Source organism: Hylobates moloch, unplaced genomic scaffold, assembly GCF_009828535.3.
Source record: "Hylobates moloch isolate HMO894 unplaced genomic scaffold, HMol_V3 SCAFFOLD_3, whole genome shotgun sequence".
Lineage (NCBI taxonomy): Eukaryota > Metazoa > Chordata > Mammalia > Primates > Hylobatidae > Hylobates > Hylobates moloch.
Window position 1 is genome coordinate 166503718 of NW_026652278.1, and position 72089 is coordinate 166575806.

The following is a 72089-nucleotide window of genomic DNA, read 5'->3' on the forward strand; positions in this document are numbered from 1 at the left end:
ATGCATACTCACACAGGTAGAGACTGCTGGGCCATTTAAGAAGATATTCAAGATATACAACTACATTAAGAACAACGGAGGCTTACTAGCAGGAATATTTTTTCCAAGGAAAAATGTTTTCCAAGGAAAAATAGGGTGTTTTAGAGACGATGGCATGGAGGACGGTAATCTGGGGATAGGTTATTGAAGAGTTTAGGAAGATGATTGTAGGTGGTTTAGTTACGAGACCTAAAGAACACACAAAAGAGTATTTCATCTTACATCAAGCTTATGTTTTACAGAGAAGTATCTACTGTGGCAAGACTAACACTACTCATTTTTGAGTTACCATAAGACAGATTTCTGAATTCCATTTAGGATGAAGTTCAAAAGTTCTAAGATTTAATAGCTGAAATACCATACCGGTTTTTAGAAATATTTGAATTTTATATTGAATGTTTGTTAAAAATGGAAACAATGAAAGAATTTATGAGTTTACATAAAAGCCATTTCCTAAAAATTTTTCTAGATTTCCTTACCTATTGGCAATGGGAATTAGTGATTGTACTTTTGTCATTTCCAAGGCACATGTCTTAGAACCCAAAGCAGCTTATTAAATGGCAGTCTCTGGACTAATATAAACTAGGTGTTAATTTTAAATCCCAAAACTAGGAAGATAAGTATTGTTTAAATGTTTAATGGTTCCGTTACTAGAAGAAGTCCTTCAAGATTTGAAAACTAATTGTAATCTCTATTTCAAGGTTCTAGAAAACTGACTGGGATGGGGACTCATTTAGTTATTCCACGTGCTTTTGGACGTTTTTATTTGGCAAATCTACAGTTAGATATGATTATTTCCCTTTAAAACTCCTTTACCAATTCGGCTGCTTAGATCCACTACTAGAAGAGACAGAAGACAGCCCTTAAGTCTGATAAATATTATTAAAATCTATTTAAAAAGGCAGAGAGAAAATATTTTTACCTGTTTTATACTCTAATTCATTTTAAACTTTTTAGTTGACATTTTCAAACAAAAATGTGGTGAGAATAATATAACAAACCCCTATATATATCACGGAGCTTTAATAATTTTTAATACTTTGCCATATTTCGCATATTTATTATTTGTTGAAACATTTTTAATGTTTTCGAGTGTTACAACCATTCTTAATTGCTTGAACACATACAGATGATTGAATAAAACAAAATATATTGTTCAGTGGGTTAGCGCACGCAAAGACCTGTGTCATGTCTACCGAGGCTGGGATCTAGAACACTGTCAAAACCCAAAGATCTCATGCTGCTTCCTCATCACTACACCCTACCTCCCAAACTTAAACAGTATCCTGAGTTCCGTGGGTTTGGCTTGCAGTTTTACTTAAGAGAACATGCATTTTTAAATACTACAGTTTTATTTCATAAATTTTAGTGGAATCATAGACTAGGTATTCGTTTGTATCTGGCATATTTCGAATTTCGAATGTTCGTTTCAAATATTCATACATGTTATTGGGTGTAACACGTTTTCATTGACTTTCAGGGTTGTATAGTGTGGATGTACCACAATTTGTCTATTTCACTGATGATCAACATTGGGAATGAGTTCTCACTTTGCAATACTATAATGCTGTATAAAATTCTTGGGTATGCCCTGTTACACACATGTGCATCCATTTCTCATGCCTGCAGAGACAAATTATAGCGTCATTAGATATACAGATCCATGTTTAGGAGACAGTGACTATTAGGTCTACTTAAGTCAAATTTTTAAATCATGTTATTTACAGGTCTGTATTCTTACTTTTTCTTTTTGTTACTGAGAGAAATGAGAAAATTCTCCCACCATGACTTCAGACCTATCTATTTCTCATTTAAATTTTCCCAATTTCTGGCTGTTCCGATCTCTTGCCCTGTTCCTAATTTTTCTTATGCGTTCTGATTGAAGATCTCTGAAGAAGAACATGTGTGTGGATGTAAACTTCCCATGGGTTTAGAGTCTCAGGCATTCCTGGCCTTTAACAACATATTCAAAAATTTAACGATGTTTACCTGTTTACCAGGCAGCTCTGCTTTCCTCCCATGCTCTACCACAGTTGGACCAATAATCATCTCCTGTCTTTCTTTGGAGGTACTCTTTCCTAAACTCATGTCTACTTTCTCTTTTCTATTTTTTTCTTTTATTTTTAGAGATGGGATCTCTCTTTGTCACTGAGGCTGGAGCATAGTGGTGTAATCAATGATAGTTCACTGCAGCCTTGAACTCCTGGGCTCAAGGGATCCTCCCACCTCAGCTTCCTGAGTAGTCGGGACTAAAGGTATGCACACCCATGTTCCATGTTCTGCTAATTTTTTTTTTTTTTTTTTTTTTTGAGATCCAGGGTCTCGCTTTATAGCCCTGGCTGGTCTCAAACTCCCGCCTTCAAGAAATTTTCCCACCTCGGCCTCCCAGAGTGTTAGTATTATGGGCGTGAGCCACCTTATTTTTTTATTGAAAAAAATATGATGTACACATGTTTTGATATATGTATACATTGTGGAATGGATAAATCAAGTTAAAGAACATTGCTGGCCCTCATTCTTTTTCTTTAAATTCCCAAAAGTTTCTCTCCCCCATACACATGCATTTGGTGTTTTTGTTTTCAATGTTTTCTGAATTAATTTATCTAATCCTTTTCTGTCTTCTATTTTGTCTATTAAGATTTTTATTAGTATTTATTTACCTCTTTTATTTTAGTATGCATTTTCCAATTCCTAATATAATTCATAAATTCTTCTTTGTAGTTTTTCTTTTTATAATAAAAATATTCAAAAGCAAATGCTTCTTTTAAGGTAAAGATTTCACCGGTGCATTGGTTTTTACCTAACAGCTACTTTAGATGTGAAAATTTAAGTTCCATTTAGATTAAATATGTAGGACATCGTTTATTCATATGTATTTAAATAATATCAGATTGTATACGGATGCATAATTAGCTTTTGTTTTATGGACATGTAAATATATTCTCAATTTGAAGAATTAATCTGTTAAAATAATTCACTGGTTATAGTCCTTAAATCTTCATTATCTTACTTAACTCTTGATCATATAATTTTGAAAAATATCTATTGAGATTTCCCAGTATAATTTTAATTTGTCAATGTATATTTAGACTTTGAATAGTTTTTTTATAGAGTTATTGTTATTTGACACATAAAGAGTTTTGACTCAATCTCTTTCCTAAATTGTGAGTTTTAACACTATATACTACCCTTCTTAGCACTCTAAATAATGAAAACATTTAAGGTTAAAAAATTTCCCTTGGCTATAACTTTCACGGTGACCCATTTGCATTGATCCAGAGGTTAATTTTAGAGTGTTATTTTGTTTAATGGTTTTAATATTAAATCCCACTGTGACTGATAATATTTCCAATCTTGATTTGTTTTCTTCTTGAATTGAACTGAAGAACGTAACTTAGTTTTCATGCTTTATTTTAGTGTTCTTTCTTTCTTGTAATAGGGCTTCTTTCTGGCAATAGAATAACTTTGCATTTAGCATAACAATACTAGACATTTTCATCATATTTTTGTTTACTGGTTATTGTAGTTTTTTTCTTTCAATTTTCCATGACTTCCTTGTTTTTCAGGTATAGAGTTATCCTTTTTTAATTTGAAATTTCCCAAGAATTCTTTCATCATATTAGAGGTAACTTCTTTTTCATAGTACTTACAAATGAACATACATTTCTCTATTATCATATACAATTCTCTAACCCCCACTTCTTCTCTTTCTATCCCTCTTAATAAGATAGGACATGCCAGATGCTTCTATTCCCCTGCTCCCTGTCTCCTCCTCTTAAAAGTGAGACTTTTAAGACACCTTTGCTATTACTTCTATCAATCAATCATCTCAAAGCCACTTAAGCTCCTATGTCTTAGATGGCTTTTACTTTTACTTCTATGCAATTATTATATTTTTAACCTAGAGTATATTTCTTCATAAATCTCTATGTAATATTTAAGCTATACCTGGTCATTTATTCTACATATCCATAAACAACTCAAGGTTTAATAATTTACCACTCTTCACTATCTTCTCATTTTCCCGTATAGGTTGGGATTTACTGGTTTGTTTATAATTATTCCTGGAATATTTTTCTTACATTTGGCATATGAGTGATATATTTCAAATCCTTGTATTTCGAAAAGCATCTTTTTTTCACCCTGATAACAATGATATTTGACTTGAAGCTCTACTTGTAACCTAGAGTCCTGACCTCTTCTTCATCTGTAGACATTATATTGTTCTAACATTTTCTTTTTACTCGGTGTGAATAAGCCATGGTTAGATTGATGTGTAGGCCTTTTTAGTAGCTTAGTCTTTTTTCTTTTTTTTAAATTTTCCAATACTTTGTAAAATTAAGCTCATAAATACTATTAAGAATTAGAAATAAAAGAGGGACAGAGAAAGTGCGTGTGTGTGTATTGAGCTTGAAATTCCTTCTGAGACCTCTTTGTGTTGTTATTGCAGTGGTGTTCTAATAGTGCCTGTCTATTCTAATTATTTTTCATTAGATTCTGTCAGCTCTGTGTGTTTCATTTGCTTTTCCTGTCCAGGTTATGTCCATTTAGGTCTGTCAGTCAGTCTTCTTGAACTCCTCACTTTTCTCTAGTTCTGCTACTAGGATTTATTGAGTGGCTGAAATCCTGTGAGGGGCAGGGGGCACAGTAGTTTCTGTTTTTTTTGATCAGTGATCCTCTAGCTATCAATCAGGTTACCGTTCTCCATTTAGGCACTGGGTTGAAGTTCCTTGCTTTTTATCTGTGTGCTTTGGTGCTTCTCTCACCTAGAGGAACCGGAGAGTCCTCCAGGGAACACCTGCCTGATCAGATGTTGTTTCTCTTCAAGAAAGAAAAAGGGAGGTTAGGGGCACAGCAGAGTTCTCTGCACATTCTTCCATTTTATTTTTATTATGGTTCAATTTGAAAAAGATGTGATTTATACACAACTTTTTAGGCATCTATTGAGTAAAATGAAATATATCTGTAATCTTAGTACATTATATTTATCAATATATCATACTTTTATTACTTGGTGGAAACACTATTAAGTAAGAAGTTCATTCTCATTTCATGTTCTTAAATATTTACAAGATGCACTGCTTCCTATGCCAATCCATGATTAAACGTAAAAGGGAATTCCTAGCACAAGTAATTTAATAAAATTTAGACCTATGGACAAAGGAAATTGAAAAATATCAAATCGGATTACTAAAAGTCTCATTTCTTAGGCTAGAATTGGAGAATTAAAATAAGACCTAAGCTTTAGTCTTTCTATGTTGTAAAGACTTGTATTATGCAAAGTATTCTTGCTTTTTACTATACAGTGAAAAATGTATTTACTACATAATGCCACCAAATACATTGCTGGACAAACACTTGAAAAGATCTCATTTAATGGCAATATTTTTTGTAGATTGCATTTAACAATCTTATTTTATGTCTGTGTTTTGGTTGGAATAATTCTTAGGTTTCCTTTCTCAGTTTTTTTAAGCATAAGGTCCTATTTGCAAATAAAAGACATTATATAAATGTCAGATTAACATTCATTCAAAATATAACATTTTGAAAAACATTGTTAGTGGACCTATGGAAACCACTATTGGTAATCTTTGGTGGAAAATCATATTTTGAATAAGAATTACTTGAACTAATAATCTATTAAATAGAATCATTCCCATGAGGGATTTTACAGGTACTTTTGCAGTTTCTTAAGTAAATTCCAAAGTACTATTTCTTGGTTTAAAAACAACAACAACAAACAGGCTTTCTTTGTTAGGTGTCTTTACAGTTGATGGCCTGTAAGGTTCATGCATTAAAATCATTTTAAAAAAAATCATTTTCATGAGTTGTTATGTTGACTGTTTCTCAGCTGAGCTCCATTTCACCAAAGATTTAACAATTTTGTACGTTGCATAATTTTCCAAATTGCTTCCTGTACATATTTAATGGATGACATATCTAACAGAAACAAACCACTCTAGGAAGCTAGTAATGGGATAGTGTTGTTAGATACAAAGGAAAATCTCGTTTTGAAAAGTTGTTAGACCTTTTATTTACTTACCAAACACTCTGTATTGTAGTGTCTTAGCAATATTAACACATTTAATACCCACAACCGTACTTTGAGGTTATTACCGCAATTTACTGAAGAGGAAATTGAGACACAGCTAGGTTAACACATTTATCAGAAAAGTCATACAGGTGGCTGATGGCACCAAAGATCCCATCCTGAGCTGCTTCTTCTAAGGTCCTATTTTGAGCCTCCAGCAAAGCTGACATCCTTGTGATGGCTGCCCCCAATTTACTGGTTGTGGGAGCTAATGCAAACTGCTTAACCTCTCCATGCTATGGTTACTCTCCCCTAGAAAGTAGAGATGATAATACTTACTCTGTTTTTTTTTTTCCATAAGATGAAAAGAAATGATATATGTAAACCATTTAGCAGGGTACCTGACTTCTATTATTATCTAATAGTTTATTTTGTTAAATTACAAGTTAAAAAGAAGTAAAATCTTTGAAAACGCTGAGTTAGGTGTAATCACAGTAGAAGTTTTACTGATGTGAGCAAGTATTTCGGAAAAATAGACACAGAGTGCATCCGATGGCATTTCATTTTCCACTCCAGCTTTAATATTAGCTTTCCCCCAAAAGGCAAGAATAAGTCCTGGAAATTATACTAGACCCCTGTACATCTTAATGTTCTTCATGAAATCCAGTTAGATTTTTCTTTTTTAGAGAGATTGATATTGATTTCAATATTTGTATGAGAAATACATTTAAAAGCTTTTCGGCTATTTGTAACAAACATGCTCTCCTACTTGTGTCACTGTACAATATTGGATGGGAGGCTATTTAATTGTGTACAATCCATTAGCCCCTTTGATTCTTTTTGTAGTAACTAAAGCTGGTAGTAAAAAAAAATGTAAAATCTGCTTTGATCTGCAGTTAGATTAACTAGAGGATACTCCAAATTTGGATTTAGAGCCATATATTGTATAAAGCTACTACTCAATGAAAAATCCTCAATTATCTTAAGAGCTTGTCTTTACCATGCTTTTACATTTACAGTGCTTTCCCCTTCTCCCTTTACAAAATTTCTGCTTCCATAGTGCCGGGATGATTTAAGCAATTATTTATGATGGCATTACCTCATACTCATTTTCTTCTCAGCAAAGTTGCATCTATGTCAAGACTAAGTAGTGAGAGCCAATTGAACTTACTCCCCTTCTTTGCTATAATCAATAAAGTGCATTCCCTTGAGATCACACATATTTTTCTCCTTGGATTAGCTGCAGTATCCTTTTACCCTGCAAATAGGAAAAAATAAAATCAAAACCCCAAACAACATTCCAGGATTCTGTTCTTGTCTTACTAAATTTCCTATTGTTGGATTATGGTAAGATTATAGACTAAGTGCAATTAAAGACACAAGCATGTTTAGAAAAACGGTTGGTCAGTTGATTTTGACAATGGGATATTCAAAACTCAGTATGAATCCTGCCTGTATGAAAACACAATATGTGAATGATCTGGAAAGCATTTCCGTTTTGACGTTAAGACCTTTATTATTTAGTTTTCAGCTGCTTTTGTGAGAAGTTACCAATCACTTCGTTCTGTGATATATTTAGTCAGAGGCCACCAGATTAATTTTCTTGGTGACATGAGTAGTATGGAAGCAAAAGCTAAAACCAAAATCAATCCTACTATATGTTTTAAAATTCTATGGCTTTTGGATAATAAAAGTCTACTAATATAGGCAAAAGATCTTTTTCCATTGTAAAGTTTGTAGAAATTGAAAATGATGTAAGCAATTTAATAACATACCTTAGAGATGTTTTTTAATACTCCATTTAAAACATTTTAATAGAATCTTGCAGTTGAGAATTAAGATTCAAGTGTAAACATTATAACAGGGAATGATAGACATGTTCATTCTGTCCATTATGGCATTTAGTAAAATTGTTACTACGTGACAAATTCTTATTTTCTGAAAAGAAAGCTAACTTTAAAAAATTTCTGATTCAGGTTGTCTAGCTCTTATTCTTTTTTTCTAATATAAAATTATAGGCTTGGAGGAGGGGTCAGAAAACACTGAAGGATAAATAAAACCAAGAATCTAAAAGTTTTATGGGAGTTATCTGAGTATATAATATTATTAAGGCAAGGGTAACTACCAGTTGACCTGAATACCTCTAATATGTCCATTCCCCCAGACTGCAGAGTCACGTTCTCAAAAGGAAAACTGATTAGATGTCAAAGCTCTCTGAAGCTCCTGAAGAAACCTTGAAAAAGACTATAAATTAAGTTTAGGGAGGCTATAAAGATAGTGGAAATGTATAGCCAAAAGTTGCAGTTGGATTAGAGGCTGTAAAGTTGAATAGCTACCTGATGTGCTCTACTTTATAATATATGATGCTTAGAAACCTTTGATATTAAAATGAACTTGGATCATTATAAAAATTAACTTGGTAACTCAGAAGGGCAAATATTTACTCAAAGCATTTCTATATGGAGGGCAAAGTGAAAATAGTCAGAGTTTGAGATCTGAACACATTCTAAATAGTTACTTTCTCCCGGTCTACAAGGCAGTAATTTCTAAAGACTACCTTAGTATAATCTACAGATATAGATGTAGAGATAGTATTGAGTCTAATAAAGACTGCTGGACATATATGAATAAAATTCATTAAAAAATAAAATGTAGAATTTTGTAGATTGCTCTTTAATCCATCAAATTTACTGAATAACTGTTTAACTCTGCACTTCATTATGCCTGTCTGGGTACAAAGATGTACACCTTTATGGGTACTCCAAAACTAAAAAAAAATGTAGAATTTTTTTAGGTTGCTTTTTTTAGTTCATCAAATTTATTGGATAATGGTTTAACAACTCTGCACTTCATTGTGCCCGTCTGGGTAGAGAAGTACAGCTTTATCGATATTCCAAAACTGAGATTGGGTACTTGTCTACATAGAATATCTGATAGTTGTTATACCTGGGTCAATTTATTTTTCCCTGACACATTAATAAATGTTTGGACGTTGAATGCCCTCACCTTTCCAGATTGTTGACCACGCAGATTAATCATTGCTTGAGTAATTTTTATTAGCAATATAAATGAGTAAATGAATCAAGTAAACAATAATTCTATTTTGCCTTCCACATGATTAATCAATTTATGATTTTTACTTTTGAAAATTTTGTTTTATTTGCTCTCATAATTTCTAGAAGAAAGCAAATTATGAGTGTTTACCTTTTCCAAAAGTCTACCAAAAGGACTTTGTAATAAGATGATATTTATTCCTGGTAGACATCAAGCATGTAATCATTAGTTTAAGAAGAGCATTGAGAATCCTTTGCCTAAAAGACCTGTTGCATCTATATTTATTTCCTTCTTTTCTTTCTCCCTTTCTCTCTTCATCCCTCCTCCTTTCTTTCACTACTGCTTGCCTTTCTTTTCCTTCCCTTCTTTTCCCACATTGCATTCCTTCCCCCGCTTTTCATATGGTTGTACTCATACTCTCCTTACAGTCTGGGCATCACAGGTAGAAAATCAAATGGATTTGAAGAAACAAATAGATCTGAACCCATGTTCCTGAGGTACTACACTCTATCAAGAATAAACAAATAATGGGATCAGGCATTCAAACTGGTGTTCCCATCACACTTTGTATGTTTATATTGCAAGTCTAACCCTTTTCATTCTAATAATATACTATCAATATTTGCCTATCTTTCCTATTAGAAGGTAATATCTGGAGTTTTTTCACTCACATTAGTATTTTTATTACTTAGCATGATACCTACTTGACCAAGCAGATTAATCACTGCTTAATTTTATCAGCAATATGGATGAATAAAAGAATCAATAAATAACCATTTTGCCTTCAGACAGAGAAGGAGTCAATGAGTATATTCAGAGAAGACCAGCCATAGAATTCGTAATTGTTCTTTCTAGGACTCATGGTTAGATAAACATATAGGGCCCTGCAAGCTTGCTGAAATAAAAAAAGCATATTGAGAAGATTTGCTCCAGGAAACCGCTTTGTCTAATTGATACATTGGTTTCCTTAGGGTCAGCATAAAATTAGTCCTTTAATTTGTTATGGACTGTGATGATTAGAAATGTTCACTCTTTGTGGGTCCTTCTTCTGATGTAATTACTAGAGTCTTGAGTTCCTTAAAAAAAAAAAATCAATGATCCTTAAATAAATCTTGAGCAACGTTCAGATGATTATTTTCTGCTTCCATCATCTTTCTTGCCTTTCCTAATACCTTTTCCCTAAATAAAGCCTTTCCCTAACACAACTTTTATCCAACTGGCTTTTAAGCAATTGAATTTTAGCTCTACTGTCAGGGCATATTCAGCTGCAACTTTGATGCAATAGTCTCTTCAGTGACTAGTAATGAAACTGTATAGTAGCATCAATGAATACTGAATAAAAATTTTATCAATTTTCTCCCAGTTTACATTGATGGGGGAACACAGATAAAATGGTGATGAGTCAAAATGTGAGAATTGCTATGTGTTAAAATTAATTCACAAAAATTTATATGTTTGTTGTCAAATGATATAAATATATTCAGTCTCCCTTAGCTATTTCTCTTGATTGTCTTCTTTTCCACCTGATATTTTTCTGGTACATATTTATTACTTTTCAATTAAAAGTGCTGTAAATCTTCAAGATAAAAGTGTAATACGCATCTTCCTTCTGTTCTTATGTGAGAATTTATGGAAAATAATGAGCATGAATTGGTGTGGCTGATTAATCTTTTATATCCCTGCAGTTATGTAATTTCATAATAATAAAAACCTTGAAATATATATATATTTTTTGCTTTCATGAGGCGTTAATCACCAATTGCCCTGGCTTTACGCATGCCCTCCCCTCCACCCCCCAACACCTGCCACTCACACACACGGATTTCCTCTGTAGATCTATCGACTCCATTCTGCTATCCTTGAGTCTTCTAAATCTTTATAAATTCTGGCTAGAGATGGTCTCAACATAGGAGTTCACATGTTTTTTGCTCATATCATTTTTCTTTTCATTTTCGCATAAATTGTTAGAAATGTATTGGTTAAAAATTTTAAGTGCCCTTAATTTCTTTAAAAAAACTAGTATTTTTTTCTGATGAAAAATAAATTTGTACCTTCTTCCTTGAAATATGGCATACAAAATAATTAACATGGGCCTAGCTGAGGACCAAACCATGAAGTAAAAGTGAAAGAATTAGCTCATAGACCTACAAAATTCAGAATTGAATTAGTTGTAATATAAATCTAGTAAATCTAATCTATAGATTTTAATGCATCCTAGATATTTGTATTTAATGTATATATTATTAAGGAAATTGTTTTTACCAGCATTGCACGTGTACCATTTTACATGCTGTGTTTCACAAGAAATATTGCTCAGCCTCCCCACTCACTTTGTGTGTTAATATTCTCTAAAGAGCCCAGTTGCACTATCCAACTGAAAAATCACTTTAATCTGTCTGTCTAGTAGTGAAGACGAGGATAATTTCACTCTAGAGGACTCTTTCCACTTGACTAATAGATGGAGTCTCAGATCTCAACCCGCGCTTTGAAGAAGCATTCTTAGGAACCCATGCCAACTGGACGACTGATGGGGTACTTCACTATTTTGTGGCAGGAAAATAAGAGTATGAACATCCCCCAACCATAATGTGTCTACTGAATGAAAATCCACAGAGCGAGATTATACGAGGGCAGCAGTTTTCCCTTTCTGTTGTGCACAGAAAGTAAACTGGAGCATGCTTAAGTGTGGACTCTAAAACCAGATACTCTAGGCTTGCTTTCTTCAAAGTAAAGTATTTTTCCCTCATCTTTACATTATCATTACATAAAATTAAGGCCAATTACAGAGATTAAAAGAGTGAGAGTGGAGAAAGTATACAAATGCAAACATTTCTACTTTAAGGATTCATGATATAAGTAAAATTATAGCCTACGTTTTCAAATATCAATGCCAGCCCATTCAATACTTCTGAGTTTAATTTTTTGATGTAGCACTTACTGCTGTGCAATTTTAATATATTAACCCATTCTCCAGTTTATTGTCTGCCTTTCCCCACTGGAAATGTTGGCCCACATGGACAGGAAATTGGTCTGTTTTGTTCATTTCTCTATGCACGGTAACTAAAAGAGCACCTGTACTTCATGGGAACTCGATAAACATTTGCTGAATTCAGCCAGGGACTCAGCCTCAGAATGGTCATTGGAACAAGAGGAGTTTGAGTATGGGAGCTCAGGAGGACAGTTTACAAAGATCTCCATTCTCCTCCTCACAGAGCTTCATCATCTGCCATAAATATTCTAAGTGCCCAGATCTTTAGAAGTATTTGTAACGAACGATGTTTACAGTAAGATAGATATTTTTCAAAGAAAGACAAAAAATCCGATATTATTAGAAACGTCATGCCTCGGGCCCTCATGTTGTGTAGTTTGTCATGAACTCTGTAACTGTGTTCATCTTTGCTTCTCATAGTGTACACACGTACATTCATTGTGCATATTGTTTTATGGAGAATTCATGCTTGGAAACATTTCCAGGAATTTTGGAGACATTGTAAGAAATCAAGTTCTTTATGCTGCAGGGTCTCCTTTTACACCAAACAAATTATAAGGTAATGTTAACTTAGTATATTTAGGAAGAAAGAATAATGCTGAAATTTGCTGTTGTACTTCTAAGATGTTCAATTTCAGGATACAGTAGCATGAATTGAGTATCAATTAATGATACAAGGCAATTTAAGAGCATATCTTAATGCTTAATCTTGGAATGTTTGTTTTAATATTATATGCTGAGGAAGCAATACTGAAGTGCTATAAGCTTCATTTGTATTTAGCATAAAAATTTTAAACTAATTAAACTAAAGGTGTCCAATAGGTTTTTTTTCTGTCTTTGTGTAGTTTAATATATATTGATGTTAAAACATAATTATATTCACTTCTGCCTAGTGAAGTAACACCGCTTGTGGAAAATATTTCTGAGAGATAAGAAATACCCTTTTATAACATTTTCATATGCTCACCAAATCATTCTAATAGTTTGGCAAAATCAACAGACATTTATTTCCCACTGGCACTGGCTATACTGAATGTTTACCAAATTCATTTCATTTTTAATGCGTTTATTGTGGCCTTGCTGTTTAAGTGCCAGAAAGTGCCAGAGGGTAAAGCTATGCAGTAGGTTGAATAGTGTCTGACTCTGTCCAAAGACTCAGTTAGGAGAGTTTAGTCAGGGAGAATTTTTGTCCTAGATTAGTTGTTAATGTCCATCTAAAACCATAGAGTAATTGCACATTTTAAAATTTACTTTGCTATAAGGCACTTGGTTTAAATTGGGAGTTCTGCCTTTATATTTCTAACAATGAAGTAACAAAAAAAAAATCCAGATATCACCTGGCTTAAACCTACATTTAGGTTGAATTGAAATAATCTAAGACAGATGGCGATCTGTGTTATTTTGGTAGAGTTACTTCTTTGGCTTTAATTTTCACTGGCAGGTGAATTCAAAATTCAATCACAATAAATTTATTAATTTTAGATGTATTTTAAATAGAATGAATCCCACTATTATCTCCTAGCATTATAATTTATGTTTTATGTTCATTATCATGGTTTATACATTTGGGCAAATCTCAATTTTCTGAATCTTAGTTCCATCTTTTATAAAAAGATGATGGAGGTCTGTTGGGGAAGCTTAAGCATCAAAGTTGTGGATATAATAATAAACCAGACATATGCTTAATTATGCTTATTTTTATTTACAGAAATTGAAAGAATTTTGAACCAACACTCAAAAATCATGAGATTTTAGGTCAAAATATGAATTCCCAGGTTCGTCTGCAAAATTGGAAAAGCTAAGGATTAGAAGGCAACATTCTCACACGGTAATAATCTAGAGCCAATCATTGGCTGCTTGCTAGTTGGTTCTATGACTTACTCTTCCCTCCTCTCTCTGATACTGAAATTAAAGAAAATTTCTAAAAACTACTTTAAAGTTCATATGGAACCAAAAAAGAGCCTGCATTGCCAAGTCAATCCTAAGCCAAAAGAACAAAGCTGGAGGCATCATGCTACCTGACTTCAAACTATACTACAAGGCTACAGTAACCAAAACAGCATGGTACTGGTACCAAAACAGACATATAGACCAATGGAACAGAACAGAACCCTCAGAAATAATGCCGCATATCTACAACTATCTGATCTTTGACAAACCTGACAAAAACAAGAAATGGGGAAAGGATTCCCTATTTAATAAATGGCGCTGGGAAAACTGGCTAGCCATGTGTAGAAAGCTGAAATTGGATCCCTTCCTTACACCTTATACAAAAATTAATTCAAGATGGATTAAAGACTTAAATGTTAGACCTAAAACCATAAAGACCCTAGAAGAGAACCTAGGCAATACCATTCAGGACATAGGCATGGGCAAGGACTTCATGTCTAAAACATCAAAAGCAATGGCTACAAAAGCCAAAATTGACAAATGGGATCTAATTAAACTCAAGAGCTTCTGCACAGAAAAAGAAACTACCATCAGAGTGAACAGGCAATCTACAGAATGGGAGAAAATTTTTGCAATCTACTCATCTGACAAAGGGCTGATATCCAGATTCTACAATGAACTCAAACAAATTTACAAGAAAAAAACAACCCCATCAACAAATGGGCAAAGGATATGAGTGGACACTTCTCAAAAGAAGACATTTATGCAGCCAACAGACACATGAAAAAATGCTCATCATCACTGGCCATCAGAAAAATGCAAATCAAAACCACAATGAGATACCATCTCACACCAGTTAGTTAGAATGGCGATCATTAAAAAGTCAGGAAACAGGTGCTGGAGAGGATGTGCAGAAATAGGAACACCTTTACACTGTTGGTGGGACTGTAAACTAGTTCAATCATTGTGGAAGTCAGTGTGGTGATTCCTCAGGGATCTAGAACTAGAAATACCATTTGACCCAGCCATCCCATTACTGAGTATATACCCAAAGGATTATAAATCATGCTGCTATAAAGACACGTGCACATGTATGTTTATTGTGGCACTATTCACAATAGCAAAGACTTGGAACCAACCCAAACGTCCAACAATGATAGACTGGATTAAGCAAATGTGGCACATATACACCATGGAATACTATGCAGCCATAAACAATGATGAGTTCATGTCCTTTGTAGGGACATGGATGAAGCTGGAAACCATCATTCTCAGCAAACTATCGCAAGGACAAAAAACCAAACACCGCATGTTCTCACTCATAGGTGGCAATTGAACGATGAGAACACATGGACACAGGAAGGGGAACATCACACACCAGGGCCTGTTGTGAGGTTGGGGCAGGGGGGAGGGACAGTATTAGGAGATATACCTAATGTAAATGACGAGTTAATGGGTACAGCACACCAACATGGTACATGTATACATATGTAACAAACCTGCACTTTGTGCACATGTACCCTAAAACTTAAAGTATAATAAAAAAAATCATTTTTTCAACAAATGGTGCTGGAACAACTGAACACCCACAAGCAAAAAATAAAAAGATTCTAAAGACAGACCTTACACTTTCACAAAAATCAACTCAAAATGGATTACAGACATATATGCAAAATGCAAAACTACAAAACTCCTAAAAGACAACATAGGAGAAACTGAAGGTAACTTTGGCAATGACCTTTCTTTAAGTCACATTTTATCACAGTTTATTTGTAGAAGCAATTAGAAATCCAAATACTGAAAAATGCTTTGCTATACATAAAAATTTCTTTTTTAAATTACAAGGTGATGCCTGTGCATGGATAAGGCAATATTTTTCTTACAATTTCTAGATATGAAGATAACTGGATTAAAACTATTAAGAATGGAATATTGGTTTCTTTCAGGCATTATTGGTTAAATTAGTGAAATTCAAAGTGGAAAAATATGCTAGATATCTGTTAAAATGGTCATTTCAGCTATGGTAGCTAATTACTCTTTTAGTAGGCATTTTAAGAGTCTTTCATAATGTATAGAAATTGAATGGCTATTAAATCATTTATTCATTTTTTTTAAAAAAAGAAAATTTCTTTTGTCATTGTGCTTGAAATTTTTTTCAAGTAGATAATATTTTTCTGTGTATCTCTAACAGTAAGCTTATAAAAGTTAAACCAAGAAGGATAAGCGTTCATGGAAAGTTAGAAGACCATATTATTTAGTAGAACTTAATAATATTCTTACCTGTTTAATATGCAAACATAGTGTATCTCTGTAAAAAGACTGCAATTTAAAGCACCAATTCAAAACGAACCACAGTAATGGAGATGAACTACATGAAAAAAGATATATCGTGAAAAACTTAATGAACTCAAAGGAAAAGGCTAACATTTCAGGAGGGTTTATTTTTAAATGCAAATAAGCACAAGCACTGCTGTTCTGAAAAGCAATTATATCACAAATGAATAATGAATTATCATACATCAATACTTTTTTAAATGGTAATTTTTAGAGCTGTTCTTATTAAATGAAGAAAAATTGCACATAGAAAACTAAGACATGGCAAATACAAGGGTAAGTGAAATAACTGTTGCCCAGAAATTTGGAAACATGGATGAATACACCAAGTTCATATTAAATTAAAAAAAAAGAAGTAACTGATTTTTACTCTTTTTATTCTCTGCTGATGTCTTACATATTTATGATACATCATCAATGGAATTATGATGTCTCAAGATACTTGTGAACATGAGGTGTATGACCAAGATAAATTCATAAAGTGATTTTGTGTGTGTGTGCACATGCGTGTGTTGTATAATTGCCGGAATGTTTAACTTAAAATTGACAAGATTAATGACGAAAGACAATGTTTTGAAGAAGTTCGGTTAATTTTGGACTTAATACGATACTTAAATCCTATTTGGAAACGTTTAGCAATGACAGAATAGCTACTCTCATTCAGCTCATCATTCACCATGAATTACTTTACTTAAGAAGTTAAGCTGGAAATCATGCTGGTGTCAATGGTTAAGCCAGCCATTTGTGTACATTCCCATAGCATCAGTGATCATCTTCTGAACTCTCTGGAAGAAGGATGATTTGTCACTTGATATTGAACAGATTCTTTGAAATGTAAAATGCAGTAAGTTTATTTCATCTAAGATAAAAAATTAATCTTAGCTCACAAGTGAAGACGGAATCAATGATAGTCTTTTCATCATCTAAATGCCTTATAGAGTGCCATGTAGAATACAAGTAGTAACTGGAAAGTAGGACTTGCTTACCTGATTTCTAGTGAAATTATGCCTTTGGGAAGCTCCTTTGTCAAGGATTAACCTGGCAAATACTTCTTGGCAGAAATCACCCTGTGGAGCTTAACAGGATTGCATGAATGACATGTCTAATATTGTGGAGTTAAGAAATAAAATGTTAAGAAAAGTCTCAGGATTAAAACTTTCTGACAATGACCTCACACTGTTAAATCACATAATATGACTAGGTAAGTCAAGAGCCAGAATCAGAAGATACTTTACACTGGCACAGTCCAATTCCAAAAATTAAATGTAACTTTTAATTAACTTGAATGTAAATGTAGCTTTGTGACAATTTTTTTTCCAGTTATAAACAATAAAAGTAAGCAATGCTGCTAGTTAAGAGATTGAAAACAGACTTCTGTATACTGTGACAGCACACCATAATGCAATGCATACGACCTGGCATCTTCTTGTAGAACATGTCAGGTTTATTTTTCCAAATCAAAGAAATTAACAATGTTGGAAGATATTTCTATTTTCATTTTTTTGAGTTTTCAATTTCAACTTTTAAATATCACCGCATGTTCTCACTCATAGGTGGGAATTGAACAATGAGAACTCATGGACACAGGAAGGGGAACATCACACTCTGGGGACTGTTGTGGGGTGGGGGGAGGGGGGAGGCACAGCATTAGGAGATATACCTAATGCTAAATGACGAGTTAATGGGTGCAGCACACCAACATGGCACATGGACACATATGTAACAAACCTGCACATTGTGCACATGTGCCCTAAAACCTAAAGTATAATAGTAAAAAAGAAAAGCTGTCAGTGAAAAAAAAAAATATCTCCAATAACATACTTATCCTTGTTGCAATATACTTATATTTCAGGACTAATAGTTCATACATCTTTCTGATAGTGGACAATTTTTACAGCACATCAATTTCATTCATTTATATTACGTGCTTTATCCATTAACCCAATATTTGTCTTTAGCTATAAAGATGTCTGAGTCAATATCTCTTAGGCTAATGACGAGAAAAATTTGGAGAAAATCTAACTCATCCTAAACATAAGATGTCTATCCTGTATTTTAAAGTCATCAGAAATGGGCTTTTATGGTGCTGTCAGAAGCTTATTAATTTTGATGTTCAAATGTGTTTTTATATGTGCATTTTGAATATGTACATATATATGTATATCATATATCTTAGCTCGTTGAACATCTGTATCTTTAATCATTTATGCTCCATTGAAATGATATAGATATGATACTGTTGTACGCTATGCTAAAACCATAGACTAAGAAAAACGTATATAAAAGACAAAGGCCTTTCCAGAAAATATCCTAGTCAAATAAGACATCAACTTTCCACTAAAATTGTCATTTACTAGGTCAGGTTGTGTATATTTATTTGGAAGAAGACACGGCCATGTGGAAAGAAAGGTTATGAAGTTCTATTTCTTATAATTATTTAAAAGAGTCTGAGATTATATTTCTCATATGTAGAAATGATTTAATATTCACTTAGACTTTTCTCAATGTATGGAACACATTTGAATATAACATTCATTTAATTAAACTATTTATTTAGAGTTTCCTTGAATGACTTTCTCTACAACCTGACTTCAACAGATAATTGACAATTCTGCACATCCTTTTATAAAATTGACTCGTAAACACAATTAATTAGTAAGCTTTAAAAAACTCCCACATCTCAAGGATGTTTTATAAAAAGGCAAAGTTAATGATTTCAAATCTTAATTTATATTAAATCAAACTATTCCCACCATGTGCAGAAATAACTATCTTGCTTTAAAAATTGGAGAAACAAAATATAGCCACTCAATAACCACTGCATCACTAACCTTTATGGTATATGACCTATTGTGCCATTTAGAGTCATGATCCCTTCTTTCATTCTTAGATAATATATCCATCGCTCATATATGTAGAAGGAACTATTTAGAGGCAAATGCTATTCAAGTACTGTTCTATAGAAATAGGTACAATGTCAGGGTATTTGGAAGTGAACTGATGATGCATTGCACTAGCATATAGAGACATTCTTCCCATAAAACTTGTAACATTATAGTTCAGGGACTATTTAACCTTAAATACAAATCATTTTTATTGTCCCAATAAAACTCGCGACACTTTATTCTTTACATTTCTCTTCAGCACTGTGTACCAACTACATTATTATTTTGTCAGGGTGGAAAGAAAAGACATGTTAAGTCTAATCCATGTGCAAACACATCTGAAGAACTATTTAGAAATGTACACATCTCCATCAAATATAGAACATGAAGACTCAAAATTTGTCACTGATGACAGAATATTTATGAAATAAAATGATCTTCCAGACTTTCCTTTATTTTCAGAATTACATAGAGTTTTCTGCTTTCTTTTTACATGCTATCAGTGATGTGCTTTCAAATAATTCTAATAAAACAATTCTGCAACATTGAATAGGGAAAATGCCAGAATAAAACTTACCGCTGCCAATGTGTTTATTTTTCATACTGTATATTTGTTATTATTTATTTCTAAGTTTATCTGGCAGAACTCATCAGAAAAAACATAAAGTCAATTTATTTCTAAATTTTAAAAATCTTTTTTGATAGGGATTTAAGTTCATTTACATTAGAGTGTATCTTCTGAGGAAATTGGTTCTTCATCTTTTGCTAGTTTGTTTTGTCTTGCAATCATGTTTCTTATTGTTTTCTTTTTTACAGTTTGCCAAAGACAAAATTTCCAAGGGGCATAGTATAGGGAAAAGGGGAAAGAAAAAGAAATACAATAAAACTAAATTAAGTGCTTTAAATTCCAGTGGGAAAATAAAAATGATTTGTGTTAAAGGTTAAATAGTCCCTAAACCGTAATGCTACAAGTGTTATAGGAATGACGTTTCTATATCCTTGTGCAATGCATCATCAACCTACAGCCAAATACCACTGACACTGTATTTTTTTTTTTTATCTCTACAGAACATTTGGATACCACTTACCTCTGAGACAGTTCTTTTGGAAATTATAAATATATTTCTTTCCAGGGATCAAAAGAGTCCACATCAACATGAAAGATGAAGTGTTGAATCTGAATTCACAGCTGTTTTATGCAATCTGGAAAGAGTACGGGATTTCTCATTTTAGTTCAGTTCTCAAAGCTTTGTAGATAGAGGCCTGAAATGATATATTTGAATTTTTAAAAATATTCTTGTCTGGCTGTGTAAATGATTGCAATCAATCAGATTTTCTTTGTTCAAGAAAAAAACATGAAATTACAATATGAATATTTTGCACATGTAATTTTAGTTATACAGTGGGCAATGACTGACAGCTTAACAATGTCCCACTGTGGCAAGAGTAATGCGTTATTTTGGGAAAAACATTTTTACTTAAGAAAAGTTAACTTTCAATAAGTTGATTTTAAAAGTCTCCTTGGAAATTAATTTTGAAGGTCACAAAAGTATATCTGGAGTCTATTATTTTACAATTTTATAAACTAATTTTAAAAAATGTATTAAGACCTTACCTGTTACAAAAACAGAAATCTGCAGCAAAAATAAAATGATCTATTTCATGGTTGTTTATAATATACAAACATTTCAGAGAAGTATCATTGCCCATTTCAAAAGTGTTACATTAATTACAAAACAAATTTTAAATATTGGAAAAATTACAAAAATAAATTCCAATGGCAGGACAGATTATTATAATCAAATGGATGCATTTTTTGCCATTTTGAAAGAAAAGCTGTGTTCACTGGACGTTTTATAATTACACTGTTTCAACAAATCAAAACTAAATATATTGTGATTTTGCTTGAAGATTCCAAAATGAGTTCAATTTTAAAGTGTAAATATACAATATTTAATATAATTTCCCCCTTTGAGTTGGAGATTTTACTGTAAAATTTGTTTTATCCATAAAACAAATGTAGTATAAATATTATTGTAATCAAATATTATACAGAGTTTGAGAGTGATGGCCACAAAATGGTAAAATAGAAGATCTCCTGCCATCACTCCTTTCAAAAGAGTACAACAGGAAACTATTCAAACCAAAATTCAAAGAAGTAGTGGAGAAATCCCTGGGTCTATGTGATATTTAAACTTTATCTTATACCCAATAGGAAGCTATTTACAGGTTTTAAGCCAATGATTATGTCTGTGTTTTAAAGGTATTATATTCTAGATGCTTCACGGAATTAAATAATTTATACTTTATAAATTTATAGTATATAACTGATTAAAAACAAGCTTGGAAACATAAACTCAAGTTAGAAAATACGGGTTTGACATAAAAGCTTAAATGTGTTTCGTGTGTTTGCTTGTTTGTTTCTAACACAAGTTTAACCTACATGTGAGTCACCTTTGGACTGGTGAGTCTAGAGTTTGAAACACACAATCCGGGTACATACATTTAGAGAAGGTCAGTCCACAAATGATGCTTAATGATCCTTGGGTGATGATCACTTTATCTCTAAAGAGAAAGTGCATGGAAAGAAAGGTCCACACATACTCTGAAAAACTTAAAAATGGTCACATAAAAGGAACAAGACTAAGACTCACATATTCTCTACCTTGAAAGGGACAGAAATAGCCATCTACATAGGAATAAATCATGTTTCTTATAATTATTTAAGGAGTCCAAGGATAGAAATGATTTGCCAGGTAACCATTTAGTGTTTGCTGAATTTATAATGTGTGAAATGGACACAGAAGCCTGAGCTGTAGGGGAAAACCTGGAGAGTGAGAATAAAGGGTCTCAAGAAGCAGTGGTTGACTTGGTCAATGTTGAAAGGTCAGGAAAGTGAGAACTACAATTGGTCATTTGGATTTGGCTACATAGTCACTAGTGACTTCTGTAAAGAGCAGTTTCAGTGGAGTGTGGGGATAGGAGACCTACTGAAAATGCATCAGAGAATGAATAGGAGGTAGGGGAAGGGAAATAGCCTGTGTGGGAACAAACAACACAAACAAAAATGTTTTCAGCAACCGCCCTTGTTTGATCCTTCACCCTTGCGAATTAAAACCCAAAGGAGAAGGTCTTATGTCAATCAAAGGAAATTATGAATGACTCAAAGTCAGGAGTTCTAGCAAACACATTATTTAAGTGGCAGGATCGTGATGTAAAATGGTCCCAACAGGTTGGAAAGATACAAATATAGGTTAGCTTTTTTTCATGTCAGTTTTCCAAATTCACCAATGACGCTCCCTGCTATTATTTTTGGTATATCAAGGATTCTAAATAAAAATATTCAAAAATGTATCTTCACAATTCTTGGTCTTCTGAACTCTGATAATTTATCTTTATTCCACTTAACATACTTTCATAGTGTCAACAATAGTAATAGTGGTTGCCAGTTCTAGATTTCTACTATTTACCAACAATAATCCAATTAGTTTATTAATTTAATCCTCATGGCATAAATTGAGGTTTAGATCATTAGTGCAGATACGAAATGGCTTAAGCAATTTATTTAATTGTTTTTACTTATAATTAAGTTATTTAATTGTTTTTACCTAGAATGTTTCACTTCTAAAACCCACAAATTCTTCAATTTGGATCAATTCTCAATACTGCTTCTTCATATGCCAGGCCGCTGAGTACAACAGAGAAAATCACACAGCTGGCTAGATGAATATCTAATTTATCCTATATATACTACAATGCATTCTCAGAAATTTCATCTGGGTTTCTTTTTCTGGTCACTTTCTCATTTCTGCTCTGCCATGACTCAAAAACTTCTCTGTTCAAACATCTTACCCAATATCCATTATAATCTTCATTGTCAGCAACCTCATATCCTATTTTAAAGAGATATTTGAGGCCAGAAGATTTAAACTTGCTTTAATACCTATCTTTATAAACAAATGTATTTTTTTTCCCACATTCATTTTTCTCTTCTTTGTTCCAGGCTCAAAGAGAAAATGGCCCCATTCAGAGTTGAAGGTTATTCTTTCTGTAATTTCCATCTGAAATATACTTCTTTAGATCCATTCTTCACTGAGAAACAATTTGTGCTTCAAAGCCCTGCTTACATTTTCCTTTTGTGAAATAGTCTCTGACACAGGATTTTCTGCACGCTCCCCAAACACAGTCAGTAATTTTTCTACAATGCTAATGCTGTACCTATACACACATTCATCTTACTTATCATTGCATAGTTTATGAGGTGGGTGGCAAACATGGTTGAATATTAGGAAAAAAAGTTTCCCAACCCCCTTTGCCACATACTGTGATTCTATAGGACTGAGTCAGGACTTAGAAATTGATGACTCATAAATACTGCTATGTGATGATAATGATCATCCTGGGTTGGAAACCACTGAATCATAGGCCTCAGGTCAGGGAAACAGCTTTAATTTCAGCTCCGAAACTTAATAGAAGAATGGTTTTCCACAAACTTCTCAAATATCTGACTCCCAGCAATAAATCTTTTCTCTGTTTTCAAACAATGTTGGGATTTCTACCACGTCTTCCCATTTCTATCAGTAGCCCCAGCCATCATCATCTCTCTCATCTGGCCTAATGCAACCCCCTGACTCATCTCTGACTCACACTTGCTTCCTCTATTATATTTTCTCCATCTAGAACTGAGAGACTCCTTTATGGAAAAGTAATATAATGCCACTTCTCTCCTTAAAAATCTTCCAGGGACTTCCTTTGACATGCAGAATATAATTCAAATTCTTCACAACAGCCTATATGACTGTATAACTTGCTGTTATGAATTTCCCTTTTCCAATTCCTGTTATTCCTTTGATTTCTCCTACTTCCTTCTCACTTGTTTATTTCAACTCAGCCATGTTGGGCTCCTTAATGTTCCTTAGCTACACTAGGCATGCTCAGGCCTCAGAGTCCTTGGATTTCATATTGTTTCTGTGTAGACTGTTTCCCTGCAGATATTCATATGACTCTCTTCTTCCCTTTATTCAGATTTCTTATCAAAATCACCTCCTCTGAGAAGTATTCCTGGCAAAAGAGTATGCACACATTGTATTCACTCTTATCACCACAAATCACTTTTTAATTTTTTTAAAAAATTTGTTTTTGTCAATTTCCCTGACAAGACAAGAAAACACTGTTGAATTGAAGAGGCCAGAGAATTCTGGGCAAGGGATGCATGAATGGTTCTTGTTGGTGGATGAGGAAACATTGGGGAAGAGATAGCAAGTGATTATATTCCATCCTGACCAATAGGGGCACTCGCAGCGGTGCTGAGCCCTTAGCAGCCAAAAGCCCAGAAATAGGATCTGATTTCTTAGTGCCTGTGGAAGGCATCAAACCAGGAAAAGTGATGCAATCTTCTCAGCAAGGAGACTGCAGTATTTGTTCTTCCCTAATTTTATTTGCAAAATGTTCAATCACAGTTTTACTTCTGTGAGAACAACTCTTACTGGGACTAACACAAACAAAACTTTTTTCTTATTTTACTTTTTTTAGATGGAGTCTTGCTCTTTCACCCATGGCACACTCTTAACTCACTGCAACCTCCACCTCCTGGGTTCAAGCAATTCTCATACCTCAGTCTCCAGCGTAGCTGGGATTACAGGTTTCCGCCACCACGCCTTTTTTCTATATTTAAATTTTTTTCTGTATAGTCTGGTTTCTATATTAACAAGCACTGTAATTAGATGGGACAAAATTTGTTTAGTGTGATCTGGCCATAGTTAACTGGTGATATTATGGTGAAAATCTGTATCATATTTTTCCAATTCCATTTCTAGTCTCTAAAACCATTTCTTCCTCACATACTGTGTTTTCAAGACAGAAGTTAAGTGTTTTTGAGTCTGGTTCCGGGAAGCCTAAAATAACATACCAATTATTTTGATTAAAGAAAAAGGCCATGGGTCATTTTCCTCATTAGATTATGTCAGTTATGGTATTGCTTGACGTCTATATTTTCTCCCAAATAAAAATGGGCTCTATATAATTTTATTTTAGTGTTGAATGGAAAAAGTGTGATCTAGTAGCCTTGTTATTAGTTTTCCTTTGTAAAATGTCTCAGTTAATTAGAATTGTATCCATTTATAAATATTTCATTGCAAATTTATTAAATAAGCTTTAAGCCTTGTCACAGAGGTGAATGGTGATTGTCTAATTTAAGCCTGAATTTTGTCTGTAACACTGCCTTTGTCTGGTGACACAATTTTGTATGAGCTTAATGAAAGTGGGTTTAGCTTATTCTATTGTCCTTTTGTTGCATTGCCATGACAATGTTTCATACAGAACTATATTCTCTTTTACTTCACTCTTTACCACTTTATTATCTGTTCTACCTTTAAATGACTTCTGCATTAATTTACACAGTAATCCATTGTGCACTGGTGTATGCCACCAAAAAACTAAAAGCATCTAAAAATATGATTACTGTGTATTCATTAGTCATTCACTCGCTTTCAGTGTAGATGATTTAGGTGAGGTTCATAAGAACTGGAAGACTAACCAGCTGTTTCAAAAAAAGTCTATAATAAGTGTGCCAAGAGACATTACCCTCATAGAAATAAACCCATGAATGTTTGATGTCCCTCCAGTTTGCTCCTGTACTTTAGCACACATCATAATGCACGTTTTTCAAGTTTTATTAAAGTGAGCATTTTTCTATTCATTCAAAATATCATTCAGCATAGTGATTATAGGAAAACCATTTGGAGAAGGCAAATGATTCTGAGATTCTTTCTAGTCCTGGCTACAACTGACTTTAATAGGACCTTATTAAAGTCAGTTTAACTCAAAGGGTCTCAGTTAAGTATTCTTTTTATTTTTTTATTTTTATTTTTTTTTAATATTTTTTTTTAATACAGGGTCAAGCTGGAGTGCAGTGGCACAATCCTGGCTCATTGCAACCTCTGCCTCCTGGGCTCAAGGCATCCTTCCACCTCAGCCTCCCAAGTAGCTGGGGCTACAGGTATAAGCCACCACATCTGGCTAACTTTTGTCTTTTTAGTAGAGAAAGGGTTTTTCCATATTGCCCACGGCATTCTTGAACTCCGGAGCTCAAGCAATCCACCCACCTCGGCTTCCCAAAATGCTAGGATTACAGGTGTGAGCCACCATGCCTGGCCAGTATTCATTTTTTTTTATGGGGTAGTGAGGGGTCAGTTTTCTGACCCATGAAAGCCGATATTGAGAGTTTAAACATTTTTTAATTTAATATAAAGTTTTATATAAGATCGCGTTTTGTTAGTAACTTAATTGCTCCTTGAATGCTGTAGATCAAAATTTTAAAGACCATTAAGATACAACTTTATATACACCATGTGCCTCATTAGATGATTTGGCCAATGACAGCCCACCTATACAACAATGATCCCATAAGATTATAATACTATATGTTTTCTGTACCTTTTCTATGTTTAGATACATAAGTACTTACCACTGTGTTACAGTTGCCTACAGGATTCAGTAGAGTTCATGCTGTATAGGCTTGTAGCCTAGAAGCAATAAGCTATACCATATAGCCTAGTTGTGTAGTAGGCTATACCATCTAGGTTTGTGTAAGTACGTTCTATGATGTTCCCACATTGACAAAATCTCCTAACAAGGCATTTTTCAGAATATATCTCCATAATGAAGAGACATGACTTTTTTTTGTACCACTGTATTCTTATTCAAAGAAAAAATATGCACATTACATACAACTTTAAACTTATTCACACTCACGTTAGCAATCAAGAATGCAGGAATGTACAGTACATGCACTAACTGTGCCTTGACCATTTGCTGACCTGATACATGACTTAATATATTTGATCTCACTTGAGGAAATCGAGTTTGGAAAAGAAAATGTGCATTTAACGTAAGTAAAATTATATTGAATATTTCTTCCTAGTTTAATTTTTCAATAAAACAGGATCTCTTAAAATTATTTGTCATTAAACATTGAGCTATTTTTCTTTTATTAGAAATTACCTATCAAAATAGTGGCTGTCTGTTTTGATTAAAAGTGGATTGGTATAATGATATACTATTGGATCTGTACCCTTTCTATTCTGTTTTTTCTTCTAATTTATAGAGTAATCACGACTATGATATCAGGAATAAAAATGTCCTCAAGAACAGGTGCCTAATTGGGAGAAAACTCGACACTTCCCATTTCCATTTTAGAAGTTAAAAAAATCTACACGTTAAGTTATTTTTATAGTTAAGAAGTTTAAGTTGTTTAAAATACCACAAAGTATAAAACATGATCTGAATATTGTTAAAAGGTCATGCAAATTAGAACCATGCTTATTCAATTTGAATCAAAGTATATTTAAGCCATTTTTCATAAAATTATTGAGATTATTATTTAATAACCTAAATCATTTTTATAAAGTGATAATAAAACAGATTATCCTAAGAGATTGTTTTTGTTATGGCTGATGCATTGTGCCAGGAAGGACTAGTGTCATTTATAGTGACATTCAAGTAATCTGAGGGTGATAGATGCTTGACTCTGCTAAATTTATGCTAGGATTAGCACCATTTACCTGCTTTTAGTGTGTTAAATACTCAATGAAATATGTATGTATGAAAGTAATTCAGTGTTTTTCAAATTTCATGACACTTTTAACAAAGCTGTTAAATTAACAGCTTTATGGGGTTATAATTGATATACAAAGAACTGCACATATTCAATATGTACAATTTGATGAGTCTGAACATACACAAACACCCATCATATCATCACCACAATCAAGGTAATCAACATATCCAGCACATTTTAATAGTACCATAAAGAATTCTCCGCCTTTTAAAAGTCCCGGTAGTCTCAGTGAAACAAAATCTCTTGATTTTCAACATTCCTCTAATTTATCAGTTCTTTCCAACTGGGATTTACCAAGCGATGTCATTTTGTGTTGAATTACCATGAGTTTTTAAAAGATGCTAAATGAAATAAAGTATGTTAGAATTTGATTGCCAATCAAGGTTTTGATATGCGATCTGAATTTTTAGACCAGTGGTTCTAAAGTTGGTGAGGGAGAGGGGCAGTTGTACTGTGTGGGAGACACTTGGCAATGTCTGGCAATAGTTTAGTTGTCACAATTGCAGACTGGTGCCAGAATCTAGTATGTAAAGGCCAGGGATACTGCTACATGCCCTACAAGGCACAGGGCAGTCTTGTAGTATCTGGCTCACAATGTCAACAGTGCTGAGGTACAGAAACACTGATTTAGATTAATCATTGTACACAGAAGTATAGAGTGAGCAAAATGTGTTGTTTGCCTTTTGAAATTTGGAGAAAAAAAACAAAGCTCTATCCAACCATTCTACATTTCTGACATCTGTGTTATATATGATTGGAAATTCTCTTTCTTCTAAATACCCATTGTGTGCTTCAATGACTGCCGGGATACGAGCCACTTGTTCCTACAGTAATTGTCACAGGATAGCTGCCAGATGGTAATACTGAGAAGGACAACATGAAAAAAAATTGTGTTCTTTTTTTCTCATTTCATTCTATCTTCATAGGCTAAATAAGTTGGTCTAATGTTTGTTCTACCCTACTTTAAGCAGAAGACATAATTCCTTCATGCAAATGGCGCCTAAATGGTAAACAGACATGTCATGTGAGATTCTGAGATTCTTTTAATAGGTCTGCTTATTATTTGTCCTTATGGACCATTTGACATTATTCAAAGAGGAAAGTTTTTTTTTTTTGTTTTTGTTTTTGTTTTTTTTTTTTGCCACTAGAAGAGAATCTGGGTAGGCCTATGACTCTTCTGTTCACTCTTGGAGAGTGCTGTGATAACTTTGTCATAAATGCTATTAGAATGCCCTGACTTTATAATATGTATAGCTATATATTTGATTTAAATCTTCACTGTGACATGTAAGACTGGCTTCAGGCAGGCTGTTGCCTGCAAATAGGTGTGACCAGCTTGTTCTCTCTTTTCCATTTGACTTTTTGCAAAGCCTCTCAAATTGAAATACAGAGAGGGGCATGGTCAGGGGATAGACTTTTACATAGAGGTGCTGCTCTAGAATGAGTCTGTGTTCACTATGTCTGGCAGGTTGTTAGCATGGATTTTTCTAGTTACTAGCTTAATTTAAGGTTTCGTGGTATCACTAAGGCGCCTCTGCTTGGACTCCCTGCCATGACGTGGGCTACAGGCACCCTTCCCCTGAGTACTACTCCCTGTATACCCCTGGTTTTTCAGGGGTCCCATTCATGGAAAAACTCTTTGAGTCTCACTGTATACACACATGATACTCTTGAGCAGGAATCACATTGACTCCAGGCTGACACTTCCCTGCATGACAAATTATCTGATCTATAAGAAACATTTACCTATCATTTATCTTGACAGATTCTAGCAGTGAATTTCCTACCAAAGAATTTTGGCAGAATTTCTTTCCTCTTGATGGCTAACCTTCAAACTCCATGAAACACAGATCGAGGTGACCTTTGTGAGTCACCTGTCTCTAGGCTTAAGCAGGTAGCATCTTTCCGGTCATCCACATTTGGAGAGAATATTGGAACTCAGCACAGCAGCAACATTCTCCAAAGCAATCTCTCAATCTCTGTTCTCTCAAACTGATATGCCGAGCTACATTCAAAATCTGCACCTTTGTAGGCTCAGAATTTACTTGGATAACTGACATTTATTGTCAATTGGGGCCTGAGTCTAAATATCTAAGATACCATTTGTGATTACTAGAAGAATCCGCATCATGATTTGCTCATGAATCAAAATTTCATAGTATTTGGAAAGATAGAATGAAATCATATTGATACCATTGTCCTCATGCCTCATTCTAATGATTAAAAACTGTAAGGAATATATGTGCATAAAATACTCATTGGAAATTATAAATGCTCATATATATGTATATGCCTACATATGTATATGTTTATACACAGATTACATGTATATGTATATATGTACACATATGTATATGATATATATGTACACATATACATGCATATATGCATGTGTACATACATATGCATGTGTGCATAAAATTCTCCTATATGTACGTATATGTATATATATGCATATATGTGCATAAAAGATATACATGTATATACACGTATGTGTGTATATATATGTATGTGTGGATATATATAGTGTTTTTCTTTGTTAAATGGTTTATAATAGTGCAATTTTCAATTTTGGTGTGAAGTATTAAGTAACTGATGTTAAGACAGAAATCTAAGAAAGTTATTTTAAACAGTAATATTTTGACAATGCAAAGCTATCTAGTAATATTGCTCAGACAACACAAAGCTAGTTCTATTCATATTTGTCCTGCTGATCTGGAAGATAAAACTGATCCCTCCCTGCAAGGGCTGCACTAGCTGGAATGAGACATTGTGTTTGTAGGACCTATGATCTTCTTTACAGAGAAAAGCAATTCATAAAGTTAGAAAAGGGCACCATGTATAATCCAACTCACATTTTGTAGAAATAGCGTGAGGATTGCTGAGAGTGCTAAGAAAGACTAAATAATCACAACAACCAAACCAAAAACAACAAGAAAAAGACCCCTATTCTCCATAGTTTATTCTTGAGAATATGACATGGAAAAAGTATGCCTAAGAAAATGTATCTTAAGGGAGAATGTTATTTGTGTATTTTTTTTCAAAAGGGCCATGTTCTTAACTGTTTTTGCACTGCATTTATATATTGTTAATATCTTTTTATAACTTGAATATATCTTAATTCTACAGCCTACTTTGCATTAAGTGTTCCGGATCAAGGCATGCCAATATGCTATTTTGATCTTGTATTTTAGTTTTGTCTTTTTCTTAATTCCAGGTAGCACACATGATTATTATGAGAAAATGTTTTAGATTTACCTGTATGTTAAACAATTTTATTTTTGTTGTTAACTCTTCTTCCATCTCAGCTTCTTTATACGATTATTTTCCTTTTTCCTGAAGTATGCCTTTATAGGTTCCTTCAGTGACATTGTATTTGCCATGTTGGTCAATCAGTTTTTATTTTTCTGAAAGTGCATTTATTTCTCCTTTAGTCTTGAATGCTTGCTTTGCTGGATTAAAAAACTACTTGATCCTAATTTGCAGGCATCAGGGCCTTAATTTGGAGAGACTTTCTTGTGGAGAAAATGTGTCTTCTGCTTCACTTGAGGACCATGAATTCCTAACAACGTGGTACCACTTTGTCTTCCTTTGAGAGGCCTGGTTAGTGTGAGAACCTCAGAGTCAGCTCTCCACCGAGGATCTAAACAACGTTATTAGTGGAGTCTTCCATTTAAGGAAGATATTACAATGGTTTTTACAAAGAGTATTTCACAAAGGAGTATATTCAAATTTTATTTGATCTGGGATATGAGGGTATACCTAAAGGTGTTCATGGTATAGTGTGAAAAATTTTCTAAATTGTAAGTAATTTAAAAATAATAATGTTAACATACTAAAAATAAATCTAGTAATGGTAGTAAATTTTTAAACACTGTCAAAACCTTTTTCTCCTGCCTTCTTTGTACAAGGCTTAGGTGGTAGACTTGTTAATTAGTGAAATGAGATATTCAAGTTTAATGCTTAAGGCACAAAGGGTTAATGACTATTATAACAGGTAATACTCTTCAGATTGTTGTTTGATAATACATGGAATGACTCAGTTCATGTTAATAATGCACAATAGTCTTCAGTGGGGGAAGCAAGGGTGAAATTGAGATTTAACACAGAAACTACAGATTTAATATTTAGCATCACTTTACCACTCAAAATTTAATTTTCAGATCACGAATTTTATATCCATTTTGTTCTAATTTTAATTACTGCCTCCAGATTTGTTATGTAAACAAATTCTTACAGATGGTTAGATAATATACCTCATTATTATTGTTTGTCCTAAAATGGAATCAGTTTACAGCTAGAATGACATCATTACCAAACTGGATCTTATAGATGGATCCGCCAGATCTCAGTGGTTGTTCAGAGCTCCAGGGTCTGTCAGTCAGGATGGGGGCCTAGCGAGCACTCTGCCATGAGGACGTAGCACATTCTGTAACCACTCCTTGCTCAGATTACATGATACTTAAGACTCATCAAGCCAAACTTGAGAGGAGGTGGCTCTTCTGGCAATATTTCCAGTGATCCCAGAATCTTTGTGAAGAGAAATTCTTATTTGTTTACAAAGCTATTATAATATGTATAAAACACTAAGATTTAATTTTATATTAATATTTGTAAGTATATTTTTGTTCTGGCATTTGATTAAAAAATATAATTCCAGAAAGTAAATCTTATAAATAATACATACAAATAGTCATATAAACTTTTTTTTTTTTTTGAGACTGAGTCTCACTCTGTCACACAGGCTATAGTGCAGTGGTGCGATCTTGGCTCACTGCAAGTTCTGCCTCCTGGGTTCACGCCATTCTCCTGCCTCAGCCTCCCGAGTAGCTGGGACTACAGGCGCCTGCTACCACGCCCGGTTAATTTGTTTGTATTTTTAGTAGAGATGGGGTTTCACCATGTTAGCCAGGATGGTCTCGATCTCCTGACCTCATGATCCACCCACCTCGGCCTCCCAAAGTGCTGGGATTACAGGCGTGAGCCACCGTGCCCAGCCTAAACATTTTTTTAAAATTTAATTATACTCCTTATATGGCTGTCTTGGTCAGAATTGTTAAAATATAAACGTAATAAAAGCCCTAGCACCATCTTATATCTTATAAAGAATAAAAATTACTTTTAGCTTTTATAGTGAAACCCACCAAAATGATTGAGTTTGACAGTATTTCTCAAAAATGCTATTAACAGTTTGACAGTATTTTTCATAAACAATATGGCCCATAAAAAAGTGAACTAACAAAATTTCTTAAAATGGTAACTTCATTGATACACAGTAAGGTAGGTGGGCATTGAGTCTCCAACTGAAGCATTTATCTGAAGCATTCCAAAATAGTTTCTTGCTTTGCTTCGAGAGATGTGCAAGTTCACCAACATAGAGAAATTCTTCAGTTTTGAATCATTTTAGTGCTTTGTAATAGTAAATGGGCATAAATCAGAGCACTTATATAATAATAGACTACAGTAAAGAATAGATGTTTCAGCTGGGCATGGTGGCTCACACCTGTAATCCCAGCACTTTGGGAGGCTGAGGTGGGTGGATCACCTGAGGTCAGGAGTTCAAGACTGGCCTGGCCAACATGGTGAAACCTCATCTCTACTAAAAATACAAAAATTAGCTGGGCGTGGTGGTGGGCGCCTGTACTCCCAGCTACTGAGGAGGCTGAGGCAGGAGAATTGCTTGAACCCGGGTGGTGGAGGTTGTAGTGAACTGAGATAGCACCATTGTACTCCAGCCTGGGCAACAGAGTGACAGTTTGTCTCAAAAAAGAAAAGAATAGATGTTTCAAAGTGTTTTAAAGAATTATTTACTATCCATAATCTGGCTTTTTACATTCGTTTTCTTATTTTTAAATCTAGCCCTTTGAAATTCATCAACTGTCATGTATTATTTTCAGATGAAAATAATGAGTGATTATTGAAAATGGAATTTAAAGTTCTGTGAATCAGATGGGAAACAAAAACTTGCCTTCAGTTTTTACAGATTCCACCAGACCGTAAAATTTGTGATGTCATAGATTTTCTCTATTTTGTTTGCTGCTGTATCTCTAGTACCTACAAGAGTGACCCACACAGTGAATTCATGCATTACTGCATGCATGAATGAATAAAGAATCTCACATGTGGCCATTGCTCACTTATTCAGCTCAAAACCATGACACTCTATGTCACATTATTTTATCTCCTCTCTCATTCTAACACCTAACTTTTATAATATGCTTTTCCTAGCATTATAGTTACATTTAGACAGGTGATTTTATTTTAAAAATGCAAACCATTCTTTACAAATGACACTCAAAGCCAGTAAAGAATTAATCCCTTTAAGATAGATACTTGCGTATATTGAGACTTTCAAGCCACCAAATGAAAGAGCTCTCATATGTGTCCTATTATCACAGAGGCTGAGTACCAGGATTTTACTTTTAAGATTTTTATATTGTCTCTCTCCCCTGCTCTTCTAAATAGAAGGGAAAAAACCAGTATGTTGGCTATACAGTCTTTACGTTGCATTTTCTCAGAGAAATGTTGAACAGTTATGAATAGAAAGAGTAAGAACCCAAAAGCATGGCCTGAGTCATCCCTTGCTTGTCATTTTGTGGGGAAGTTGAGTCTCATCCTTATCAGTTCTGTTGCTAGCCTGGGAAGCTGAAACCACAGTCCCTTCCAAATGATAACCATAATTTTCTCCCTTCTACTTTATTTTCTCATTTTTCATCTTATAATGAGCAGTTACAAAAACTTTTGGGTCCAAATGTTTTGCCAAGTCAGATAACTTACTTCTTAACCTTTTTGAATAGCCCATTTGAAGCCAGTTAACATTGTGACTCTAAAAAGACTAAATATAAAGTTTTACTAAGATAAGTCATCATGTTGAATAAATACACAAATATGACCTTTGGTATGGATGTGCATATAAGCAGGGGGGTAAATGCATCCTTGTATTTAAAAGTAAAGAATTCTGTACTACAAGTAGAAATCTACATGCAGAAACACACACACAGTCTGGCTGTAGCTACAGGTAGCATGCATGTTCCTTTTACATGTAAGTCAGAAAACCTGATTTTATTATGCTCTGTGTTATTCATCAAAGTAGTGAGGGCAAGCCTATTGGGATAGTGTGCATTCCTTGCAGAGAAAGCAAAACAAGCTGTTGAATTTTCTTTTCTTAGGAGAGAAGACAATGAGGTCAGCTAGAATGATGGATTGTCATCACTGGGGCACGGGAAAGGGGTTGAGCAAGTCAATGTATGTTTTCCAGAGCCTAGAGAATATGTCTGATTCTCTGAAGTATATTTTTTCTAAATGCCAGGTGAGTATGCAATGCTATTGTGAGGTAGAGATTATTATTGTCATAAGCATTATTACTTAACATGTTTTTCCTCTTATATGCTACACATTATGATATACGCTTTAAAATATTATATTGGTTTGATTCTCACAACAAGCCTGTGAGTTTGGTATTGCTAGCAATAGTTAACATATTTGAAAAAGTTGGAAGAGAGAGATATAATAACTCGTCTCCATGGAATTAATCAACCATTGATATATACAAGGAGACTATTTTAAACAAAGGGAAAGTGTGACTAAATAAAACTTTAAATGAAAAGGAGTGCAAAAATGCTATTGGGATTGGAGATACATTTTTAAAAATTTGCTATGTATTACAATTAAAAAATATATTAATGAAGTATTTTGAATAGAGTTTCCTAAGTCTAATAAGTTTTGCCAGGGCATGAGTGACTAAAATACAGACAAACAGGCTTCTCAACATATTCTCCTTCACTGTTTCATCAATGCCACACATACTTATTAATGGTTTAGAAAAATACACCCTGCTATGATTTATTGCCAAATAGCAAAGATGTAAATTACATCTCCAACACTGACATGCCACTACATTACTAACAGGGCCACAGAGGCCATTGAAACTACACTGTATGCACATTTACAGTAGAGGACATATTGAATGGTAAGCTTTAGTATTTTAGTATATTTAATTTGGCACACTTGGTGCTGTTCTTTGTGAATGTTAATCTTTTCAACCAATACAGCAGCATGTCAGTATCTTCATTTGCAGGGTATAATAGGCTTATATCCTGAAACAATAAACTTATAATAGCTTGTCTGTTGCTTGGTGGAGATAATGTGTATTCAGCACAAACAAGGTGTTGCATGCCCTATTTTTGCTCAAGGTTCTTTACACATGCCCTTCCTTTCCTGTCAGGAACACAAGCCACATTTATAAGTTTTTGCTATAATACCAACTACATAGTTTGGAAATTTTCCATGGTAGTACAATTCACTTTCTTTTTCCATTATTGATATAATTATAACTAGGTACATCTATATTTGAAATGTGAAGTGAGCATTAGACTGGTTTTTAATATTACATTGAGACTGATTTCTTTTTTTAGAGACAGAAGTAAGATTTGGAAAAGGTGCATGCTTGTAGTATAAAACAGAAATGTACATAAAAGATCTTAATACAGATTACTTCTTTCTACCAATGGTAATATTCAACTTGGTATTCATCAGTGGGAAGGTTTGAATCCATTCTATTTAACTACTTTCTTTTCTGACTAATTTCATCTCTGCAACACAGTAGATATATTATTAAGAACCAAATTGAAACAAAATATTTATAGGTCACTTAATAAAAGATTTCTCTTCCAAATATTCTAAAATGGTATTAACACATATTCTATTTAGAACTCTTACTTCCTGTTATTATCTGTTATATTAAAACAATTGAGGTATAAATTTCTAGATAAAAGGGCATTACTCTAAAATCCCTTTCAAAAGATTGCAGCCTCAGTTGTACACTCTTATTGAATGACCCCAGTGATTGTGCTGCTTCATTGCATTTTACTTCTAACATTTCTGTCCTATGCACAAGATTGAAAAAGATTAAATTTGATTTGTGGCAGTCACTACTTGTTATCTTCAAATAAGTATTTGCAGATTAAACAAAGCATGATTCTAGAAGTAAGCATTATTGAGCCTATTTTAGAAAGACTTTTGTAAAATTAACCCATTTTTTACCATCAAACCTATGTTGTAGGAAATAGAATGCCTGTCCCATATATTTCCAAATGAAGCGTGACTTTAGAATGTGCTCCTCGTTATGCAGGTCCAATTCATCATTTTAAAGCTTTTCAAATCAAGTGCATTGGCACCATACGCTGAACTGAATTTCTCAAAGATTTTATGGTTATTATTTAAAATACTGAACTAGCCAATCTATTATTTTCTCAGATTGTGTTTCAGTTTTAGTAATTAAGTTTGTTTTGCAAATTGATATAATATTGAGGATTGCATATATTTTAAACACACATACAGATAACACACACACACATTACCCCTATACTATTAAATCTAGAACTTACTGACCAGTATAAGTTTTTCCTCTACCTTTGGGAACCTTGAGCATAATAGCTTTGTTCATTAGATTATAGTATTAACTACAGATAATTAAATGTTACTTTAGAAATTGCTGTAGTAAAGTGATTTAGGCTTACCAATTTAAATCATACAAGCCTTATTAAAATAGTAGTAAAATTCCATTTATCTCTTAAACAACTTTAAGGACTTTTCGGAAAAACAATAATGTGTTGAGTATACTCCCATTTAAAGGAGTTTCTGATATTTTTTTCTCAGCAGTCTAAAAGCAGATTAGAGCATTCTGTATATTAATTTCAAAACAGATTATGTTTCATATTAAATAGAAGATGACATATTTCAACTATTTTGTAGTGGAGAATAAAGCATGGAAATTTATCAGCCTGGCTATTCTATCGTGACCTTTTTTCTAAGTTGAAATGCTTCCAACGACATTCCCAAAAGAACGATTTTTACATGAATGATCCCGTATACACGTATGCATGAATATGTGTGTACATATAGATGTAATTTATTTGGTAAGTTTTTTGGATTTTAAAAAATTTTATTTTTTACTTCTGTAGAAATGAGGTCTTGCTATGTTGTCCAGACTGATCTCAAACTCGTGGTCTCAAGCAATCCTCCCACCTTGGCCTCCTGAAGTGCTAGGATTACAGGTGTGAGCCATTGCACCCAGCCAACTTTTGGTGCTTTTGAACACTCCTCGGCTTTCCAAGAGGGATTCATGATGGGCATGGCACCTCCGAAAAATAGAGTGACTTGGGACAAAGACGGTAGACAATGTTTGCTTGTGTTAAGGAGTTTTTCCTCTAAGAAGTGCAAGGTTTTTTATAAAACATAGGAATAATTATAGTTTATAGGATTGATGCGTTAAATTTAAAATCTATGAAATGCCATTCACTATTCATGTCACATGGTAAATGCTCAAGGAATGGTAGCTTTCATTACTATTACTAATAAGAAAGTAGCTGCTAAATATACAGATTTTATAGCCAAAGTATTTCTCTACTATTTCTTAGCTATTTATCCTTTTCAAGTCAATTAACTTCTCAGAGCTGCAGGTTCCTCTTCTACAAAATAGAGATAAAACTTGCCTCTCAGTAATTAATACGTACAGGTGCACAATAAAACTGTGAAAAGTGTTGCTCCTATTTTCTTGTCTCATAGAGGATGCAGTCTTTAGTTATTGAAGGTTAACCAAATAATTAACAGTGTTTTGTACAGAACCAGGTTGGAGGGGAGTCTGGAAAGACAATTAAGAAGCAGGTAAACATTACAAAAGTTACCAGAAATATTACAAATGTTATTACTTCATGCCACTAATAATGCATTTTAGAACTGAAGGAGCTACACAACTTAGCCAAAATGTAACAAGAGGAGTTGAGGGAACATGGAAAGAACTGGATTCTGAGAGAGCTTGGTCAAGATGGGTGGAGACGATGTCAGAAGCCAAGAGAGTTACTGGTATGGAAGCACCCTCCTGTTACACAGGAGTTCCATCCTACCATGCCTCTGGGATGGCTCTTAAAGCTGAGAGAGAGCCAACTATGAGTGAAGGAGCAATGTTATTTATTGTATGGCAGGGGGTTGAATCAGGGATACAGAGTGTGGGCTGCAATGGATGGTACGGTACGTTGCCCAAACCCCCTTTAAGACCGAAGCACTCATTCCCCAATGGCTGGAGTGTTGCTGGCTGATTACTGTAAGCGAGGTCCACCACCTTGGAATTGAAATCACCCACTGACGAACAGAGTGGCTTCATCAAGGTGTATGGAAAGCAGCCTCCACTCAATGTCTGTTTGATGTGGGTGGTATAAAGTTCTGCTCTTGTGTTCAAGGTGGGTCAGCTCTGAATGGACACTGGGGTCTGGCACTCCCTGTGGAGTCAGCTGAGGTCCTGGTTGTGACCGCATTGCAATTTAACACCTCTTCTGCAAATCCTACTTTATTCTACTCCCTTACTTTTTTTTCCTCCTTTTTGTAAAGATACATAACATAAAGTTTACCTTGTAACAATTTTTACATGTACAGTTCAGTGGCATTAAGTATACTTTTACCATTACTTTTCAACCGTCACCACAGTCCATCTCCAGGTCTTTTTCATTATCCCAAATTGAAATTTGTAACCTTTAAACAATACCTACCCATTCTCCCTACCCTCAGCTCTGGCAACCACCATTTTACTTTGTGTCTTTATATACATAACCCCAAGCCAATTTCTATCTTTTAATATTAATATTTAATATTTAATGATCAACTAAAATAAATTGAAATCAATTATTGTATCAAATATTTTTCAAAGCAAAAAATTTTACCTGGGAATACAAAAATATATAAATATATTTTTATGAAGAATCCAGTTTAGTTAAGAGGTCATAGTATAACAAACATCCAAGAATCTCATTATCTCCCTCCTGTATTTTTCTTAAACTTTTCTATTGATGCTCACTTGATGTCTCATAATTTTAAGCCAAATAATTTTTTTGCATCTTTCTTTAACTGTCTCTTCATTATTTTGTTGGTAACACTCTTATAATTCATTTTTTAAAATACTTTGATTCTTGCATTCATTTACAGTTACAATTAGTTTGCACTCTCATTGATCTGTTTCTTGGCTCCTGTTACAGATTTCCTGGAACCAGTCCTGCTACTTTTATCTGACTTATTTCCTGCTTTTCACGACCAGGTGTCAAGCACACTCTCTTCCAGTTGTACAGTTGGAAAGACTGAACTCAAAGTCTGAACCTCCATGTTCAGAAATACTAACTGTGCAAACTTGAATCAGCTTTTTCCTTCCAACTTTTATTTTAGGTTTAAGGGGTACATGTGCCGGTTTGTTACACGGATAAATTGCAAGTCACAGGGGTTTGGTGTACAGATAATTTTGTCACCCACGATATCAGCATAATACCTGATTGGTAGTTTTTTAGTCCTCACCCTCCTCCCACCCTCCACCCTCATATAGGCCCCAGTGTCTATTGTTCCCTTCCTTGTGTCCATGTATAGTCAATGTTTAGCTCCCACTTATAAGTGAGAAATGTATTTGGTTTTCTGTTCCCGTGGAACCAATTCTTTAACGTATTTTAGCTTCATTTTCTACATATGTTAACTGGAAATCATCATCACTTCTCACTAAATACTATAGGAGACATAACACAGCCTACTTTTTATTTTAAAAAATTCTTTTTAAGTTCCAGGGTACATGGGCAGGATGTACAGATTTGAAAATTTTTAAAAAAATATTTGGTGTAAACAATTTAAGAAGAGTATAGAAGCCAGGATGTTTGCTGATATACATGACAGTTGATTGGAAACTTTTGAATATTCATATACATGCCTACCCATTGAACAGCCTGGTTGCAAGAAGTTTAAGGCACTAGAGGAAATACACAGAGAAATTAGACACGGCAATTGTTAATAAAGCTCTGTGGTATCATGCCTAGTGGCTTCCCAGCAAATAAGTAGGAATTAGTAGTCTTTTCTGGGTTCAGAGGCCTAAATAAAATTTTAGATTTTAATGTACTATGAGCTTTACACCTTCTAAGGTCTTTTGCAGTGCATTTTTGCCAATAGTAATTATTCTGAACTTATCCTTGTAATTTGTATTTTTACATCTGCTATATCCTTTTGATTTATTACTTTGATCTTATTTTAGGTTCAGCAATAAATTTTGGTTGAGGTCCTGATCACTCCAGTTAATTTAGTGAACTACAAGATATAAAATTATTTTAAGTAAAATCTCCTCACATTTTCACAGTGGTAGGGGTCAGGGAGAGTTCTTACATGAAATATTTAAGAAACATCTGACTATAACCCAACCAGCATGTGGGGAGATTACATTATTTCTTAGACTATTTTAACATCAAAGCTCTGAAGTGAAGGATAGTCATTAAAAGCAGAATTACTGAAAGTATATCTGGTTAGTGCACTTAAACACATTTCAGCAGACTAAAATAATTTAAAATCTGAAGTGTGATCCAGAATCACATATGTCAATTACTGTGTTGTCTGTGGTATTAAAAATGCATGCAGCTGGAGGCTTCAATTATATGAGATTTCTGACTTAGAGATGCTTTGGCTTTTACTTTTTGAAAAAGTCACCTTTTCAGAAATCCAAGGGAAAACATTTGTAAAATGCATAGTGCCTTTTCCAATTACCTCTTATTGAAAGACAGAACAACACTAGAGAGTTATAAAAGTGAACTGAAAATATGATTTTGTATGAAATTTGATTAGTGTTTGTTGAAACGTTATCTAGGAAAAGTAAATCTTTGTGCCAGACTTTTCTTCCTCAAGTCCCGATCTCATTAAAACAAATGTGATCCAGTATTTTTTGTATTCTCTCATTATAATAAATTTAGAGTTCTAAAATTATATTTTTCAAGTAAATTTTGGACTTGTATTTCACAAATAGGTAATATTTATTTTCTTCCCATTAAAACAAAGGCATGCAAAATTAAAATGATATATATTATATATAAATATAAATATTGCAGGCTTTTTATCATACATTTCCTGTATGTCACCAGATCCTTTTTTAAAAATTATATAAAGCTACATGAGTTGCTTCTAAATATGTGACATAGTTACATTATTAGAGTGCTGTCACTAAAACATGGACTGCTATGGTTTAAATATGTCCCTTCCTAAAGTCAGATGTTGAATCTTAGTGGACAGCTGGGTACGGTGGCTCATGCCTGTAATCTCAGCACTTTGGGAGGCTGAGGTGGGTGGATCACCTGAGGTCAGGAGTTTGAGACCAGCCTGGCCAACATGGCAAAACCCTGTTTCTACTAAAAATACAAAAATTAGCCAAGTGTGGTGGTGTGCGCCTGTAATCCCAGCTACTAGGGAGGCTGAGGCATGAGAATTGCTTGAACCTGGGAGGTGGAGGTTGCAGTGAGCCAGGATGGTGCCACCTCACTCCAGCCTGGGCAACAGTAAGATTTCGTCTCACAAAAAAAGAAGAAACCTAGTGGCCATAGTGATGGTATTAGGAGGTGGGGTCCTCAGGAGGTGATTAAGTCGTGAGGGTAGAGCCTACCTGAGTGGAATTAGATATCTTTATAAAAGGGTGTGCTGGGAAGAGTTTATCGCTTTTCCTTTTGCACATTCTGTCCTGTGAGGACACAGCATCCTTCCCATACTGAGGATGCAATGTTCAAGGCAGCACCTGGAAAGCAGAGACTGAACTCTCACCAGACACCCAACCTGCCAGCACCTTGATCTTAGACTTCTGAACTTCCAGAACTATAAGAAATAAGTTTCTGTTCTTTATATTACCTGATACGTGGCATTGTATTATAGTAGCACAAAACAAACTAAGAAATGGACCTTGAGAAATCATGAAATCATCCCTTAAAACAAACAAACAAAAAATCCCAGTAACATATATTTTTATTTTTTAGGGAACAGATGATATTTTTAAAAACCATGTTGTCTTCAGATTTCAAGTCAGTTTAGGTCTCAGATACAGATAAAGAACATGACATTTCTGAAGTGCATATTTTTTTCTTAAAAAAATCTGTGTTATTTGCAAAAGATCTAGTCCCTCTGATTTCTATTTGCTGGAATGTCCTTCCTTTTTTCCGTCTCCAAATTCCCGGGCACAATGCAGCTCTTCACACTTCCTGGGGAAGCAAGCTGCACAGTGACCCAAACCACACTCATGTGTGTTGGAGTGGTTCGCTGATTTGATGGTTTGCTCTCGTATAAATGATATTTTTTATCTCTAAAAATGAGCCTGGGCTGACTTTTGTTCAGAATCAAAGACAGTGTTGGAATAAATCTCCTCTTCAAGTAGCAGGAGAAAATCAAATGTATCTCTCATTAAATAAAAAGTCAGTGTGAGTTTTGGAACTCTTCCTATTATCTACAAAACATGTCTTATAGGATCCAGAATGAGGATGTGAAAGAAAAAAAAATGACCTAATTTTCTAAAGGGATTTTCAAATAATAGTTGTTCGGTAGAGTGCCATTGAAAAGGTCTATCAAGTAGAGAAGGTATTGATATTCTTCAAGTGATGAGGAAAAGTGACATTCTTTTCACAGCTATAAATTCAGTCTTTGGCCAACATTCTTTTTATTCATTTCAGGTCTTGTTTTTTTTTGTTATAAAAATGTGAGAACATGGCATAGTTTTCAATTGGATATTTTACCTTATGTGGCATGAATTATCACTTTCCTCACTGAATGGCACGTGCATTGCTATTTCGTGGATTGCACACATATTTGTGGTTTTTATTTAAGGTCAGGAATTCAAGGCCCCAAGCACGGGATGAGATTCCTCTTAGGCAGCACTGTGACACCAGCATCTCCCATTCTGCACACTGCCGCTGCCTTCTCCCCAAAAGTACACTTCATTTTTCCTGAAATAGTTAAGTAAAATGGCTATTTTCCAGATAATTTTAAACCAATCTAAAAGCAAACAATTTAGTCGTTTTCCTTCTTTTCCCCGCCTGTGGTATAGAAGTTACCAGTATTTGAAACTGTGGCCTTAAGCCTCAGCAGTTTTAGTGCTCCCTTTTCAGTGGAATAATTATACCAAGGAACAAGCTGACCACGTTTTGAATGGAAGTGTGCCTGCTACTATAAAAACAGGCCAGGGGATTCTGGTCACTCTGCATGCCTTCACCCAAGAGCATTTTTATCATGTTAATTCTAATCATGGGTGTAGTCATGTAAAGTACAATGTTCGAGTTTTGCAGTACCCCCAAGGAGACTGAAGACTGGTATCATGAAATCCTTCTAATGTTAAAAATCATTTTAATGAATTGTGGCATTTACCTTAATGTTTTGGGGTTTTTATTTTAGAAGATTTTGACGGGAGTAATTCCTATGTTTTTAATTACACTACTCCATAGCCAAACGGTATCTTGGAACTTGCCTTTTTCTATACCTATTTAGCTGAAGCTAACTCAATTGAGGAATGTCCCAAGAATATTTAGCATGTTATTGGTCCAGCTAGAGTTGTCTTCAGTTCTATTCTAACATTGTTTTCTGCTGTACTAGGTTGTACATTTTACAAACAAAAATGGGTGTACAAAGGATATTAGGAGATGCCCTAAGATGTCAACAATAAAGAAAACCATGACTTTATTACTCTCTTCACAAATCTTAATTCCTATATAGATCAATTAAAATCATGCTGTTATCTGATCAATGGACAACAGCTGAAGCAGAGAACGCTTGGGCCTCCATACTCCCTGTGAGAACAGGGTGCTCTGTGGTGTCATGCAGACCGGGCCTGGGAACAGAAGACCTGTCTATCTGTAAAGCACATAGTGGTTGTCGGATCTGAAGCCAAGCACTTAACCTCTTTGGGAAAAGATTACTCACATATGTAAAATGAAGGAAATACCTTACCTGCTTCACAGAATGGTAGTTTGATAATACTTATAAAATATTGTATAAAGATTGTTTTGAAATTTTAAAAAAATCATGTAATGTCAAATTATCAAGGATAATTATCAGCATGATCTGCTCAGCAGAAATATGGCACTTGCCTGTTACCCCACCTTGTACTATATATAAGACCCTAGATTTCTGTTCCCTGATTGAAATATCTAAAGCAAGCAGATATATAATCCTTGGGAGAGCCATTTTTTTTCAATATCCAGGTTTAGGCAAGTGATATAGCACTGTGCAAGCATTTTAGAGCCAAAGTCAACTAACTAAATCATTAAGAGACTCTCTAAAAACAAATTTACCTATGTTGTGTAACCAACTTTTTATGTTATGGTGACAGATAACTCATGGAACTTGAGCTTCTACCTAAACATTTTCAGTTCCACCTTGTCACATCATAGAAGTGTGTTTTTTAAACCTCTGGTGTGATTTTTATCATTTACTGATTTCAATACACTAGTATCTCCTTAGAACAGATTAAACCTTCATGCATTTTAATGTATTCTACTGAAAGGATTAGACCTTTATCACTACATCCAGAAAGAAATGTGTATTTGGAGGAATATTTCTTCTTTTTAATAAATCTGCCCCTATTCATGTTGCAGTGCCATTCCTCTAAATTTATATAGCATATTTTTGTGTCCTGTCATAATGGTACTTGTTTTGTGATTGGCCTGTATTTTCCCAGGTAGTAATAACTTTACATACTAATTTGCTACACACACACACACGCACACACACACATTCACGCATACACATAATTTGCTTATGTATTTATTCTGTATAAATATCCTGATACAGGATACTTTTTCCTAACAAGTATTTTTACCACCCGTTTGTTAAAATTATGCAGGCATTCATTTGATTCATGCAGCTGGTGATAAACCAGCACTATTTGCAGGCCTCACGCATGCATTTGGCTATGTCAAGAGACATGATTCAGTTATAAGTGCATTCAAGCATACATTTACCTCTGAATCCTTGAGTGTTCTTGATGCAAGCCACAGAGCTGTACTGCACTGCCTCATAGATGAAACTCTAAATCAATAGTTTTCAGAGGTATGAATAGATATAATTATTGTGTGATATTATTTCCTGTTTCAAAGGCTAGAAAAAGTAGGTTTCTCAGATCAGAAAATGAGACACATTTACACATGAAGGATACTTTCTAATACTCTTATCCTCTCTGAAAATCTATGTAAATTGTAACTGCTAACAAGAACACTGATATTCACTTATAGCCTTACGTGAGAATTTCATGTTTATATACAGAAGCAATAGATTCAAATATGTACTCAATGCATTCTATATATTAAGGTTTGAGATACATACAAGCTAAAAGAAGACAAAGACTGTAGCATTAAAACAAAGAGCTTTTTAAGTTAATAAATAATTTTAGTTATAAAGGTAGTTATGACTTACTGTTATTTGGAAATAGAGACTAGTAGCTACCACTTCTTTTTCTTTTCACTTTTTTCTTTTCTTTTTTCTTTTTTTTTTTTTTTTTTACTTTTTTGGATACATAGTAGTTGTATATATTTATGGGATACATGTGATATTTTCATACAAGCAAACAATGTGTCATACTTAAATCAGGGTAATTGGGATATTCATGACCTCAAGTATTTATCATTTATTTTTTCTTTTATTTTTATCATACCACTTATCACTACTTGACATTTTCTTATTTATCCATTTTCTTATTGTCTATATCCTTCTAGAATGTAAGTGTCATGAGGGTATGGACATTTTTTGCCCTGTTCAGTGCTCTATCTAAAATGTTCAGAAAAATTCCTAGCACATAGTGCTAAGTAAATATTAAATTATGAAGAAAATAGAACAGGGTTCACAATTTTAGTTTCTGGAACTTTCCAAAATTATATGTCATTATTATTATTATGCTTTTTTTAAAGCTATAATAATTATATCTTTTACTTGGTTTTTATTATTTTTAAACTTTACATATATATGTGTATATTTATGTAGCATTATGTTCACATTCTTATATTTTGAAGGAGCAATAGAAAACTTAAAGATGCCTCAAAGATCTATAATACATAATACATTCTATTCCCCAAAGAGGTAAGAAATAGAAGATGGAGTAGGCAATACCAATACTAAGGAAGTCAGCAGAGAGTAGAGCATTCTTATTTCTCGGAAAGAGAACTACAGAAGAAATATTGCCTAGTCACTTAGTCAGTTGTTTTCCTGCATAAATCTGTCAGAAGAAAGAATCAAAGATAATGTGTGGAAAAAGTCCCACATATATTACAGAAACATTTGAAAAGTTACTACTATAAGTAGTGAGTAGGGTGAATTATGAGCTTATTTCAAGACTCTAATCTGGTAATGCTCTCTCCCTGAAACATAATTTTAAGGGTTTGATGGTTTTACTCCTACAATTTAAAAAAAGAGAAGAGTGTATCCAAAATATACAAAGAACTCTTAAAATTCAACAATAAGAAAACAAACTAATTTAAAGTGGTCAAAAGATCTGCTTTACCAAGCAAGATATATGAATGGAAATAAGCACATGAAAAGATGCTCAACATTTATCCTTAGGAATTTGTAAATTATAACAACAATAAGATGCCACTATACACCTATGAGAATGGCTAAAACAAAAAACAAATAAACCAAAACACCCCTGACAATACCAAAATCTGGCTATGGTGCAGAGCAACAAGAACTCTCATTCATTACTGGTAGGAATGTAAAATAGTATAGTCACTCTGGAAGAGTTTGGCAGTTTCTTACAAAGCTAGAAATAGTCTTTTCATATGATTTAGCAATTGCATGCCTACATATCTTTTGTGCATTTACACAGTGATGAAATATTCCACGTTAAAAAGAAATGTGTAATCAGGTCACCAAAGGATAAGAATAAATCTTAAATGCATATTGGTAAGTGAAAGAAGCCAGTCTGGAAGATGTCACATACTGTATGATCCAACTATATGGTATTCTGGAAAAGGCAAACTATAGAAACCATAAAAAGACCAATTGCTTGCCAAGAGACCAAGGGGAGGGGGGAGGTAAAAAGTAGAACATGGGGGTCTTTAGGGTAGTAAATCTATACTCAATGATGCTTTAATAGTAGATACATGGCATTTTGCATGTGTCAAAACCCTTAGACCTTTATGGCACAAAGAGTGAACATTAATAAAGAAAACAACCATTTAGGACGTCAAGGAATCCCAGGAAAGATACAGCTTGAGACATGAGAATCCAAGTGTATTGCAATTGTATGAAACAGCCTCGATGAAAAGGGTCAGGCTGGGGAGATACTGATGTAAGTAACTTTGAAAAGAATGAAATCCAAAAAGGCAAAAGGAAATTCACACAAACTTGTATCATGGTTAACAAATTACTTTTCACGGGAGTAGAGCTTCATTCTGATACTGCTTTTTGGGGATAATAGAATTGATCAATTAAGTAAATGGATGACACATGGTGGGAGGCGGGATTCTCACTGCTGAAGTGTGAATTTACAGATAAGCAAGGAAAGGAGGCTAAAATAATCTACGTGGTAATGAAATTAATTTGAAGCTATAAGTACACATGTTTGACCTGATACAGATGGTTTCATAGAGAAGGACTTTAGATAAACGTATATACACAGGTTAGTATACACGTATGGATTTCTCTGTCTATTTAAATGAGAGGACCTGTAAGAAATGACACACCAGTAGCAACGAGCATGCCTAGTGCTCAGATCTTACTTTCTCCTAACATTCTTTAATAAAAAATGACCCATTGGACCTACGAGAAATGGCTGATTACAGGGCTGTGATAGTAAATATACAAAATGTGTCTGTAGTACTTTGTACTTTCAGAAAATTCTAAACACACACACACACAACTTTGATTGGGAGTATGTCAAAGGAGCACAACAGCAAACTAAAGAGGTCCCAATATCCAAAGTGCAATGCTAGAATAATTTGAGCAACAAAATAAATAAAATAGTATTAGATTATAAGTCAACGTATAAAATGGATATTCCTGAGTCTATATATTTACAGTAAATTACTGAACAAATTAACAGAGAGAACTTAAAATCTCCCATGCAGAATAATATTTTTAAATAACTTATGTAGGTACTCCATCCTCAAGGAGGAAAAGCACAGCTCCTCACTTGTTAAATGTGTGCTGCACAAAGTAACTTCCTTCTAGAGCCCAGCACGGAAACAGGATAGAAAAGGGGTAATTTTACAGTGCAGAAAAATGACAAACACCTTCTCAGCCAGGTGATAAAGGTCAACATTAACAGTTATAAATCAAGTTGTTAGTTTGCACTCTTCACATAATGCGATGAATATGGCACTTTATTTCTCTGACCTTTTCCCCCAAACCCATAACCCCAATCCAATCATGAGAAAAACAAATTCCAATAGAGGAACATCCTACAAAATTCTTGACCATTACTCCTCAAAGCTGTCAAGGTCATCAAAATAAAGTCTGAAAAACTGTCATAGCTAAGAGAAGCCTAAGGACAGATGGCAATTAAATTTAATGTGGTGTCCTGGATGGGATCTCTTAACAGAAAAAAAAGGACATTGGGGGGAAACTAATGATAGGTGAATAAAGTCTAGACCAGAGTTAATAATAATGCATCAATATTGGCTGACTAATTGTGACAAATATCTCGTACTAATGTAAAATGTTACTATTAGGAGAAACTGGGTACGGGGTAAATGGGAATTCTCTGTACTACTTCTCAATTTTTCTGTAAACATAAACCTGTTCTAAAAAATCAAGTGTATTTGTAAATGGTAGGCAGAAGATAAATGTCACTCTGAGATAACCAGAATGCTATTTTTGAAGCTGAATAACTTGTTTTCTAAAATACTGAATAACATTAATCAAAAGGTTATGACGCACAATTGTTTACCCTGTGAGCTCCATGTGACTCTATTCCTGAGTTGATCACCAACTCAACAATTTTTCTTATGTTCAAACTTGCAGAACCTAATAATGTACATGTTTTCTTCTAGATTCCAGCATTAAGCACTGTGCAGTTTTGAGAGAAGAAGTTATAAAGCAAAACTGACTTGAGTAACCACCAGCCCAACATTCGGGACTTTGTGGGGATTGCTATGGCTCTGCTGGACTTACAAACAATAGTGATGCAGAACCTGTCATTAGCATGTGTAATGCTTGTCAAAAAATAATCTTCCAAGAAATGTTCTAATTTTTACTGGTCAGTGCACTACCAATACTAGTTTTGGCATGGCGGATACTAAATAACAAAGTTTGTTTTGAATAAATGTTTGTCCAGTTTCCACTTTTTGCTAAATCCTGTGATGATGTGCTCCCATTTGATAGCATGCTATACTGTACTAGTAAATTTTACTTGCTGTTTAATAAAGGAGGATTAAATGAATGCTATGCTACAGTGGGTATACTGACAGGGAAGGCATGATAGAAAGCTGTCTAAATACAACTGAGGGAAGAAGAAAGTGTTGACGGGAAGGTGAAAATGTGCACTGAGATTTGATGGGTGAGTAGGACTTCAGAGAGTGGAGAAGGCTCTATGACTTTTTAATGAGAACAATTGCATGAGATAAATATCAGGGCTATGGAAATGCATACTGCACCGGGGCAATGGTTGTAAGTCTGAGATGGCTGAAGAACAGGGTTTAGGAAGAGATACCGTGAAAAATAAAGCTTAGAACTGAGACAAACTGTCTCCGGCTCTGGATCCTCAGTTATTCCATTTGAAACCTAGTAATATAAACAACTTGAATCCATTACAAAGGTTTTGATCTGACTTGGGCTTTGGAAAGAGATTTCTGACTTTCTGTAGCTCACAACTCTAAGCAACTTATTTTTCTTCTCTACTCTTTTTTTCTAAACTAAGGATAATGATACCCATCTGACTGAAATTTTATGCGCATAATGTAAAATTAAACATGGAATCTATGGTGCTTTACAAAATAATTTGTGTTGTCTCTCCACAGAATGAAGTAGTATTTGATACTATTAACATAGAAGTCATGAAAATAGAAAAAAATCACTTCTTGGGTGGTGAAAACTTTCCAGTATGGTAAAAGTTAATTAGAATTTGTGTGAATTATACTGTATAATTACCAAGGCAAGCACGGTATTAATATGAATTTAAAATAGTAAGAGTAAGATTAAAGGCATATAATTTAGTACAAATGTGACATCTTGACAACCTGCAAAAATTGCTAGAAATGAATGGTTCTTAATATTAAGAAATATAATAAGGATTGGTTGATTATTTAATAATTTAGATAATTTACATAAGAGTTATTGCAATGTGGGAACAGTGTTCTTGTTAACTGGTTATATTGTGTGGTTATGTTACCGAATACAAAAATTGAAACTGAGGGGAAAGAATCACTTGACTCTCTTTTTATGTGAAACAACATCACTCTCACAGTATTGTTATAGTTGTAAATCCTAATATTTTGTAAAGTAGAAAACATAATCTCTAGGTGTTATGTGGTTCCTTGACTTAATCTAGTCCTGATGTACTAGCCTTTATTATTATTATTTTTAAGCCTGTTGATTTTCCTTGGTGTCCATATTCAATCCTGTATTTAACATTTTAAAAAACTTAAAAAGTTATATATATATATTATATATATAACTCATCAAATGAGTTATAGATATAAATGAGTTATATATATATGAGATATATAAATGAGATATATATAATATATATATATATACATACATACATACACACACACACACACACACACACACACACACACACAATCTCCTTTGATGACCTGAAAGCATGAAAGCATATACTGTATGTTCTGGGCTTGGGTTTATAGAATAAAAATGTATGATTTTTAGGAAAATGTTATGTTTCTGGTCCAGCTGTATTCTGTTCGCTCATTCCCCAAGTTAAATAATTTGTGTTCATTTTGTTTCTGAGACAGTTTTCATCATATAAAATTGGAATGATCCTAATTTTGACTCCTTAAACAATGTTAAAGGAATAAACCATGCTTTTTTTTTTTAAAAAAAAAAGAAAAGCTACTTCAAATTCCTATGCTTTGCAAGATACAGTGGATCAATATAAATGAGCGAGGACGTATAGACCAATTTATTTAATGTGTCCAAGGAAATAGTATATTTCACATTTGTGCTATTTTCAAAGTGATCCTGGTTAATTAAAAAACAACCACAACAACAAAAATTCAAAGACTATAAGCCTAACTTGATCCTTCAAAGCTGTAAAAAAAAGTGTGATTAAATATCCAAACAGAGTTTCTATGTTTTGTTACTGCGGCTGTCTCTTTGATATAGGTATTTCTGAAGTGTGTGAAACAATAGAAATTCTTAAATGCATTTAAGGTGGTCTATGAATTTATCAGGTCTATGAATTTAGGCTAAACATGTAACAAATCTGCACTGTTAAGCAACAATAAAATATACACTTATTCAAGTAAATACAAAGAAACGATGACATCTCTCAGGAAGAGAAAGAAAATAAGATTGGATAAATTTTAAAAATGATACCTCTAATTTTATTTTTGCTGATTCTTTTATAGTGTGATATGTTTTTTAGAAATCATGTCTTGATATTTCTTTTAACATCTCAGATTGGCTCTTTCTTGTGATTTTCTATTTCTGTAAATGTTTAGTTGTGATAGAGTTCTCTACATTCATATATATGTGTGTATATGCATGCATATATATACATGTGTATATCACCAACATCCAGTTTTTTGTTGGTAACCATAACATAAAAATATAATTTTATATACTTTATATATTTATAATATTAAAGCCTTAAAATATGTTCTATATAATAGGTAATATATGCCAAGTCCTATATAATGTGGGATATATTTAATGTATAATATATAGATATGAAATATGATAGATAATGTATAATAATAATATAGAATATATTAGGAGTCCTATATTGTCTATTCTGAATTACGTATACAATCATGTCTTATTTGTTTATAATAAACCAAAATAAATGATAATTAAAGCAGAAAGCCCGCTCTGCTTGGATAAAATTCACACTATGTTTTAGGTAAAATTTTATATTGTTATAAAGAGATGATTTAAAATCTATGGAGTGAGTTAAGGGTCTGATGTCACTCTTCCGCATTGGGATATTCAGTTTTCTCAATACCACCTATTGAAGAGACATTCTTTTCCCCATTGTGTGTTCTTGGCGTTTTTGTTGAAAAATCATTGGATTAAAGATTTAAATGTGAGACCTGAAACTGAAATTACAAGAAGAAAACACAGGGGAAACCTAAACAACATGTGTCTGAGCAATAATTTTTTTATTTAACCCCCAAAAGCCAGGCAACAAAAGCAAAAATAAACAAATGGGATTTTTTCAAACTGAAAAGATTTTGCACAGCAAAAGAAACAATCAATAAAGAAAAGAGGCAACCTACAAAATAGGATAAAATATGTGTACATTGTATATTTGGATAAGGGGTTAATATCCAAAATATATCAGGAACTGAAACGCATTATAGCAAGAAAATAAATAACCCATTTAAAAAAATGAGCAAAGGACCTGAATAAAGATTGTTTAAAAGAAGCATACAGTGGCCAAAAGATATATTAAAAATGCTCATTATCACTAATCATCAGGGAAAAGCAAATGGAAACCACGATGAGAATCACCTCATATCTATGAGAATAGCTATTTTCCAAAAGATGAAAGAGAAGTGTTGGTGAGGATGTGGAGAAAAGGAAATCCTTGAACACTGTTGGTGGGAATGCAAATTAATTCAGCCATTATGGGAGCAGTACGGAAATTCCTTAAAAAATTATAGAACAAAACCAGAATATGATCCAGCAATCCCACTCTTGATATATATCTAAAAGAAAAGGCAATCAGTATATCCAAGACATATCTGCACTGCTGTGTTCACTGTGGCATTGATTCATAATAGTTAAGTTATGGAGTCAACCTAAGTATCCATCAATGGCTAAATGGATAAAGAAAATGTGATATGCAGGCTGGGTACAGTGACTCATGCCTGTGATCCAAGCACTTTGGGAGACTGAAGCTGCAAGATTGCTTGAGGCCAGGAGTCCGAGACCAGCCCAGGCAACACAGTGAGAACCCATCTATACAAAAAAACTGTAAAAATTAGCTGAGCATGGTGGTGGTATGTACCTACAGTTTCAAGTACTACTATACAAATTCTAAAAGTTGTATGTAGAAAATACCAGTTACACGACTCAGGAGGATCCCTTGAGCCTAGGAGTTGAGGCTGCAGTGAACTATGATGGTACCACTGCACTCCAGCCTGAGTGACAGAGCAAGACCCATCCCACCTTAAAAAAAGAAAAGAAAGAAAAAAATGTGATATACATACACAGTGGAATACTATTCTGCCTTAAAAAATTGCCACTTGTGACTACATGAATGAACTTAAAGTACATTATATCAAATGAAATAATCCAGGCACAGAAGGACAAATACAGCACGTTCTCACTCATATGTGGGAACAAAAACAATGAAACTCACAGAAGCAGAGAGTAGAATGGTGAACTACCAGGCGATGGCAGGTGGGGATTTGGGGGAGATGTTGATTTAAGGCTACAAAATATCAGGAACATGAGATGAATAAGTTCAAGAAATCTATTGTACTGCATAGTGACTATAGTTAATAACAATGTATTGTATACAGGAAAATTGCTGAGAGTAGATTTTAAGTGTTTTCACCACAAAAAATTATGTAAGGTAATGCATATTAACTAGCCATTTCATAATGTGTACATCTACAAAAATAATGTTGTCATATATATATATATATTTGTCAATTAAAAATGTTTACTTAAAATTTGTATGTAGAAACTACCAGTTATTTTGAAAACCTTGAATTTATAAGGATTGGTAAACATGCACATTTATATTTTACGATGAAACAAAATAAGGCAAGCATGTATATTTTTGTTTGCTTTAAAACTAGTTTATCATAAATTTTGAATGTGTTGAATGCAAAGAGGAACTGGAATAAATTTTTTAAACTATTGTCTTCCAATATGCTGTTCAGGATCACTTGTCTCAGCTTCTTTTTGGAATATCATGTATAGCTTACAGATTTCCAGCCACTTTGAGTCAAAAGAAGTCTCACTTTGAGAATTAAAATACATATCAAAGCTAAATAATGAAAAATCTCAATATGGAATATAAAGCTTAAGTATCATATAACATTATTATTTTTCCTCTCCCCTCAGTTAAGGGGCGTGCAGTAGGGACAAGGGTTGTGGTCTCTTCTTCACTCTTTTTTTTATGTCTTCCATGTCATGCTGGTAGAATCTTCAGGATGGATGTCAGGTAAATTGGAATGGAGGAAAAGAAACAAAGTGCTTTATAACTGGGGCTATTATTACTCTGCTTTCAATAACCTTTTCGAGGCAGACATTCACATGCTATGTCTCCCATAGGATTCATTTCTTTCTCTTTAATTTGAACTCTTGTGACTCTCCTGCAAATCCTGCATAGAGAACCTAATTACTAGATTTTCTTGCTTGAAAAGTTTGCCCCCTTGGCTGGTTATTTTTAGGACAGCTCAATCTTGTCTGTCTTCCACAGTGTCCATTTGACCCACACATCCTTCATATGTCCACAAAGGGGATTCAGTCTGTCTGACTGCTGCCCTTTGCCTCTTCTGGCTACTGTTCTGCTCTCAGGATTCTACAGGAAAGGAGCAGCACTAGTTTCTATGTCCATACATGTCCCTTTCAATGTCCTGAGGGAAAATAAAATGCTCCATTCTTTGAAAACACCTTTCACAGCATTCCCACTGCTGTTCCAGGGTGTACCTAAAAGTTTATGCAACTTGGTGCACATCCACCCAAAAAGTTGGGTGCAAGTCTTTCCTTTCGTAGAGATCTCTGAGCATTTCCTTTGAATATCACCTTCTTTTATCCAAAGAAGCCACCTTATCCCCAATTCTCCCCAGGAGCACTAGGCTAAAACCTCACTGCTCTATTCAACTCTTCAATTTTATTCAACGTTAACTTGCACAAACTCTAGATTTCTAGTCTTTAAAATATAGACTGGGAGAATGAGAGTGTGCATCATAGAACTTTTTTTTTTTTTTTATCTTTAAGAAGCCTTGGAAGAAGTGTTTAGCAACAACTTATCTCTCTAGTGTATGGTGCATATTTCTTTCTAATGTCTAGAGTGTAATCATCTCTTGCTTTCAGTTTGGGGCCTTTTACCACATTATAATAAAGTGGAGATACAAAAACAATTTGATAAAGAGTCACAGCGTTGCAATTAGGAGACCAATAGAAAGAAGTCTGCTATTGATCTTTTTCTGTTGATTAATCTACTTTCTATTCAGAACCAAATAACCAAAGAGAAGTTTAGACACACCGCCCATGTGTGCAGGTACTCATGTATCATAGAAAAACAAGCCATGTAAGTCACTGTATTAGTCAAGGTTCCCTGGAGAGACAGAACTAATAGGATGTGTGCGTGTGTGTGTGCGTGTGTGTGTGTGTGTGTGGGTGTATATATGATTTATATATATAAAGGGGAGTTTATTAAGTATTAACTTACAGGATCACAAGGCCGTGATGCAAGTCTGAGGAGCAAGGAGAGCCAGTGTGAGTCTCAAAACTAAAGAACTTGGAGTCCAATATTTGAAGGCAGGAAGCATCCAACACGGGAGAAAGATGAAGGCTGGGAGGCTAGGCCAGTCTCGCCTTTTCACCTTTTTCTGTCTGTTTTAAATTCACTGGCAGCTGATTAGACTGTGCCCACCAGATTAAGGGTGGGTCTGCCTTCCCCAGCCCACTGATCCAATGTTAATCTCCTTTGGCAACACCCCCTTAGACACCCTCAGGATTAATACTTTGTGTCCCTCAGTCCAATCAAGGTGACACTATTAACCTCTCGCAGTCACTGACCTACAATAGGTACAGATTGTGTTATTTCTTTTAAGATTATTGTTTTTCATGTGGCTTATTTGGCTTGTTTTTCTCATTTTAGAAATTCATTCTTTTTCTCTTTATTGTAAATATTTACTATTATTTCTTCTCCCCATTCTTTAGCAGTTGTTCTATTATTATTATTATTATAGTTGGGTTAAATCTGAATGATTAAAAGGTAGGAAACATTGATATCTTTTTTTTTTTTTTTTTTGCTGTGCTCAAATTGTATTGCAAGTAATCAGATATGTCTATTCCCTAGGAAGACTTAAGATGTTGCTCATTGTAATGTAGAAAAAGTAGCATGTTATATTTAAATTTTGATTAATTGGTGACAAGTTGAATGACTTTGCAGACTCTCAACAACATTCGGGTTTGAATTCAAATGAGCACATTTTCAAATCACCTCAAGCACTATACTTTTCCTCCCATGAGCATTAGAATAAGGTATTTTGAAAATAAAAATGAGAAGTTGTATTGTAATTAAAGATTTCAATGTAATTTAGTAGAGATAGGCAATATTCTAATAGTGAAATATAATGACATTTCAAAGCTCCCAGTGCAGTTTGGTAAAAATTTATATTTCTTCACAAATTATGAAAAAAATAGGTTACTGCAGAAAACACCTTTTGCAAAGCCATGGTAAAAGAAAAGAGTTTTCCACAAAATTATGAAGGACAGGGGTGAAAAGAAAGAATTATGGTAAAATAAAGAGAATCAATTGCCCCTCTAATAGGTCTTTACCTCACAAACAAAGTTTGTGAATTGCATATGGATGTATTTTTGATCCACATATAAAATGTTTTGGAATGTCTGTACATTATTAGATTGACAGAAAGTTACAGTAAAATCGTGTTTTTGGTGTACTGTCATGTTTTTGATATAGCCCATAGCACTTTAAAAATAAAGCATAAATAGGTTAAATGGAAATCACCTAAAATATTTATCATGGAAATACTAATTTCGCTAAAGCTGGTAGGTATCTATCACCATCAGACAAAGCTAACTTGAGATAAAGGAATATTATCAGAGAAAAACAGAACTTTTGAACCATGAAATATTTGTAAGTCAAGACAAACCTTGTACCACAAATAATGAAAAAGAAAACCTTAAAATTAAATAGCAGGAACAATTTAACTCAACTGGTTATTAACATTTTATATAATTATACACAAATAATTAATTTATAAAACCTTTGAATTCAGTAACCTGAATATAGACCTTTAGTAAGCAAAGTCTCCAAGGATATATGTGTTTGATGCAATATTTCCTTTAGTTTAGAAACATTTATAATTTTGAAACTATTTTGTATGGATTCATATAAGACAAATGAGTAAATATGTTCTCACTGTTGATAGCTAAAGTTCTTACTCTGAAAGAAAGCCAGAAAACATATGGAATGAGAGAAAATAAGAATATGTCCTTTACCTTGTTTTGAAATAGAGATATAAGTATGATTCATATTTTTAGCAGAAAACAGAACCTAATTCTGCAGTAGCAATAAGCACACCTATTACTCAAGTTTAGTCTTATAAATAATATTCCCCACTATAACTAACCATTGTTTCTTAGAGAAATGGGGGCCTCTGGACTAGTGTAGGGAAATTACAGGTTGAACCGAGGCAAGAATGCTAATACATTAGAGAAGTTATGGTAAAGCACAGCAACCAGCTGGAAGGAATTCTCATTGGCCACATTTGGGACACTTGGAGGGTAAAAAACATAACAGTGTTGAATTATTACCCATTGAATTAGAAAAATAATTCATGAATCTATAATAGCACTCAAAAAAATAGGAAGAGAAAAAGAACATTCTCTTGAAGGAAGTAGCAGCTAAGGAATGTAGAGAGGGAAACAGAATTAGCAAATCAACAACGCAATATTAGATTCAGGCAGCATCCTCTGAGAGAAAACACACTGAGAAAAAGATAGTCGCACAACCTCAGAGTATCTTCTACAGATTGCTTAGAGAAAATAGGTTCATTCACTAATTTAGTATCATCAATAATGATTAAATAACAGACACTGCTTATTACCTGATGTGATGAGATAGGAATAGTGCTACACACCTATAGAGTATTCTTGCTCAAAATCTTTTCCCTGAATCTACTTATTAGAAGAAAAACTCAGAAATATACACATTGTGTGGTAAAGTACAACTGTGAACCTTACAACTAATTTGGACTGTAAAAAATATTAATAACATGTCAAGATCATGGACTTTAAAAAAAAGCCTCAGTAGATGTTGAGATTAAAAGAGATTTATGAGATATTGTAATTAGTTGCATGACCCTTAATTGGAACCCAGATTGGGAAATAAAAACCTGCAGAAGACATTTTTAGAAACAATGGGAAACTTGGATATGGACTGTATAGTTGATAATCTAAATGAAATAAAGCATGTGGTTTTTACTATTACTGTAGTTCTGAGAGCAATGTATTTGTAATTGGGACATAAGTGTATTAAAATTTAGGTGTGAAGTATTAGGATATCTGCAGTTACTGTCTTACTTTTAGACAAAAAAAGTGTTGTACAGAGACAAAGACAAACAAATGTGTAAATTATTTTTAAATCACTTGTGAATCCAGGTGAGTTGTTTAGCATTTTTCCACTATTCTATAATTTTCTTCATGTCTCTATTATTTTTCATAATAAAAATTGGAGAAATGATTCACTATGTATAATTTAAGGGATCAATTTTCAAAAAGGGCCATGATATCTCAATGAAAAGAGAAGCCTACTCATTTTTCATCCCAAGAAAAATTATATCAAAATTCAATTTAAAAGACAAGTTCCAGAAAATATCCTCATATTTAAAAAACACACTATTATACAATGTTAATTCAGATATTTCTCTTTTTATTTACTAATTCATTTGTAAGTAAGAAAAGCAAGGTATCTAGTTTGTTAGAGATAAATGTTTATTTTTTAAAAAGTGTAAATCTGAAGAGAAACATATTCTATTGACTATTCTTTAATATCTCCCACTGGAAAGAATAATATGAATTACAGAGTGTTGCAACATTTAGTTTATTTTTAAATCAAGAAGAAGCTTGCTACATTTCAAGAAAGTTACCAATGGAATAGTATATTTGGATGTAATGTTTGTAATTAACTGTTGTGCACTGTTCAGGTTTATTACTAAAATTTAGTTTCATTTATTCTGTGTTTTTAAAAAATCTAAGGACTATTTTTTAATGATTTATGCATCTTTGACTGCTGACTATGTTGTTGTGTTACATTCTACCAATGGCATGGATAAACTAGTCTATAATTTAAATTCGTTTTTGATTAGTTATTATACCTAAATAAAATAGTGTAGACTATACTATGTGATTCCTAAACTTATATAATCAATTTTTGCCAATTCCTTGCCTATCCAAACTTAAAATACTAAGAAGATAGTGTTTCCCTCAGTGAAATTTTATTTAAGTATAGAATATCTACAAAATTGTGCACAAATCGTGTGTGTGTGTGTGTGTGTGTGCACACGCGTGCGCGCAGTTCAGTAAATTTTAACCAACTCTGCACACTCAATAAGCTCCCAGGTCGGGAAATATTACCAGAAACAGGACACTTGTCATCAGCATCCTTTTCTACTATTGGTCATCACTGATCTCATTTCTAACAAAGATGAGTCATTTCCAAGATGGTGATCAAATTCACAATTATACCATAAATTTTATGTCCATTATAGTTTTAATGGACCTTTGGATTGTGTCTAGGTTTTAAGTGTTACAAATGATGCTTCTATAAAAATTCCCAGACATGTCTTTTGGTTCTCATATAAACATACTCTCGTTGACATATACCAACGAATAGAATTGCTGGATTAGAGGATATTAATATTCTCAGCGTGAGAAAGTGCTCTCACAGTTACCACAGTGATGTTAACAATTTATATTCCTTTTATCAATAGATGAGAGTGTGGATTGCTTCTCTTTCTCACCAACATTATTTTCTACATATTTCTATTTTAGACATTCTGGTTGGGTTATAATGGTATTGGCTTATAATATGAATTTGCATTTTCCAATAAATAATGTAATGGTATTGGCTTATAATATGAATTTTCATTTCCAATAAATAATAATTCCAACAGAATAGTATATTTTGACATAATGTTTTAATTAACTGTTGTGCACTGTTCAGGTTTATTACTAAAATTTAGTTTCATTTCTTCTGTGTTTTTAAAAAATCTAGGGACTATTTTTTAATGATTTATGCATCTTTGACTGCTGACCATGTTGTTGTGTTACACTCTACCAATGTATTTTGAACTTTGTATTTGAGTGAAGTTTTTCATGTTACAACTTAAAAGATTTCACCTTTTTTTAACTTATAAAATAATGTGTAAAAACCCCCTTCATCTCTGCTTCTTACCCTATCCCTGAATCTTACATTTTCAAAGCCTCCGGTAAGATGTGATCCTTTGAAACATTTACTCAAAACAAAATAGCCTATGTTTTTAGAGTTTTAAAAAATGTGTAAGATGATATAGTTGAGCAGCCTATTTCATGTGTTTTTAGTCATTAGAATATATTCATTAGGGAAGTTACTATCACATCTTTCTCTTATAAACTCTTATTAGATATTTGTACTCTGGCTATCTGGTTTCATTTGGTAGGTTTTTAAAAATAATCTATTTTTTAGAGTAGTTTTGCATTCATTGCAAAACTGAATGGAGAGTACAGGCAATTTCCATATATTCCTTGTACATAAACACAAACCCCCACCACTGACATCCTGCACTAGAGTTTTACATTTTTATAATTGATAAACGTGCATTGACATGTCATCATCCAAAGTCCATAGCTTATATTTAAGTTTACTCTTGGTGTTCTATATGCTACAAGTTTTAACAAATGTATAATGACATGCATACATGATTATAGACCCCAGAGTAGTGACACTGCACTAAAAATCCTCTGTGCTCCTTTCATTCATCCTTCCTTCCCCACAAGATATGGAAAACACTGATATTTACTGTCTCCATAGTTTTGTTTTTTCCAGAATATCATTTAATTGGAATCATAAAATATGCCACCATTTCACATTGGTTTCTTTCACTTTATAATACGCATTTAAGGTTTCTTCATGTCTGTTCATGGATTGACAGCTTAAATTTCTTTTTTGTACTGAATAATATTCCATTGTCTGCTGTTGTATCTAGTTTCTTTATCCATTCGCCTACCAAAGGGCATCTTGGTTGCTTTCAAGTTTTGGCAATTTTGAATAAAGCAGCTACTTGACCAACTGGACCTAATAGACATCTACAGAATACTCCACCCAACAACCACGGAATAAACATTCTTCTCACCCACACCCAGAACGTATTCTAAGATTGACTACATGCTTGGCCATAAAGCAACTTTCAATAAGTTCAAAAAACTCAAAATCATACCAAGAGTATGTTCAGACTACAGTGCAATAAAAATAAAATCAAAACCAATGAAAACTGAACAACTTGCTTCTAAATAACTCATAGGTAAACAATGAAATTAAGGCAAAAATCAAAAATATTATTTGAAACTAATGAAAATAGAGACAAAATTTACCAAAATCTTTGGGATGCAGTTAAAGCAATGTTAAAAGATTATAGTGTTAAACAACTTTATCAAGAAGTTAGAAAGATCTCCAATTAATGATCTAACATCACCCCACATTAGTTTGTTCTCACACTGCTATAAAGAACTATCTTTAAACATTTTTAGAGAAAAGAGGTTTAGTTGATTCACAGTTCTGCAGGCTATACAAGAAGCATGGCTGGGAGGCCTCAGGAAACATAATCATGGTGGAAGGTCAAAGGGGAAGCAAGCAAGTCTTCGCATGGTGGCAGGAGAGAGCGAACAAAGTGGGAGGTGCTACACACTTTTAAACAACCAGATCTCATGAGAACTCACTCACTATCATGAGAACAGCAAGGGAGAAATTCGACCCTATGATCCAATCACCTTCCACCCAACTCCAATATCTGAGATCACAATTTAACATGTGATTTGGGTGGGAACACACCAACAGGAACTAGAACAAAAAAAACAAACCCCTAAGCTAGCAGAAGAAAAGCAATAACTAAAATCAGAAAAGAACTGAATGAACTTGAGATGCAAAAGTCCATACAAGAGATCAGTGAAACCAAGAGTTGTTTCTTCCAAAGAATAAACGAAGTTGATAGAGCGCTAGTTAGATTAACAAAGAAAAATGAGAAGATCCAAATAAGCATAAGTGCAATCAGAGATAACAAAGATGATATTATAACTGATCCCACAGAAATACAAAAGATCTTCAGAGACTATTAAGAACAACTCTATACATACAAATTAGAAAATCTAGAGGAAATGGATCAATTTCTGGAAATATACAATCTCCCAAAATTGGACCAGGAAGAAAACAAAATCCTGTCTAGACAAATGGCAAGCTCTGATATTGAATCAGTAATTAAAAAAACTACCAACCAAAAAAAGCCTAGACCATATGGATGCAGCCAATTTCTATGAGTCATACAAAGAAGAGCTGGAAACAATACTATTAAATCTATTCCAAAAAAATCAAGGAGGAGGGGCTCCTCCCTAACTCATTCTAAAATTCAGCCTCATCCTGATACCAAAATCTGGCAGAGACACAACAACAACAACAACAACAAAAACTTCAGGCCAATATCCTTGATGAACATAGATGCAAAAATTCTTAGCAAATTATTGGCAAATTGAATCCAGTAACACACCAAGAAGTTAATTCCCCACGATCAGGTGGGTTTTACTCCTGGAATACAAGGTTGATTCGACATATACCAGTCAACAAATGTGATTCACCATATAAACAGAGTTAAAGTAAAAAAACCATGATCATCTCAATGGATGCAGGAAAAGCTTTCAATACAATCCAACATCACTTCTTGATAAAAAAAAAAAACCCTCAATAAAACAGGCATCAGAAGGACATACCTCAAAATAATAAGAGCCACCTATGACAAACCTATAGCCAGTATTATACTGAACCGGCAAAAGCTGGAAACATTCTCCCTAAGAGCTGTAATAAGACAAGGATGCCCACTCTCACTTCTCCTATTCAATATAGTACTTTATGTCTAAGCTAGAGCAATCACGCAAGAAAAAGAAATAAAGGGCATTCAAATGGGAAAAAGAAGTCGATCTATCTCTCTTAACTGATGATATAATTCTGTACTTTGAAAACCTTAAAGTCTCTGCCCATAGGCTACTGGAACCAATAAATGATTTTAGCAAGATTTCAGGACGCAAAAGCAAATTACAAAAATCAATAGCATTTCTCTACACCAGTAACTTCCAGGCTGAGTCAATTCAAAACTACAATCCCATTTACAATACCCACAAAGAAAATGATATACCTATTAATACAGCTAACTAAAGAAGTGGAAGATCTCTACAAGGAGAACAAGACACTGCTGAAAGAAATCAGAGATGACAAAAATAAATGGAAAAACATTCCATGATCATGTACTGAAAGAACTAATACCATTAAAATGGCCATACTGCCTATAGCAATTTACATATTCAATGTTATTCCTATGAAACTACAAATGTCATTCTTCACAGAACTAAAAAAAAACAAAAACTATTCTAAAATTTAGGTGGAGCCAAAAAAGTGCCTGAATAGCAAAGCAGTCCTAAGCAAAAAGAGAAAAGCTGGAGACATCATACTATCCAACTCCATATTATATTACAAGGATACAGTAAACAAAACAGCATGGTACCGGTATAAAAACGGACACCTAGAACAAAGAAACAGAAGACAGAACCCAGAATAAAGCCACATATCTACAGCTATCTAATCCGTGACAAAGTAGACAAAAATCAGCAATGGGGAAAGGACTCCCTATTCAATAAATGGTGCTGGGCTAGCTGGCTAGCTATATGCAGAATAATAAAACTAGATCACTGGCCAGGCATGGTGGCTCACGCCTATAATACCAGCACTTTGGGAGGCCAGGGTGGGCAGATCACTAGGTGAGGAGTTCGAGACAGCCTGGCCAACTTGGTGAAACCCCGTCACTACTAAAAATACAAAAATTAACTAGGCATGGTGGTGGGCACCTGTAATCCCACCTCTCAGGAGGCTGAGGCAGGAGAATCATTTGAACCCAGGAGGCGGAGGTTGCAGTGAGCCGAGATCATGCCATTGCACTCCAGCCTGGGAGACAAGGCGAGACTGTCTCAAAAAAAAAAAAAAAAACAAAAAACAAACAAACAGAAAAACTAGATCACTACATTTTACAGTATCCAAAAATTGACTCACAATGGATGAAAGATTTAAAAGTAACACCTCAAAGTACAAAAATCCCAGAAGTAAACCTAGGAAATATCCTTCTTGACATCGGCCTTGGGAAAGAATTTATGATTAAGTCCCCAAAAGCAATCGCAACAAAAATAAAAATTGACAATTGAGAATTAAACTAAAGAGGTTTTGCACAGCAAAATAAACTATCAACAGAATAAACAGACAACCTACAGAATGAGAGAAAATATTAGCAAACTATACATTAGATAAAGATCTAATATCCAGAATAGGACAATAAACAAATCAACAGACAAAAACCAAATAATCCCATTAAAAAATGGGCAAAGGACATGTATAGACACTTTTCAAAATAAGACATACATGTGGCTAACAAACATTTGAAGTCACCAATCATCTGAGAAATGCAAATTAAAACCACAATGAGATACCATCACATACCCATCAGAGTTGCCTTTATTAAAAAGTCAAAAGACAACAGATGCTGGCAAGGCTGCAGAGGAAAGAGAAAGTGTACACGATGTTGATGGGAATGTTAGTCAGACCAGCTATTATGGAAAGCAGTTTGGATTTTCTCAAAGAACTTCAAACAGAGCTACCGTTTGACCCAGCAATCCTATTACTGGGTATGTACCCAAAGGAAAACAGATAATTATATAAAAAAAATTGCACTTGTATGTTCATTACCATGCTATTCACAATAGCAAAGACATGGAATCAACCTAGGTGCCCACCAACGGTGGCCTGGATAAAGGAAATGCGGTATATATAGAACATGCAATACTGTGCAACCATAAATAAGAATAAAATGTTCTTTGCGGCAACATGGATAAAGCTGGAGGCCATAATTGTAAGCAAACTAATGCAGGAACAGAAAATGAAATACCGCATGTTCTCACTTAAACGTAGAAGCTAAACATTGAGCTCACAGGGTCATAAACATGTGAACAATAGGTACTATGGACTAATAGAGGGGGGAGGGAGGGAAGCAGACGTGGGTTGAAAAACTACCTACTGGGTATATTATGCTCACTACACGGGTATAATATACCCTTGTAACAAACCTGCACATGTACCCCCTGTATCTAAAATAAAAGTTGAAATTTTTTTTAAAAAGCTGCTATAAGCATCCCTTTTCAGGTTTTTGTGAAGACATAAATTTCAATTCCTCTAGATAATCACCAACGAGTGTAATTGCTGCGTCATATGGTAAGCATATGTCCAGTTTCATAAGAAACTATCAAACTTCCAAAGTGGCTTTACTATTTTGCATGACCACTAGCAGTGAATGAGTTCTGTTGTTTCACATCCTCACTAGCATTTGGTGGTGTCAGTGTTTTGGATTAAAATGGTGATGTCACCATTTTAATAGGTGTGTAGTGGTATCTCATTCTTACTTTAATTTGCAATTGTCCAAGACCTAATATCAAGCACCTTTCACAGGCTTATATGCCATTTGTGTATTTTCTTTGGTAAAGTGTTTGTTTGGGTCTATTGCACAGTTTTAATTGTGTTGTTTCCTTATTACTGAGTTTTAAGACTTATTTTTGTTTTACAGTTAACAGTCCTTTATCAAATATGTCTTTAGCAAATATTTTCTACTAGTCTGTGGCTTGTAGTCTCATTCTCTTGACATTGTTTTTTATAGGACAGAAATTTTAAATTTTCATGAAGTCCAGCTTACCAATTCTTTTATTTATAAATCATGCCTTTGGTGTTAAATCTGAAAAGCTATCACCATATCCAAGGTTATCTAGATTTTCTCTTATATTATCTTCTAGAAGATTTATAGTTTTACATTTTACATTTGGATTATTCTGACTTGGTTTTGGGGAAGGATGTAAGAACTATGTCTAGATTCATTTTGTTTCGCCTGTGGATGTTTGGTTGGTCCAGCACTATTTGTTGAAAAGATTATCTTTTCTCCATTGAACTGCCTTTGCTTCTTTGTCAAAAGTTGGTTGACTTCATTTGAGTGGGTCTTTTCATCTGTTCCATTAATCTGTTTGTGTATTCTTTCATCAGTATCATATCGTCTTGATTACTGCAGCTTTATAGTAGGTTTGAAGTTGGGTGGGGTCAGTCCTCTAACTTTATTCTTTTCCATCAATATTGTGTTGGCTATTTGGGGGTCTTTTTACTCTCCATATGAACTTTAGAATTAGTTTTTTAATATCCACAAAATAATTATTGTTGAGATTTTGATTGGGATTACACTGAATCCACAGTAAAATTGAGAAGAACTGGCATCTTAGCAATATTGAATATTCTTATCCCTGAACATAAAATTTCTCCATTTATTGAGTTCTTTTCTGATTTCTTTCACCAGTGTTTTATAGTTTTTCCTCACATAGATATTGTACATATTTTGTTAGATTTATACTTAAGTATTTCATCTTTTGAGGTATTAGTGTAAATGGCACTGTGTTTTTAATTTCAAATTTCAGTTGTTCATTACTGATATAGTAAGTCAAGAAAGCAATTGACTTTTGTATAATAACTTTGTATCTTGCAACCTTGCTATAAATTCTTACTGACTCCAGTTTTTTTTTGTCAGTTCAGTTAGATCTTCTACATAGACAGTCATGTCGTCTGCAAACAAAGACAGTTTTATTTTTTCCTTCTCAACTTCTATATTTTAATTTCCTTCTCATGTCTTACTGCATAGCACTTTCAGTATGATGTTGGGAAGGAATGATGTCTTGTCTTTTACTTGATGTAAGTGGAAAAACTTATTTTTAAAAAACGAAGTCTGATGTTAGTTGTAGGTTTCTTTGTGGATACTCTTTATCAAACTGAAGAGGTTCCCCAGTACTCCAATTTGCTGAGAGTTGCATTTCTTAAAAAAATCAGGGTTAAGTATTGTTTTGTCAAATGACTTTTCTCCATCTGTTGATGTAATCATGTGATTTTTCTTTGTATGTTTATTGATGTGATGGATTATATTAGTTTAATTTTGAACTTTGAACCAATCTTACCTACATGGGATGAAGTTCACTTAGTTCTGGTGTATAATTCTTTCATAAATTGTTGATTTCAATGTGTTAATTTTTTTCTGAGGATTTTTGCATCCATGTTCATGAAAGATATCGTTTTGTAGTTTTCTTATAATCTCCTTGTCTAATTTTTGCATGAGGCTAACTCTGGTCTCAGAATTAATTAGAAAGTATTCCCTCTGACTGTGTCTTCTAGAGGAGAGTATAGAGAAATTTGTGCAATTTTTTCTTAAATGCATGGTAGAATTCACTAGTAAACACATGTGGGCCTGAGGCTTTCTGTTTTGGAAGGTTATTCATTATTGATTCAATTTTTTACGTGGACATGCCTATTCAGATTGTCTATTTGCAGGTTGCTTTTTCATTCTCTTAAAGCTGCCTTTTGAAAAATAGAAATTCTTAATTTTAATATCATGTAATTCATCAATATATTGTTGCAGGATTAATGCTTTTGGGTCCTCTTCAAGACATCTTTGCCTACACTAACATCACAAGGATGCTCCTCTAAGTTTTGTCATTTGTTGGATTTCAAATTTAAAAGGCAAGAAAAACTTTAATGCATTTAGAACAGAATTTTGTGAACAATATCAAGTAGGCATCACTTCAGGACATTCCATTGAGTTAGCACCCTTAGTTGAAAGGCCATGTTTCCCCTCTAAACTGCAATGTCACTGTTGCCACAAACCAGGTGACTCTATTTGTGTAGAAGTATTTCAAGAATGTTTTTCTGATCACTTAATATAATTTTCAGACAATAAATTTAATTAAACTAGCATCATAATAGATCCTAAGTCTTCCAGTGATGTACTTTTTCCACAATACAATCTTGTTTTTGGTTATATGTATTTCCATATGCATTTGAGTTAGCTTGTTGATTTCAACACTGACCTCTCTCTCTCTATATATATATATAGTTATTATGATTATTTACAATAATTATATATAATTATTACAATTATTATACTTATAATTTTAATAATTGTAATAATTCATGGAATGAATTTGTATCACCCAGATAAAAATACATTTAATAATCTTTTCATATGTTCATTGCTCTTTATTTTGTATGTGATTGCAGCTTTTATGTCATGCTGTCTATATTCTTTTATATTTTCTGTGTTTATGTCAAATAGTACCTTTTTTCGTTCCTTTCCAAATTGTATCCACATTTAAAATATTTATTCTGCATTTCGTTTTGGCTGGAATGACAAGTGCAATGTTGAATAGAAAGGCATGATTTTAAATATCCTTGTCTTTTCCCAAATTTTAGAGGCAAGGCTTTAAAATTCACCATGGAGTATGGTATTTAGTGGAGATTTTATACATGTTTTTATTAGACACAGATACTAAGAATTTTAAAATATAAATGACTGACAAATTTTATCAGATGTCTTTTCTGTATCTATTGAAGACAAGTATTTTTCTCCATCTTTTGACATAGTCACATTGATTTCTCCTTTTTTGTTATTGTGGCAGAATATATTAAAGCATTAATACATTAATACATTCAAATGCTAAATGACGCCTCTTCCTACAAATAGCTGGGGTAGATTATCTTGTACATAATTCTAGATTTATTTATGTTCTTTCTTCCATCTATTTTTACAAGAGAGATAGTTCTAGACATTTATTTCCAGAAATTATTTTGGAAATTTCATTTTTTTAATTATCTTAAAATTCATTTTAATGCCAAGATTATGCTAGCTTTATTAAAAGACTTGGTAAATATTTTATTTTTTTATCTTGTCCTCAAGACTTTGTATACAACTGATGTTATTCCCTGAGTGTTTTGAGAAATTTGTGGGTGGAGTCATATGAACTAGTGATTTTCCTTTTGTGGTGGTGTTTAATAATGCATTCAAATTTCTTCAATAGATGAAATGCGCATATCTTTTATTATTCTGTCAGCTTTAGCATGTTTATCCTAATTTTCAAATATATTGACATGTTTATTATGATGATAATATTAATAGTGTTGTAATGTCACCTTTTAAATGTTGGCATACAGTTATTTTTGTTTTCTTTTTTTAAATTAATAAGTGATATGAGGTGTTTATCAAGTTTATCAATCTTTTCAAAAAATCAACTTTTGGCTTTGTCTAACTTTTCTATTATACATTTTTTATTTTTTAGATTTCTACCCATATCTTTATTACATCTTTTTACATAATAAGTTTAATTTGCTTTTCCCCCCTAATTTGAATTAGAAAACATTTCAAATCTTTTATTACTCATATTCTTTTGATATATTCATGTAAGCTGGTATATTTTATTCCAACTATGCTTTAATTATACCCTGCAAGAATTTATATGTTTTGTATTCAGCGAAATATTTTCTAATTTCCGTTGTTTCTCTTTTGAATTCTGGAATTTTCTGAGATATGTGGTTGATGTTTTCACACTTAGGAATTTTCCAGTTATCATTTGTTAGAGAAATTAAAGACATTTAAATATTTTAAACATTTTGAGGATTTCCTTTGACTTAGCTACAGAATTTGGCAAATGTTTCATGGCAACTGAGAAAAAAATTTAATTTTTGTTGTTTTTTGAGGCCAGATTCTTTCTATAGGAATAAAAATATTTTACATTGTATTTTAATTAAAGAGGCTGAGAAGGGAAGGGAAGGAGGATGAGAAGAAGGTAATCAAGGGTCAAAGATACAGTCAGATAAAAAGAATAAGTTCTGGTATTCAATAGTACAGCACGGAAATTATAGTTAACAATAATTTATTATATGCTCAAAATAGCTAGAAGAGAATAATTGTAATATTTCCAACAGAAAGAAAAGATAAATGTTTGAGGTGGTAGATAACTCAATTGCCCTGGCTTCACTATTCCACATTGCATATTCGTATCAAAATATCGCACATACCTTCAAAATATGTACAACTCTCATATATGAACGAAAAATAAAATGATTCCTTGCTCACTTTTCCATTCCATCAGCTACTGGAGGAGTGTTAAAGTATTTTTTAATATTGAAGGTTACTTTTTCCCACCAATTTGATTAATTTTTGCTATATATATGTAATAGCTATGTTACTAAGTATATAGAAGTTTGAGATTACAAAATAGTTATAATTCATTATTACAAAATTTTTATCTTTTAGCTAGTAATGTTAATTGCTTTTAAGTCACATTTATTTAGCCTTTCCATGGCATATCATTTTCCAAGATTTTCTTTCAACCCTTTTGTATCTTTTATCTTTGCAACAAAACTTTTGATAGATTTAGGTTTAGAATAAAATCCAGCTCTACCATGTTAGTGCCTAATTTTGAGAATTTACCACATATTCCATATAACTGAAATTGCTGAGTTTTGCCTATAATTTTATTACGTGTTTTCTATTTGACTCACTTATTTTAAGATCCTACCTTCCCTCCTGTGTTGTCTTCTTTTAAATTAATAAATACTTTTAATTGTTCCATAATTCCATTTAATAATGTGATATTATTTAATTTTTAATAATTTAATCATGTTACAGATTACATTACATATTCTTACATTTTTCAGTGTAACACAAATATTTCCGCAGTAAATCTACATGGGAACTTCAGAACACACTGCTTCTCCAGATGCTTTCGCTGTCTGCATTATTTCCTCTCTCGATACATTTAAAACTCCACAAAACACTACTGTTGTTTTGAGTAGTCGATATTTATATACATTTACAAATTTAACTCCCTTTCCAGTATTCATTATTGCATCTTGTAATCATATACATAGATAGCTATATAGTTGTGTGTGTATATATATATATAAAACATAACTATAAATTAAATGAAAACTGTTTTTTGGCTGCATAGACCAGCTTCTGATATCTGAATCAAATTAAGATGTTAAATATTCATAGAAATCAAGTTATAGATACAAAATTAAGTTTTAAAACACTTTAATTCAATAGTGATTGCTAGTCATTTTAGGGCAAACAATCTAATAATAAATTAGCACATTCTCCAAATTGCTTGGCAATTAGTAAAATTGTTAAAAAGAATGCATTTTTTTAAGAATAGAAATTTTTATGATTTTAAGATAGTGCTATATAAATTATCTGTAAAATATACTACAAACATAGTGGCTTAAAAAAAAAAAGACATATCTTTATTCTCTCACTTATTTCTATTGAACAAACATCTCAGCATGGTTTATCTCATTCTTCCACTCAGGGTCTAAGAAGGGTGCCTTCTGGAATCAGCCAGGCCACATTTTTATCTGGAGGCTTACCTGGAGAAGAATCCACTTGCAAGCTTGGTCAGGTTGTTGGC

General features: G+C 33.5%; 1 protein-coding gene across 1 annotated transcript; it reads left to right on the plus strand.

The window, feature by feature from the left end:
- Positions 1–20290: 20290 nt before the first annotated feature.
- On the plus strand, positions 20291–49912 carry LOC116480396 (uncharacterized). The gene is made up of 4 exons (XM_032172372.1): positions 20291–20434; positions 26116–26219; positions 35009–35148; positions 49640–49912. Exons 1-4 carry the CDS (start codon positions 20379–20381, stop codon positions 49667–49669), a joined length of 330 nt encoding a protein of 109 aa, XP_032028263.1. The 5' UTR covers positions 20291–20378; the 3' UTR covers positions 49670–49912.
- Positions 49913–72089: the final 22177 nt, after the last annotated feature.

What these genes read in the sequence shown, in the direction of transcription:
- LOC116480396 (XM_032172372.1), top strand. Translation starts at nt 20,379, where the DNA reads ATGAAAGATGAAGTGTTGAATCTGAATTCACAGCTGTTTTATGCAATC. An exon ending in TTTTATGCAATCTGGAAAGA is followed by an intron (nt 20,435 to 26,115) that starts GTACGGGATTTC and finishes TTTTTAATACAG; the next exon opens with GGTCAAGCTGGAGTGCAGTG. An exon ending in CCAAGTAGCTGGGGCTACAG is followed by an intron (nt 26,220 to 35,008) that starts GTATAAGCCACC and finishes TTCTTTTCTTAG; the next exon opens with GAGAGAAGACAATGAGGTCA.